Here is a 72,089-nt window from a genome sequence, read left to right on the forward strand (position 1 = left end):
TGAAAACTGTCCACGTGGTGATCAGGAAGGCAATTGGATGGTCATACAAGGAACAGTAGCTGCACTGTGCATATTTAGAATGAGGGAAAAGGGATTTGGAGGGAAAAGGAGATGCAGTTTGGAATCACATTGATCTTTCAAATACAATTGGAGGGCAGAAGCTTCGGGAGGCATATTTCAACTGAACACAAGAAAGAACTCTCTACTGGCCTTTAGTATTTTTTTTTTATAAATTAAAAAAAATTTTTTTCGTTTATTTATTTTTGAGAGACATAGTGTGAGTAGGGGAAGGGCAGAGAGAACGGGAGACACAGAATCTGAAGCAGGCTCCGGGCTCCGAGCTGTCAGCACAGAGTCTGACATGGGACTCGAACCCACAAGCCTTAAGATCGTGACCTGCGCCGAAGTCAGACACCTAACCAACTGAGCCACCCAGAAGCCCCTATACTGGCCTTTCTTTAAAAGAGTACAACTTGTCTTGGCAAGTTGTCACAGGAGAGGTTCAAATATAAATCTGGAGATAGTGGGAATTGATGAGGGTTGGATAAGATGAACTTTAAGGTTCTTACCAGGGATGGGGTCTCTCATACCACCTCCCCACCCACACCACCATCTCAGAGACCTTCTGCTTATGCCTTTCTATACTCTCACCTGCTGATTGAAGTCCAAGCTCCATAGCATAGCACATAGGGCTCTCTCCATTCACACCCCTCCTCAACATGCCAATAGTAAACCACTTACAGTTCTCTGCACACTCAAGCTGATCTGTGCTTGATGCGTCCTCCCTCTTTCTTTGCCTTCCCCATAATTTCCAATCGGTCAATTAACTCTTTCCCACTGTGTCTTGATGGAAAGGTATAAATGCAGTGGCCTGCCTCCTACTACCATTCAGAAGGAAGCTGGGGGGTCAAATTCTTCTCTTATCAGTTTTTGGTTTCAGCTAGGAGGAAGGCATGTCACCAAAGTATCACAAAAGCCAACTGGGCCTTCTTTCTAGTGCTTTGAATCCAAAGACATAAGGAATAGATAAAGGTGATCTGGTGGATTGGGGGTAGTGGGAACAGTGTCCTGAACAGGCTGTTCCAACAATAAAATGGCTGCTGTGTCTTTTTTCCTACTTTGTAGCCTTCTGGAGGGCCCTTGGTACCTACATATTTCCAACTTCATAAATATTTATAAAATGAAATAATGAAGCATGGGGTGCCTGGGTGACTCTGTTGGTTGAGTCTGACTTCAGCTCAGGTCACGATCTCACAGTACGTGAGTTCAAGCCCCACGTCGGGCTCTGTGCTGACAGCTCAGAGCCTGCTTCAGATTCTGTGTCTCCCTCTCTCTCTCTGCCCCTCCCCGGCTCATGCTCTGTCTCTCTCTGTCTCAAAAATACACAAACATTAAAAAAATTAAAAAAAATAATGAAGCAGAAGGATAAAATAATTTAAAGCAAGCTGCATGCAAGATGAGACCATTTAATGATTAGAATCAGAATTAAAGAGAGGAAAATAAAGACAGGAGAATGGTCCTATCACTAACAGAAATGAGGAAGTGCAAGTTTAGGGAAGACAGGAAGGAAGGACCAGGAATAACAAATATATTATAATATATATTTAACTTTTTATTATGTTAACTGATGCTAAGGTGAATAGACAAATTAGGTCAAATGAAAGAAAGAGAAAAATAAGATGGAAAAAACTTGAATATTAGCTCTTTCTTCTGGGACTTCTGATGAACCAGTTTATGAACATGTTTAGTGAATAATAAGCTAGAATATTCATTTAGGCTGAAAGTAGGTTCTAGGTATGCCATGCATATATTTCAAAAATATGTTCCATTTGGATAGCAAACTTTATGAACCACACAGTAATTAAGATAATAAAAATTACACAGAGACTCATGCTTATAAAGAGGCCTGTTTATTACCGATAACACTTCATTTGCTAAAACCACAAGAAATCCACTCACAAACACTTCAAGTGCAAATTCTCACAGGCAGTACTTATGATACATCCTGGTGTTTTCATCGGGAAAAAAATGAGAAAATGTTGACAGAAACTGTTAAAACAAGGGCACAATTTTGAGCAACTGCTGCACAAGTCAGAAAAATAATTCATTCTTAACTGTATATATTTTATCTGGCATATTCAATGACATAATACAAAGAGTTTATTTTAGCCTAAAACAAAAAGGCCTCACCATATATACAGATGCAGACTCTTGTTTGAGTGCCTCTTTTAAGATATATGATGAATCATAACAGTGGACAAAAATATACCAAATAGTTTCAAATTAGTTGTGACTCACTTGGAAGGTAGCACTATTAGGCTCAAAATGGCACTTATAACCCGTGATATTAAGTCTACATAGATACCTTCTTAGCCTACTTGGCCAACATCTTGCTTTGAGTGTAAAATACTAGGCATTATATATAATTTGCAAATAGGAATATGCTCTGCTCTCTCAAAAGAAACAGTATTTAAGGGTGTGCATGCTTAATGAAGATTTATCATAAATTCCAGCAATGAGAAATGCTTAAAAAAACTGAATCAGAAAATTAACATTTTTGATTGTTTCTTACTTAAACTATTAGTTTCTTTAAAATACAACCCCCTAATTCCTACTGTCACCAACTAGGCACTCTATAACAGGTACTGTATCTGGGGGGCAGGGGGAGGGTGTGGGTATGAAAAACTAATAAAACATGATCTCTGCTCTCAGGGAGCTGATAGTTGGGTGCTCCTTCTCGGTCAAGAAATGCCAATGAGTTAATGAAAACAAACGGGCCAACACCTCTGACAATATTATATAAGGCTCAGTGAACGGAGCTGTTTCAGTTCAGTTTAATTTGGCATTAATACTTTCAAAGTTCAGCTTTTAAATGGCAGGGAATATCCTAGGTATGTCCTATGTCTATATTTCCCAAAGTCAGTGTGTGTACCACCAGGCAGACGCGGCAATTGAGGAGGGTAGAGGGGGAAAACTGAGAGGCCGTGTGCTAAATGTGGTGCTCCTTGCCGGCAGCACTGGTTTCCGTGAAGACTGAAGGAATCATCTTTATGTCGAAACAGTTTTATTATGGAGAATGCAAAATTCAACTTACGTTTTTAAGAGAGAACACGAAATTTCACGAGTGGTAGACTACTTCAGATTTTGTGCTTGGGCCCCTTCCCCCTCCCCCCCCCCCAAGAGTATTTATACTCTTCTGCTTTAGGGTGGAAAAATTTGAGAAGCAAACTTTAGATATGTCATTTGCCCTTACCTTGGACACGTTACTCATTCTTATATGTCCTCTTTTTCAAGTACACAGTCTTGAATGAACAAAGAGAAAAGATCATTTAATGAATGTAATAGTATGGTTAATTTTTTAAAGTAACCAATGGAAAACTTTAACTTTGTTTCCACCTGGAACTAAAGAAAATCATGCTGTGTTAAGTCCTGCAAAGAAAGATCCTCTTCGTTCCACCTGGGACTTCTTACGGCTTATGGTAAGATGCTTTGGGGACAAATGTGAAAAAAGATTTCCTCAAATTTTGTGCTTTGGATACCCCAAGTACAAGGAAACCTGAAATAATATGTGAGATCAATTGACCATTCAATTGATTAGTAGGACTCTTTCCTCATCAGTTTCTAGAGCAATCTCAGAAAAACAAATGAATTGTAAAAGGCTATAATAAATTAACATATAGTAGTATCCAGACAGACCAAAAAGGTTATGAAATAGATTTAAAATTACTTCTTACAATGTCTTAAATATTCTCACAATAATAACAAAATAACCAAAAGTCCAAAAAACAGACATAGTTTATGAACACGTTTAAAGCATTCTGAATGAATACAATTAAGATTTCTTATCAGTGAGGTAATAGGGCAATAGCTTTTCACAGTAACAAAATGTGGGAGGGGACCTAGGGAAAAAGGGAGGTAGAGAGAAAAAGGCATAAAATAAATTTATCCAATCAAAATTTGGATTTTTCAAGCATCACAAATATCAGTGGAAAACATCTGAAAGAAATACCAATAGCAGCAATTCATAGTTCATAGAACAATTTCTCCATTAAACTCCAGCTAATACCTTTGTTCGATCAATTCCAGAAGCAACCTCCTTAAGAAATAGGAGGTCTATTTCCTATATAAAGTTATGCCCAGAGTATCCAGTCTTTTTCCACTGGATCCACACTATTATGCCCAGAGTATACAGAGTCTTCCTCTCTGCTGAAGTTAGGACACCCAAATAACAATACAGTTAAAACAAAACCCTCAAATATCCTATAATGCTATATAGTCTTCAAGATGAATAAAATGGTGTTCAAGTCTCACTTATTTGCCAGGTTAAATTAAAAATAATATCCAAGCAGGTCTTTATGCAGTGAATAAAGACTGCACTCATGCGTCTACTACTCAACATATACAAAAACTCTCTTGTGAGCTAAATTCTTCTAGATAAGGAGCAAAAACTCAAATGTAACTTTCAGTGCTATGATATCATCATTGTCCCAACCTGAGTTTTAAAAAAAAGTATTGGAAGGAACCTTTAAAATCCATTTAGTACATTCCTTAATATATAAATTTGTTATTTAATTTTTTAAAAAAGATCTTTATTCTTTTTTAGTCTGTCCTCATTGAAGATAGAGAATAGTTTGATATATTTCTTCTTACTTTGAGCCTTTCAATAAAAGATTCAACTAATAACTTAAGAAGACTTATTAAACTATCTCAACAGCTTTCTCCCCTCCAGAGTTAAATGATCTTAATTCTTTGAACTCTTTCTCACAAGTCTTATTTTCCAATTTGTATTATATTCCTTTTTATTTCTGCTATGTCCTCTCCTCCCCAGTTCCCATATGATCCTAAGACACAACATCCTAGCAGGAATTGAATCAGTAAGAGGGGTACTTTTTCTCACCTCCTAAAACTTGGCTTCTTTTTAGTGGTTGCTAATAAAGGAAAGAAAGCAAAAGGTTCGCTATTTGTTCATCATAATAACAAACACAGCTAAATAACTTGCCCAACAGCCAGTTTATTCCCTACTTTTTGAGAGGTTAGTTTGCCCTTCACAAGAAGTTGTTCCTGTGCCATCTTATTGACTTTTCTATTGTTTGTTTATTTCTACTGCTTATTTTCAATGTATTCTTTGACCTTGCCCCACTAGTTTGTTCCTTTTCCCCAAAACTCTAGAGAAGCCCAGTTTTGATCTATATACTCAAGGAGAATGCATTCATTTTTGTGATATAATTCATAAAGAAAAAGCTAAACAATGTAGAGCCCAAGGCTGAGACTCATGGGCCAGCACCTCTGCCCTTCCTCGTTGACTTGGATTACTGATTTATTCTATTAGGCCACTGTATACCCACTATGTCAAGTTCATGTTAAAATACCATGCTTACATAGACTTGAGAGCTTGGCTAGAATCTAATAATTCCCTCAATCTATACATTTCAGGAACATTTGTAAAATTTTGTTAATTTTAACTTTGGATTTTTAAATTTTTGAGATAACCTAAGCTTTCATAACTTTTCACCTTGATTAAGATGACTTAAACATTGTATTATATTAAAGCACTCAAACTGTTCTCTTTATAATAGAATGACAATCATGACATGGCTTTAGTGATTATGAATGGGCTATCATATCATTTTAGCTTCACTTTGTTCTTCAGTCATGGAAACACAGACACTAAAGCTCAATACACATATTTTTGATATATATAGCATTGTTTATAATACTTGGCAGAATATAGGCTATCTCCTAAGTTACATTCTACATTCCTTAAAGCCAATAAAGCAAAAAAGTATACACATTTTCCCTAGTGCAAAGCCTTTGAAAACAATGTCATTCAGAAGTATGGTGCTCTACCCTTAGCTAGCTATTACCTACAGTCATACAAGATCTAGCTATAAGAAAGGAAGGAACAAATTAACAATAGTGGCAATACAATAATTTGAAAATTATACTTGGACTATATGGGTTCAACCAAATGTTAGCTGATAGCTGCAATAAACCAAACTGTTATTTAATAAATGTTTAAATTTTATGTTATTATTTTTTACGAAATAAATTCTCTAATACCAGTTATATCCCACTAGCTATTTGTTCAGTATAATTACACACAAGGCCTTGTGATTGTTACCTCTTAACTACAGCACTTGGGTTTAATTATTCTGTGAGTTATATAGGACAGGATACACTTTAAGGAGATTAAACGGTATTTCTCTATTAAGACTTTTTTAGAAGTCTGGGGAATCAACCAAAAGTGACCTTCCAAAATTTTTTTCCATATTGGTAAAGAGTACTCTTGAGATCAGAAATTCTACAGTGGCCAGCAAGATGTTAGAACAAACTGGAATTTAGTTTTAAAACATGTAGTTTTAGTGTTTTCTAACACCTAAAATCTGGATATTTTATTTCTTAGTAAAATGAGCATTACTTCATCTGATAAAGGAATAAATCTACTTATAAAAATGTAATTCCAAAGTTAGACATTTAAATAAATTTAGAGCTCCTTTCTCAGTTCAGATTTTTTTCTTTACTTGAAGGCTGTGATTACTGAGCCTGAATTCTAACATGAAGATCCTTCAGTATAGTTACACTGAGTTTGCCTTTATTAACATTTTTATTTACATTCATAAGATTTTTTTAAAGGGCAAATTTATTTGCTATAGAGGGGAAGCACCTACATAGTTTGGAAGATTTCCTCAACTGTCTGAAAATTGGCTGATTAAATTATATTCAATGCAGGAACACTGTTTTAATTCATACCATACCCTGAGAAGGCACTAAGAAATCTGACAAGAACGAAACCACTAGGAGCATTGCCACTATTGTTTTACGTTCAGTAAACGTCAGAATTTTAAATACGTACAATAAGTTCACACTACATTAAGAGCACCTGAAAAAGAGAAGCTGAAACCACATATTGTAACATCGGTTCTAAGCTAAAAATGCAAATACCCTATTTCAAATACTCTACTTTGTAAGTTAATACCTGTGACATAACAATGACACTTTCCCACAGTATTATGGGAGCAATGCCATTTTCTTGTCAATTTTATAGATTAATTTCCTTAACTAACTCTACAATTATATAGCATTTATCTGCCTTTTTTTTTTAAAACCATGCTCTACACAATTATAATATGGAACTAAGCTTAATCACACTTAAATAAGAAAACTCACTTATGTATTGTTTTTTTTCTGTTAAAGGAAGAACAACGTGTCACTATAATACTTTTAATGCAATGACTTTTGTTCAAGATTATGAAAAAATTTGAATCATTTCTCTCCAGACCATTGCATTTCAAATTGATAGTTTGTTTAGTCAGCTAACCAAAAGAAAGAAAATAAAAGTAAAAGGGTACTTGGCCAGAGGAGATAGGGAGAGAATGCTAATATGATGTCAACACATGGAGTTCTTTGCTGTTCTGTTCCATGTGCCAGTGCAAAGAAATGATGTACTGGTGTGCACTAAACAGAACGCCAGATCAGTCCATTTTTACTGGGCTCAAGAAAATTCTCAATCAGAGCTTCAATGAGTTTCTTCAATTCCTCTTCTAGTAAGGCAGTGTCACTGAAGAGAAAGATTAAGGGTTTTGAAATTCTTCATTTTCATCACCTTAAAATTCATTTAAATTGTTATAATTTTAAGAGGACATATTCCGGAGAGGATGATCAAACAGTTTGTTAACAAAACAGAAGTTCACTCAGTTAAAACAAAACAAGACTAAAGGGGAACGATCACACACACACAAAACACAATTATCACCAACTGAAGTTGAATTTCACGAAAGGGAGTTTCTTGGTACACAGTACATGGATGAGTTTCGGTATATCTACAGATTTCTCCTGAGTTAGGCAATTTAATGGGGCCTAGAACACCAATACTAGGTGTTATGCTAAAATGGCTTCCTGAAAACTTTGAAGGATACCCAGTAGATATTATGGGATGACATGGCATGATTCAGGTACAGAGGGAGATGTGACTAGAAAAATGAGATGTTTAAAAAATAAATATACACTTACAGGTATGTGCTTCAAAGTCATCACTGCTGTTGCCCAAAAGATTTCCCGGAAAGCCTCTTCTCAACTGACTTCACAATCATTTTTTGTTACTTTAATAATCATCCTAATCATCCTTTAGTTTTAGCCAAATATAGCATTACCCAGTTTGGTTTCCTTTAAACTCTACTCTGAATGACTTCAGGATGTCTTTTTGCCCCCAAAGGAAATAAAATCTACTCTTAAATGCAAAGACTTAGGAACATACAAAATAATGTACCTCGGACTCTGAAGGCAATTCCAAAAAATCTCCTTCCCAAAAGTATATTAATCAGTGACAAGGTACTACTTTTAGTAAGTTTAAATAGCATTTGAGATGTTTATTAAAGTCAATTTAGTCACAATTCTTACTCTTAAAAGGCAATAAACTAGGCAGATTAAGTCAAATAATATTTGATGTAAAAAATGAATATTCTCAGAGCGCCTGGGTGGCTCAGTTGGTTGAGCATCCATCTCCTGATTTTGGCTCAGGTCATGATCTCAGTTTGTGGGATTGAGCCCCACATGGGGCTCTGTGCACAGAGCCTGCTTGGGATTTTCTCTCCCTCTCTCTCTCTCCCTGCCCTTCCACTGCTCATTCTCTCCCTCCCTCTCTGTCTCTCTCTCAAAATAAAATTTAAAAAAAAAATTTAAAAAATGAATATTGTCTGAAAATAAATTATTTGTTCATCATTTCTTTATGTTCAACATATAACAGTTAAAGCTCACAGAACCTTCCAGTAATAAAAATTCACTAAAATTTAAAAATTCAATTTCTAAATGATACAGCTGGTTTGGAAAATAGTCTGACAGTTTCTCTGAAGGTTAAACATAGAACTACCATGTGACCTAGCAATTCTACACCACCTATATACCCAAGTGAAATGAAAACATGTCTACACAAAAATTTTTGCACAAATATTTGTAGCACTGCTATTCATTAATAGTTAAAATGTGGAAATAACCCAAATGTCCACTGCCTGAAAATGGATAAAAAAGTTTTATAACCCATACAATAGAATATCATTAGGCCATGAAAACAATTTTTTTTAAAAGAGGAATAAAGTGCTGATTCATGCAACATGGATGAAACTTGAAAACATTATGTTAAGTAAAAGATGCCAGTCACAAAGGGCTAGATATTGTATGATTCCATTATATGAAATGTCCACAATAAACTAGTCTATAATGACAGTAGATTGGTGGCCACCTAGGGTGAAGAGGGTGGGGGATAGCAAGTGACTGCTAATGGGGATGGTGTTTCTTTTTGAGGTGATGAAAATGTTCTAAAATTGTTAGTAAAAAAAAAAAAATGATTGTGGCAAACCATAAGAGACTCTTAAATATAGAGGACAAATTGAGGGTTGATGAGGGTGGGGAAAACAGATGATGGGTATTAAGGAGGGCACTTGTTGGGATGAGAACTGGGTGTTATACATGATGAATCATTGGAATCTACTGAAGCCAAGACTACACTGTTATGTTAGCTAATTTGAGAATAAAAAAAAAAGAGAATACATGGAGAAAAAAATTGATTGTAATGATTTCACAATATACTAAAAACCACTGAATTGTACACTTTGGGTAAACTGTACAGTATGTGAACTGTATCTCAATAAACTTTATATATGTGCGTGTGTGTGTGTGTGTGTGTGTGTGTGTATTCAAAAAATCAATTCTCACCTCTGCTCTGGTGATGCACACATCTCTGCGTAATACTTTATCTTGGGTTCTGTCCCGCTTGTCCGAAGAGTAGCCACACAGCCATTTTGAAAAGTAAATGTAATCATTTGGCTGTTTTTACTCACAGGCAGCACCTATGCACAATTTTAACAACAGCTTAGTTACACTCAGTACCTTTTTCATTTTCAAGAGTTGTAAAACATACGCTACTTATATGAGGTATCTAAAGGAGTCAAATTCATAGAAACAGAAAGTAGAAGGCTGTTGGCAAAGGCTGGTGGGGGGGCGGGGGCAGTTGTTTAATGGTATGGGGTTTCAGTTTAGCAAGATGAAAAAGTTCTGGAGATTTGTTGCAAAATAATGCAGATATAGTTAACATTGCTGGGCCTGCATGCTTAAACAGTTATGGTGGTACCTATTATGTTATGTGTTTTTTACAGTTGAAAATATTTTTAAAAGAATCATAAAATACAAGAGTACATACATAATAATTTATAAATATACCATGTACTTAACATTTATAATAGTACAGGCATTGGGTTATATACATGGTCTCTAGGCCTCAAGAATAATCTTCCAAAGTAAATATTACTTCCAATTTACCGACAAGTTTCAAAAAGAGTAAACAACCTAGTCGAGGTAATCAGCTAAAGTGGCAGAGCAAGAAGCTGAGGCCAGGCCTATTTGTACCAAAGTCCAAACTGCCTCTACATTTGCAAAGTGCTTTACAATTTCAAAGCACTTTCACAGTTTATCAATAGCTTCCAAAGCAGAGTGCCCATATCCTAGAGGACAGGGCAAATAACCTACTGGGGTACAAAAAAATTGTATACTTTTTATGTAAAAGTTAAAAAAAGAAATAAAGCTTTACTTTTGACATTGAACATATGGATTAACACTTGTACATAGACTTGTACACTGTCTATGAAGGTATCTTGGGGGACCTGTGGGGGTTGTACTGTGACATGGGTTTGACAGTGGTGCCTTTCACCAGGTGTCCTGAGCCTGGTCCTCTCCGTGAAACCCCTCCCTCAGTGGTATTACCATACACCGGTTGCTTAAAACAGTCACCTTCTGGGGTTCCTGGGTGGCTCAGTCGGTTAAATGTCCAACTTTGGCTCAGGTCATGATCCTGCAGTTCATGAGTTTGAGAACCACAATGGGCTCTGTGCTGACAGCTCAGAGCCTAGAGCCTGCTTCAGATTCTGTGTCTCCCTCTCTCTCTGCCCCTCCCCTGCTCACACTCTGTCTCTTTCTCTCTCTCAAAAGTAAATAAACATTACAAAAAATTAAAAAAAAAACAAGACACCTTCTTCTCCTCTTTTTCACTCACAGACCATCAATTAGCAAGTCCTGTGTATTCTACTTCGCGCAACTTTCTATCTCCACTGCTACTATATTAAATTTAGGGGCACCTGGGTGGCTCAGTCAGTTAGGCATCCAACTTTGGTTTAGGTCACGATCTCATGGTTCGTGAGTTCGAGCCCAGCATCAGACTCTTCTGCTGTCAGCATGGAGCCGCTTCAGATCCTCTGCCCCCTCCTCTCTCTGCCCCTACCCCACTCTCAATCTCTCTCTCAAAAATAATAAACATAAAAAAAATTCAGGCTCCCATCATCTCTCAGCTTGATTACTGAAACAGCATATGAACTGATCTTCCCGCCTGGGAGTTTGTCCCTCTCTAACCCACACACCGCACAGGCCATTCTGCCTCAAACTCCACACTACCACTACAGTTGTAGAGAACTCCTTGTGGTTCTATGAAGGAGAACATGCCTTCTCACCTCCAGATCTAGCACCTGCTGCTCCGTTTGCCTGAACACCCACTGTTCCTCCTACATCTGGATAACTCCCACTCTTACTCAGCTCCCAAAAGTCCTCTAGAATGTATTCCATAAGCCTCCCAAATCCGAGCAGGGGTCCTTCCTATGCTCTTCCATGGCACCTTATGCACCCCCTGGTTGCATTTGTCACGTTGTAATCAGTTTCCTTCCATTTCCCCACTAGACTCTTGAGTGTAGAAACAGCGCCTTTGTCATTGCTCTATCTGCAGTGTGTCTGTACCTGTAGCACCAAAGGATTCTGATAAATGCCTATTGAACATACACATGAATATCAATCTGAAATGTGAAGAAAAACCTAACAAAGTCTTTGACACTTACTAAGTGACCTTAGGGGATTAACAACATCTATAGCACCTGCCTTATAAAATTGTTGTAAGCATCTGCAGAGAACACACAGAAGAGTACTCTGAATAATGAATATCATAAAGCTTAAAGGGGGTTAATAGGAAAAAAGCATCACAGCAAGAACTACTCTGAGCACAGCAACAGTAGTGAAATAAAAAGAAGCAAAAAATTTGGTTCTTCTCTTCAAGCAGTTTACAAAGACAGAAAAATAGATACACACATCCTTGCACATATACAGAATACCAACAACTGGGAACCAATATTTGCTGACCAGATGACTATACACACATAAAAGGATTATGAGCTATATTATACACAAGTTGCAGATTTCCCAAAATATATTATGCCCCTAGCAACTTGAGACATCAGGACATTATAAATGGAAATTTAGGCTAATAACCATAACAATAACCAAATACATATGATCAGCAATCTATAGCATGTAAATATTTGTTGAGCACCTACCACGTAGGCAGGAGCCTTGAGAGGCACAGAGGTGTATCAGAAATGGATCTGCCATGTACAACACAATGATAAGATAGAAAGTGATAAGTGACAAGAGGAAGGCACCATATATAATGAAACCTCAGGAGGAAGATATCTAATTTTGGGACCTGGAGGGTATGTGGAGGAGGTGACATTTGTCTGAAGTCTTAAATAATGGCTAAGGTGGGACCTGCAGCAACAGGAAGGAAACAAAGACTGAGGAAATAGCTTGAGCAAGAAGAGAGAAATTTTTAATAAAAATGTATGCATGTAAGAAACTATTAAGTTGTTCTATTTGGCTACAGGTATAGGGAATAAGGTCGAAAAGGGAAGTTACAAATAGAAGGGGGTTAATTGTGAACTTTGAAACAACAGGCTTTTAGACTTTATTTTCAGCATTATATAGCATCATCACACATTCTCCCTCTCTCCTTCCCTTTCTCTTTTTGTCTAATTCTCTTTCCCATCTCCCCACATGGAGAAAGAGGAGGACAGGATCAGAGGCAGGGAGGCTCTGGGATTACAACTGCTCTGAAGATGGGGCACCTGGGTGGCTCAGTCGATTAAGCGTCAGACTTCGGCTCAGGTCATGACCTCACGGTTCGTGGGTTTGAGCCCTGCGTCAGGCTCTGTGCTGACAGCTCAGAGCCTGGAGTCTGCTTCAGATTCTGTCTCTCTCTCTCTCTCTCTCTCTCTGCCCCTTCTTGGCTCACACTTTGTCTCTCTCTCTCAAAAATAAACAAACATTAAAAAAACAAAATTGAAAAAAAAAAACTGCTCTGAAGAAAAACAATGAATCCCCTAGTTTCAAGACACTCACAGGCTTGAATTTCCACCATTTCACTATAGTACGAAGTACTACAAATTGTTAAAAAACTTAAAAAAATATATATGGGTACTTACTGATTTCTTATTAGGCTGGCTGCTGTCATATCCAGTGGTAACATCCCGTATGTGCAATATAGCAAATGTCCCACAAAATTTTGGATATTCTTTTGGAGAATCAAAATTGCGAAGCCTTTCAAATATACTTTTGATGGTAATCGGATCATAACACAAGAAATAGGACGTTTTTGAAATGTGATAACCATATCTGCACAAAAATTTAAAGTGTTAAAATCAGATGTCAGATAACTCTTCAGGAAAGCACATATTAAAGATAAGCCTATTATTGTATTATGTAGAAAGTGGAAGTCTTTAGTTCAGTTTTAGAACTTTTTAAAAAGGATTGGCTATTTTCAAAACCAAATTTAGAAATCTAAAAGGAGAACCAAAAAATTGAGAAATTTAGCAATTGAAACTAGAAATTCATAATAACATAACTTACTTTTCATAAACCTTAGTCAGTTGTTGTTTCAATGTTATGTTCATGGTTTCCAGGTAAGCTGCCATCTCAGCAACAACAACGGCTGCACTCACCCCATCTTTGTCCAAAACTGAAGTTCCACACAGAAAACCTGAGAATTAAAACACATTTTTGAAAAAAGGGGAAAACTTAAGCCTATAATAATTTCAATAGTTTTAGTGGTGCCTGGGTGGCTCAGTGGTTAAGCATCCAACTCTTGGTTTCGGCTCAAGTCATGATCTCACGGTTTCATGGGTTCGAGCCCCACATCTGGCTCCACGCTGATGGTATGGAGCCTGCTTGGGATTCTCCCTCTCTCTCTTCCCCTCTGCACTCATGCTGTCCCTCTTTCAAAATAAATAAATAAACTTGAAAAAAATAATTTCCAGGGGCGCCTGGGTGGCTCAGTCGGTTGAGCGTCCGACTTTGGCTCAGGTCATGATCTCACAGTCCGTGAGTTCGAGCCCCGTGTCAGGCTTTGTGCTGACAGCTCAGAGCCTGAAGCCTGCTTTGGATTCTGTGTCTCCCTCTCTCTGCCCCTCCCCCGCTCATGCTCTGTCTCACTCTCTCTCAAAAATAAACATTAAAAAAAATTAAAAATACTAATTTCAATAGTTTTATTTCTTCAGAAGAACAAATGAATTTAAGAGCCTAGTAATAGATGATACCCCTCGATACTGAAGGTATTTAGGGAATTTTTAAGGGTCTTTTTTCCCCACGATGAAAAATGCAGCCACATATTTCTGAGTTCTCTATGGTTTTTACAACACAAAATGCAAAACCAGAAGACAAAAACTCCTCTCCATAGAATTACTATATTTAAAAAGATGCTCTCATTCAAATTTCAAAGATTTTAATATTTACTACATACCAATTGACTCCTCAAATGCAAAAAGGACTTCTTTCCCATTTTCCAGGAGGTCTTTTATCCTACATCCAATCCATTTAAAACCTGGTAATGTTTCCTGAAATGCACAGAAGGCCACTCTAGTTAAGTGACTCCTCATAAAAATATAGTAAAGCCTATTGCTAAACGCACATAACACTCTCATAGTGATCTTCTGTTACGGTGTTTGGTCCACACAGATTTATAAAGTAGTAAGCATACAGCCAGGAAATGCTTGGATTCACATTGCCACGACTGATAAACTACTATTCATTGAGCACACAAATAGGTGATTTGCACCAAATACAGTCCAGCAGTTAAAAGTGGTGATACAGATAGTAACATAAATACACACATCTATTATGATCATCCACTATTTATCAAGCACTGTTAACGGGTGCTCTATATCACTGTCTTTTTAAATGCTTACAAAAACTCTGTTGCTGAAATAGAGGCTCAGTAAATTTGCCCAAGATTATGCCGTATATGAGATAGAGCCAGGATTCAATTACACTGCTTCTCAGAAACTGTCTTTTAGGCTGTATTATAAGTACTAATATAAGAGCACCCTACAAAGGGTGTGATTTAGTCCCCCTGAATAATTGAAGGCCATAAAGGTTTTTAATGATACACTTACAACATTATCACAGCATATGCTTGAACCAAGTGTTCCCTACTATAATACCATGGCCTAAATAAACCCAAGAGAGTTACTGAGCCCTTCTTTGGTAATTAGATTCAAGGACTTTTCATCTGATGAGCTACCGTTCACTTTAAAGACATGAACTGTCTGGGGTGCCTGGGTGGCTCAGTCAGTTGAGCGTCCAACTTCAGCTCAAGTCATGATCTTGTTGTTCCTGAGTTCAAGCCCCACATCGGGCTTTGTGCTGGTGGCTCAGAACCTGGAGCCTGTTTCAGATTCTATGTCTCCCTCTCTCTCTGCCCCTCCCCCATGCATTCTCTCTCTCTCTCTATCAAAAATAAATAAAACATTAAAAAAAAAAATAAAGACATGAACTGTTTTATGGGGCGCCTGGGTGGCTCAGTGGGTTAAGCATCCAACTTCAGCTCTGGTCATGAACTCGCGGTTGGTGAGTTTGAGCCCTGTATCTGGCTCTGTGCTGACAGCTCAGAGCCTGGAGCCTGCTTCAGATTCTGTGTCTCCCTCTCTGTCTGTTTTTCCCCTGCTTGCACTCTGTTGCTCTCTCTCAAAAATAAATAAAGATTAAAAAAATAAATAAATAAAGACGTGAACTGTTTTAGAGTCAACAGAAAGAGCATGTGATAGACACTGATTCTAGAGCTGACCATTACTAGCTTATGATTCCCAATTCACCTCTCTACTTCCTCAGTGGGAAAAAATAAAAGCCAAAAACCTCTGCTACCTCCTTACATACAACAACACAAGGAAGCAAATTTATAATATTGGTTTCCAGAATCAGGTTCTTTTTTTCTCTTTTGTGCTCATTGTATGTTGTTTTTGCCAGAGATATTAACAAGGAGAATGTTAACATTAATATAATTCAGAATCTCAAGCTTGAATAAATTTTCAATTTCTGCTCTTTTGCTGTTTGTATTTCTTTAAAAGCCTGAGAATGAAAGTTCCATTTCATTAAAACAGGTATAATTTTTTTTTATTCAGCCAATTAATGTTAAGACCTGTAGCTTGCTGTGGCTAAAAAAAAAAAAAAAAAAAAAAAAAAAAAAAAAAAAAAAAAAAAAAGGCCCAGAGGTGACATTTACACTGACATTTTGGCAAAGATGGCAGAGTAAAAGCAATTTAATTGGCATCAGTTTCAGAAGCTCTAAAAACTGTCAGCTTAACTGCCTGAGACAGAGGTTACAGATCTGTGCTGAGAGTGAGTCATTATTTGTTTTTTTGGATGGAGAATCATTGGGTCTTCATTTACAATTTAGAAGACTGCTTTAATTTTCTTAAGACTGAACCTGAAGAGCCTAAACAGTGGTCGATGATACCTACAATTTTTTGGAATGGAGTTTATGCTACTGATGAGGTCACTAGGAGCAAGATTTTCTCAGTATGAAAACCAAGTATTGTTGTATGAAATAATAAGCATTAATTCAATTTTTAAAGAACATCTTATCTTAGTTCCAGAAATTCACATACTGGATGAACTTGGCTCAAGGTGTCTGAATTGTCAAAAGATCAGCAAATTTTAACAGAATTAGAAAAAAGGGGGGATTATAAATCAAATCAATAAAAGTCAGTTTTAGTGGGGAGGTGAATTTAATGTATAGAAATTGATTTAGAGGGGCACCTGGGTGGCTCAGTTGGTTAAGCATCCGACCCTTGATTTCAGGTCAGGTCATGATTTCATAGTTTGTGAGTTTGAGCTCTGCATTAGGCTCTGTGCTGATCGCTCAGAGCTGCTTCGGATTCTCTCTCTCCCTCTCTCTCTCTCTGCCCCTCCCCCAGCTCGTGCTCTCTATCTCAAAATAAATAAACTTGAAAAAATTGTCAGATTAATGGGTTTAAGTAATAGCTCATGTAATTTTAAAAAAGAAATTGATTTAGAAAAGTAGCACACAGATATTATCTTTTCTTACTTCAAAATGAAATCCTTCTTCAAGTGCAATTGCCTTCAAAATTTTGGAAGAGACTGTGGTGGCTAACATATAAACGTTCTTCACATCAGCATTTCTTGATTTATTTTTCTTCCAGCAATCAAACATCCACCACCCAAACAAAGCTGCCAACTCATTCCCTGTGAAAACTTTCCAATGACCACTGGAGAGAGAATGAAAATTCAGTTCAACACTTTTATAACTTCTTATTAAAATTTCTTGACCCTAAGACATACAAACAAATTACCATCCTTCACATAGGAAAATCCAAGAACTATTATATGAGATTTTTGAGAAAACATTTAGTACCATTTCTACCTCACCAGGGGTGAACTTTGGGTAGAAATGGCAGCAATGTCTGCTGAAAAATTATTACATTGTAACTTTTATTCTCTTACTTAATGAGAGAAAAATTTAGAATATGATATCCTGTCTGTGTAAGGACATTTGTCACAACATTATAATGATAAAAATCCACAGCAACCCAAAGGACCAAGATTAGAAAATGATTGTATTCATAAAGCAATCTGTTGGGGTATTATTCCATTTTAAGAATTAATATTTTAAGGGGTTCCTGGGTGGCTCAGTTGGTTAAGCGTCTGACTTTGGCTCAGGTCATGATCTTATGGTTCGTGGATTGAGGTCCTGCATCGGGCTCTGTGCTGACAGCTCAGAGCCTGGAGCCTGCTCCAGATTCTGTTTCCCTCTCTCTTTGCCCCTCCTCCACTTGTTCTCTCCCTCTCTCTCTCTCTCTTTCAAAAATAAAAATAAACGTTAAAAAATTTAAAGAAAAGAATATTTTAAGCAATATTTAAGGACTGAAGAGTGTTCATAGTTCAATATTAAGTGGAAGACAATGAAAATATTAAAATATATATAGTATAATAACAATTCTATAGAAACAATTATAGCATATCTCAAATATCTGAGTAGAAAAAATATAGAAAGGAAATGGCAAAATATCAACCTAAGGGTTATCTTTGGATAGTGGGCTTCTGGGAGATTTATTTTCTTATTGTTATTATTTCCGATGAGCCTGTAAGACTTAAAATCAAAAACTGTTTTTCAAAGTTTTAAGCTTTTAATTAAATAACAGGCTTTACTTACTTCTCCTGAAGTTCTGCCACTGCCAGTCGGTCTGCATCAGGATCTGTGGCTAGCACTACCCGGGCATTTTCTTTCTCTGCCAGTCTCAAAGAAAGTTCCTGAAACAGACAAATCATTGGATTTTATTGAAGATGTTAAATTCATTTAATTTCTAAATGGAGGGATGATGTTAGTTGATATAAATTTTAGAAGGAATATAAGTTTGGCTAAATTTAAGATAAGCCTAGGGGCTCCTGGGTGGCTCAGTCGGTTAAGTGTCTGACTCTTGATCTTGGCTCAGGTCATGATCTCCTGGCTTGTGAGACTGAGCCCTGCATCAGGCTCTGTGCAGATGGTATAGAGGCTGCTTCGGATTCTCACTCTGCGCCTCCCTCTCTCTCTCAAAATAAAAAAATAAACTTAAAAAAAAAAAAGCCTAGAAGTAGAAATATCCACTATAGAGATTTCAAATAAAACAGAATATATGGCTCCAATATAATTTAAATTATGTAAAGCAAGATGGTATCTACTTTTGTAAGTAATCATTGAATTGTCAAATGAGTTCTATCTATTTGATGAAGTTTAACTCACTCATAATAATTTAAATAAAGAAAAAAAATACCAGCACAGATTCTCCTTCTTCAGGATTTGGGCATTTAACAGTAGAAAAGTCTGGATCAGGATCTTTTTGTTCTGGTACTGGAATAGGAGGCTTAAAACCAAACACTTGAAAAGCCAGCTGCACATAGTCATGTCCGACCCCATGAAAAGATGTATGTACAAATTTCAAGGTGGTCTTTGAATTTAATTCCCTGTAAAGGAAAAGAATTATTCAGTCAATATCACAAAACTTGGTACTTGTGGTATAATTAAAATAAGTTAGAGAAAAAGCTAAAATCTATTTTTTAGGATAAAGCAAATAAACTCAGCAAGCCAGGATGCTTTCTAGCGGTAGTGTTAGCTATTTATGGAATAGTAAGAAAATACGGAAGTAAGGCAAAATCAAATTTTAGAAGAAATTTCCTGATCTCATACAGAGAATACATATATTGAGCTATAATTTTTAATGGCTTTATGAGGAAGCAATTAATATACTATACAATTATTTTATTAAAATGTACAATTTAATGGCTTTTACTACGTTCAGTTATTCAAACATTACCATAATCAATTTTAGGACATTCTCATTACCCCAGAAAGAAATTGTGTACCCCAGAGCCACCACCCCCTAATGCTCCCATTCCTCCCAGCCATAGGCAATCACTAATATACTTTCTGTTTCTGTCTCTACAGATTTGCCTTCTCTGGACATTTCCTATAAATGGAATCATACAGTATGTGGTCCTTTGTGACTGGCTTCTTTCACTTTGCATGTTTTCAAAGTTTATCCATGTTGTGGTATGCATCAATATTTCTTTTTACAGCTGAATGATATTTTGTTGTATGGATATACCATAGTTTATTTATCCATTCATTAGTTGGATATCTGGGTTATTTTCACCTTTAAACTATGATGAATAGTGCTATTTAGCTATATTCTTCATATAATCCATAGCCAACACATTTTTATTCCTATTTCTTTCCTTTATTAATCTTATTGTATGGTAATACTATCCTACATTCCCCCCATAGATACCTGTGAAAACAGATCTTTTTAAGATCTTCCATGTATCTTCTGCAAATGTCCTGCAGAGGATCTCTCTTCAGTGGGCTGGTATCCACTAAATTATCATTCCAGGAACCATTCCAAGGTTCCACACATTCTTCTATACATTTCAGAATTTCTTTGTCATGAGGAGATGTGATCTGGGCACCAGTTTCCCAATAAACCTAGTTGATAGGTAAATACAGCTATAATTACTTGAAATGTAGGCCAGATATTTTTTGCTACAGTAGAGATCTTTGGCTTTATAAAGAACCATACCAAATTAATCAAGTAGAAACTGTCAACACGGGACTAAAGTAATATGAAAGGGTGTTGATGATAAAGATTCCTCAGGGACTCGTTAATAAAATGATCATGTATTATTTTCTCTTTTAGAAGTATACTTTAATAACAATACAAGTAAAATATAATCAGGGCACCATTATGACAACATATTAATGCATACATATACCATAGTATTCAATCATACTCTTAGATCTATAACTATATGCTACAGATAATCTAAGAAATTATGGGATATCCATAAACTTTGACACTATAAAATTTTAGCATTATAAAGTAGTTCTGTGATAAAGAAGAAATTATCAGCTATAAATTAAAGTAGAATTTATGTCACACCAGATAAAGTCTAGATCAGGAAAGATAACTAACATGTTAATTACTGCATATCCATTTCAGTATATGTGTTTTCAGTATTAATCAAAATACATTTCATTAAGCTGTCAGTTTGTCAAGTGGCTTGATCAACAAGAAATTAGGAACAGTTAACAAAAAAGCAAGAAAATGTATTTCTATAATTCATAGGATCTCAAAGTTAGAAGGGACTCGGCTTAGAAAATATCTATACTGGGGCGCCTGGGTGGCGCAGTCGGTTAAGCGTCCGACTTCAGCCAGGTCACGATCTCGCGGTCCGGGAGTTCGAGCCCCGCGTCGGGCTCTGGGCTGATGGCTCAGAGCCTGGAGCCTGTTTCCGATTCTGTGTCTCCCTCTCTCTCTGCCCCTTGCCCGTTCATGCTCTGTCTCTCTCTGTCCCAAAAATAAATAAACGTTGAAAAAAAAATTAAAAAAAAAAAAAAGAAAATATCTATACTGACTTCTACCATATATATGACAAGACTACCCTCTTTTGCATCCTGAATGATGAAAAGAAGAATATATTTGAATATAAACTATGTACTAAGCTCTGTGCCAAACAATATGGTAGGCTAGATGAAAATTCTCACAATATAAACACCTTAAAATGTTAGCTAAAGTTGGAAAAACATCTAAAATGTATAGCTTAGTTCATAAGAAGAAAAGGGAAAACTCCAGGCAATGGGAAAAAAGGAAAGAATTGAACACCAGAGTGATGAGGCTGTGAGCTAATGCTGTGACTGCCTGGGCTTTGGGAACTATTTCTTGGGTTCTTGAGTTGTAACACCCATGTGGAAGGCAGGAAATTTGAGACCTGAGACTCCCCTCCCACCCCTTGTGATCAGTAGAATTACAGTATAGAGGCTCTGCCCACTATTCTAGAAAGGTGATGAGGAAGCATGTCTATCCTTCTGGGTATGAAAACACTTTCAAATCTGAGGTCTAAATTAACACAGAAATTGCTCCCCATCAGCGAAACTCCTGAGGATTCTAAAGAAATTAAAAAAACAATACCAAAAACTAATCTGAGTGATCCTCCCACAGTCCAAGCCATAAAAAAGATTCTATCCATAGCCTATATCCATAGCTTTCAGAAACTCACCATAAAAATTTATAAAACATGACAAAAAGCTCCTGGCCTTTCTCCTTGTTCATTTCTTCTTTTGTATATGGATGTGATGCCTAGAGTTACAACCATTATATGATGTCCACACTGGTGAGAAAGGCCAAAAAACTGCAGAAATGCCAGGCCCAACAACACTGAGCTACAGAACCCTGCCAGTAGCCACCTACCTTTGGACTTTATGTCTGAAAAATAAACTCCTCTCAGCTTAAACCACTTTTGTGGGTTTTCTGAATCTATAGCAGAAAGTATCCGTATTTGATTCAATAACAGAAGAATCCATGCAACAAAGTATACCCAGGAACAAACTTCAAAAGAAATATGAAAAATCTATCAAAAATATTTAAGGGGTGCCTGAGTCAGTTAAGTGTCTGACTCTTGGTTTCAGCTCAGGTCATGATCTCACGGTTTTGTGGGTTCAAGCCTCACATCGGGCTCAGTGCTGACAGCATGGAATCTGCTTGGAACTCTCTCCCTTCCTCCCTTTCAGCCCCTCTCCCACTTGCCCTGTCTCTCTCAAAATAAATAGACAAATTTAAAAAAATATTCAAAATGTTACTAGAGTATATAATAGAAGTCTTGAAAGAACAGAAAGATACATCCTGTTCATGAATAAGAGACTCAATAAAAATTGTAAAAACATTGAAGCTTCCTAAATTAATCTACAAATGAAATATGATACCAATAAAAATGTCAAAATAATTTTTTCCCGAGTGGAAAAAATATAATACCACGCATGGAAAATATAAATAAAGTCAAAAGGCAAATGATGATATGGGGAAAAATACCTGCAAAACAGATGACCTAGAGCTATTTTTCACATATAAAGAGTTCCCAAAAATCACTAAGAAGAAGAGCAATTACCCAAGAGAAAAATGGACAAAACCTTTAACAGACTTCTCAGGAAATGGAACACAAATATCATGTAAATAAGTGAAAAGATGCTCAACCTCACTCACAGAACAGGTGCAGATTAAACCTAATATTTTCACCTGATTGGTAAAGACCAACAAGTTTGATAATATAAAAGGTATACATTGTTAGTGAGAGTATCAATTGGTACAACCACCTTGAGTAGAGAATGACAAATTTTCTTTCATATCCCTTTGACTCAAAAATTTCACTTCCAGAATTTATCCTATAGATCAACAGTGTCATAGAAATATAAAGTCAGCCACAAATGCAAGCCCACTTATGTAATTTTAAATTTTCTAGTAACCACATTAAAAAAGAGAAAAAGGAAGAGGTAAAATTAACTGTAATATGCTTTACATAACCCAACATATCCAAAATATTATCATTTCAACATGTAATCAATATAAAATTAATTAAACATCTTACATTCTTTTTTCCTGCTATGACTTTGAAATCCGGTGTGTATTTTACACTTTCAGTGTATCTTAGTTCATACTAGTCATATTTTAAATGTTCAAAAGCCATAGGTGGCTAGTGGCTACAATACTGGACAGTGCAGCTATAAGATGATAAGAATAAAAGCAATTGGGGCACTGGGGTGGCTCAATCGGTTGAGGGCCCAATTTCGGCTCAGGGCATGATCTCATGGTTCACGGGTTCGATCTCTGCATAGGGCTCTGCACTAACAGTGTGGAGCCTGCTTGGGGTTCTCTGTCTCCCTCTCTCTCTGTTTGCCCCGTTCATGCTCTCTCTCTCTAATACATAAACATTAAAAATTAAAAAAAAAAAAAGAATAGATGCAACAGCTAACATTTATTGAGCATTTATTGGAGCCAGACACTATACTAGGCATTTTGCATGCAGTATCTCCTTTAATCATCACTCTTACCCTATGACATTGGTTCTATTATTCCCCCTAGTTTGCAGATGGGGAAACTAAAGCACAGAGAAAAGAACTTGCCTGGGGTCACAAAGCTTCTGAGTGGCAGAGGCAGGTTTTAAACCCAACCCATAGTCTTAACCCCTATTCTAAATAGATCTACCCTATGACCCAGCAATAGCACTGCTAGGAATTTACCCAAGGGATACAGGAGTGCTGATGCACAGGGGCACTTGTACCCCAATGTTTATAGCAGCACTTTCAACAATAGCCAAATTATGGAAAGAGCCTAAATGTCCATCAACTGATGAACGGATAAAGAAATTGTGGTTTATATACACAATGGAATACTACTTGGCAATGAGAAAGAATAAGATATGGCCTTTTGTAGCAACATGGATGGAACTGGAGAGTGTTATGCTAAGTGAAATAAGTCATACAGAGCAAGACAGATACCATATGTTTTCACTCTTCCTGAGAAACTTAACAGAAGACCATGGGGGAGGGGAAGGAAAAAAAAAGTCAGAGAGGGAGGGAGGCAAACCATAAGAGACTCTTAAAAACTGAGAACAAACTGAGGGTTGATGGGGGGTGGGAGGGAAGGAAAGTGGGTGATGGGCATTGAGGAGGGCACCTGTTGGGATGAGCACTGGGTGTTGTATGGAAACCAATTTGACAATAAATTTCGTATTAAAAAAAACAACTATTCTATACTGACTATGCAAATCTACTTAAACATATGAACAAAGACATATGTAGAACATTCTTTGTAGCACTGTTTATGAGTAGCAGAAGATCAGAAACAAATGAAATGTTCCTCAACAGAGGACTGGTCAAATAAACCAGGATTCGTTTATACAGATTTTTAAAGAGGAATAAGGCAGACCTATCTACCTATCAATTGATCAACTGAGAGAATGATCTCTAAGACTGTTTCATGCTGTTGTGTGAAAAACAGCAAGGTGTAGAACACTATATAGTACTCTCCCATTTATGGAAAAAAATGTGGGAGTGACACTCTCCCATTTATAGAAAAAATGTGGGAGTGACAAATACATATATAATTATACATGCATAGACAATCTCTGGGAGGAAACAAAACCAGAAACAATATTTGCTTCTGAATAGGGGTACTGGGGGAAAGAAATGGGAGAAGTACTTTTGGCTGTTTCACTTTTTACACTGTTTAACTTTTATCCTTTTTACATCGTGTTTATATTTTAAGGAAAAAAATCTTTGAGGCTCTATTATGTGACAAATACGTTCACCAGGAATGACTACCATAACAGGTGAAGTCCTTCCACCCCTGAGCTTATATTGGGGAAGAGCGTTGGGGAAGGTCAAACAAGTCAATAAAGAAGCAATTCATCCTAAAGAAAGCAGATAATCAGAGACAGTGATAAGTTCTGTAAAGGAAATAAACAAGATGATGAGAAAGTCACTGAGGGAAGTCACTTCAGATAAGATGGCTTGGGAAGGTCTCTTCAAGGAAATAACATGTGGGCAGGAATCTGAAGGATGAAAATAAGCAAATCTGCAAGATTAAGGAAGAGCAATCCAAGCAGAGGAAAAAATAATTACAAAGGTTCAGAGGTGGGAAAGGCTTTGGTATACTGGAGGACCAAAGGAACAGAAAGAAACAGTAGTGTGAGTAGAATGTAGTGGACACAGGAGAGGAATGAATGAAATGAGGTTGAAGAGGTAGGCAGGAGACAGAGTCCTGGAAACCTCAAGGTAAGGAGTGTGGATTTTATTTGAAGAGTGAGAAGCCACTGGAGAATTTTAAGAAGGAAAGTAACATGACCTTTTCATATTAAATAAAAATCATCTGCTTGCTTGGTGGAAAATGGATTTCAGGGAGAACAACGGGACCAGAACGAGACCAGATAGGATGCCGTAGCTCTGACATAAGATAAAAGTGCTTGATGACGATGGAGGTAGAAGTGAGCAGAGCAAATATATTCAACATACATTTTATTTTATTGTATTTTATTATTATTTTTTAAAGTGTGTTTATTTATTTTTTACTTACTCAGAGAGAGTGGCAGACGGGTAGAGAGATAGGGAGAGAGAGAATCCCAAGCAGTCTCCATGCTCAGCTCGGAGCAGACCCCTTCCTGACTGTGAGATCACAACCTGAGCCAAAACCAAGAGTCGGACGCTCAACCAACTGAGCCACCCAGGCACCCCTCAACATACATTTTAAATGTAGAATCTGTAGAATCTTTTAGTGGGTTAAATGTTAGGAGTGAAGGAAAATGAATAATCAAGAATAATTTTGGGGGGCACTGGTTGGGCACCTGGGTGGGGGGTAGGATCAGCTCCATGCTAAGTGTGGAGCCTGGTTGGGATTCCCTCCTTCTCTCTCAGCCCTTCTCCTGCTCATGAGCACATGGCATGCACTCTCTCTCTCTCTCTCTCTCTCTCTCTCAGTAAATAAATAAATAAATAAATAAATAAATAAATAAATAAAATTATTTTTGGTCTTTGTTTGGGTGGCTGATAATGTCAATTTACAGAGGTGGGGAAGATTCAGGGAGGAACAAATTTGGGTGTGCATGTGACAGGTTGTGGGGGAATTAAGACCTCTATTTGAGAGACACTAATTCTGAAATGTCTATTAGACATCCCAATGGATATCAGGTAGATAGCTGGATTTAGAAATCTGATCTGATGCTCGGAGGAGAGATCTGGGTTCTCAGCTCTCTTTCACAGTTGACTTCTCCTTCCTTGCAACTCTCTTCTTATCCCTTTGGTTTTTATGGCACTAATCTCCCCTGGTCTATCCTCTATCTCCAGCTCTTCTTCTTTCTGCCTTCCTTAAAGTTGATGTTCCCTGGGGATCCCTTTTGTACCTATTTTTTACTATATACTGTCTCTGGGCCACTCACCCAACTAAAAGACTTCCAAATATTCTTACATGTTCTAATATGTATGATAACCCCCAAATCTGTAACTTTAACCTTAGATTTCTCCCCAAAGAAGATCTATATATATCCAGTCACCTACTGGATGTTGCTACCTGGTTGGCCCACAAAGACCTCAAACTTAATATGTCCCAAACTGAATTAATCATGCTTCTTCTCTGCCTCTGTGCATAGTAACACTACCCATTTAGCTGGCCAGGGCCAAAATCATAGATTAGTACTAAATCTTCTTTTCCCTAATAAAACAGAGTTCAGTGTACCTGAAGACCTCCCATACAAGAAGAAAAACAAATACAAGATCATGCATTCATCACCCAGGAGCCCCGAACACTGGCTCAATACTGTGCTGTACCCTCTCTTTGCTGCTCTTCACCCCTCTCTGCCCTGCTTTCTGCCATGGAGGCTGACACATCAAATGGATCCTACAGCCAACGGGGAGTCCCAGTAGAAGGTTGGAGGAAAAGGAGAGTGAGATAAAGGTACTGTTCCTCTGGCTTTCCTCCTGCAAACTCCCATTCATTCTTTAAGTTCTCAGTTCTCAGTATGACTTTGTTTCTAAAATGTAGACAGGGTGGGTTTGAGATAGGATGGGGAAATCAAAGGCAGTAGAATACTAGAAGTAAAAAGACCACTGAAGAGATTTTTGTAGTAGTACACGTTGAGAAGTAATAGGGCCATTAGGAAAACACATCCTTCAAGGGCTGGCCCTCATGTTTTTATATTCCTGTCCCCAACATCTAACCCTGATCCTCAGTGATGAAAGTATAACTCAGCACATATTATTTAAATAAAGTAAGAACTATACAATAAGCAAAGATCAAGAGTCCAAAGTTTACCTTGTACCCGTTGTCTTCTTTGCGGTTGTGAGAAGCAGTAATCATCACACCTGCAACTGCTTTGAGCTCCTGGACCGCATATGGCTGAAAAAACAGTCACACCATAATTCCATTTTGCTTTCCACCTACTTACACATTTGACATAGGAATAACTTTGAGTAACAGGAGAAGACATTAAGACAGAAATAGGCTAAAACTTGTTATCTTGTTATAGATCAAATTCTTTGGTGGTTCAACACATGCTTGTTGAATGAAAATAAACTCAGTGTAAACTTTGTTTCCCTTCCTTTGGTCTTTCATGTCACTTAATATAGAACTGTAAGCATGACAAATATTTGAATCCTGGTTGATTTAAGAAATTTTTTTAATTTGTGGCAACAAACTGTACAATCAATAATATAAAACACTTACTACAAAAGGCGTAGGAACATATCTTGAAAAAAGGTACACAGGAACATCTTTGGCCAATAAGACTGCAGCAGTGAGTTTAGCAAGTCTAAAAAAAAAAATTGAGGGAGATTTCACTCAGTCCTTAGCTTATCATAGATTTTAAAACCTAACCTTCTACAAGATAAATGTTTCATACTGGAATTATTCTGAACATATAGTAGCCCAATATAACTAAGTCTTATAATCAGCAGTTAAACTTCATGCTCCAACTTAAAAATGTTAAATAAATAAGGTTTTTTAAAAAGGAAGTTAATAAGAAACAGAACTGATCTTTTAATTTCCTCCTTTTTCCTTAATCATCTTTTGATGGCTCCTTTACTAAGAAATAAAACCTGAAAAGGGCAAAAAGAATGCAGGAAAGTGAAATAAGAGACTCTGATAAACACAATTGCATAAGTAACCCCTGAAAAAAAGTATCACTATCTCATGACTATGTGTGAAAATCACCTAAAACTAATTAAATGGGATTATAATGAGAGAATACAATTTATTTAATCATTCCTACCTGGTGCTTTTGCCAAAGTATTAAAAACATAACATAAACTATGATACCATTCTAAATACTAACTCTAAATATTTAAAAATTTTAATCCTGCCTGTAAAACCTAAGGGTTCTTTTTAAAATGCTTCTATTTCATCTCTAAAATAAACATCAGCATGTGATCACATTTCTATTTGACAGTTTCCTGTTTCAGAAATCCTACTGTTAATTTTTTTTTTAAGGCTATCGCAATCCAACTTAATCTCTGAAACAATTAACGCTGTACCTCTGGCTGCTGCAGCTGCTAGTTACTTGACCCCGGGTGTCATACCCGACGACAAAGCCTCTCTGCTTGAAGTCTGAGAAGCATCTCTCAAGGTATTTGTACATTCCCTGGAGCAGATAAACACAAAAGATTAGTTCCTGATTAATACCTGCATTTTCCACAACTTAAAATCTATTATTTTTATGTGTAGTGGTCAGTTTATCGGCTCATAGGGAACCGGCTTCCGCCTTCATACTCATGTTTACCGATTTGGGAACAATACTGTTCAAGCCTCAAATGTGAGATGACAAACATTTATTTCCTGGAATGTCAGACTCATTTAATACCACAGAAATATCAATTAAGTAACTATTAAATCCAATAGGATACATAAAACATTAGGGGAAAACGAGGGGACAAGAGAGTCAGTATGCTAAGAAAAAAATACTGTCAGAAGACCCAAAAGAAATTGTTTCTTGTCTTAAGGCTCTAGAGAATAGAATTTTGACCATATTTGGCCTTGCTAAATCATAAGACTGAAGCCAACCAAAATATTTGACCTATTTATGACACAAACATTTTAAATCAGCAACATAAACCTTCATCAGAACATTTCTTAAGATGGCTGATCCCGTTCTTAATTCCTTAGTTTTAAAATCTCACAGAAAGAAAATCTCATAAAGTAGGAAAATATGCAGTCACTGGTGACAAAAAAAGAAGCGAAGCACTGAATACTGAAAATATCACAACAATAAACTAAAACCATTTAACTTATGGTTTGATAACTTCAATAAGTGCTTTCATCTCTGAAAATAACACTTCATATTTTATAGTCCTTTAAAACCATTATCAAAAGTGTTGCCACATTTAATCCTCATGACCCCAAAAAGAAAGAATGCAGATACCTTTTCTATTTTTGTCTTTCAATATCTCTTCAAAAAAAGAGGTGACAGAGTAAGACTGAAGCTCCATTTAATGAATTGCCCAAGGCGATTCATTCAACTAAAACTAAGTTATACTAATTTACTGAAGTACTGGATGGCAGGCACTGCTAAGTAACTATGTGGCAGCACCAAATGAAGCCCCAGGGACCTCTAGACCCTTTTTTCATGGCTCTTTCAAGTGTAATTATTCTTTTCAACCTGCTCCTCAAAGAGGATTTCAATTACCTCCATTTTGACCTTAGGCTCTAATTTCCTAATTGATTAAGTTCTTTTTCCCAGCTAATCTCTTAACTCAGCAAAGATGCTGGCAAAGCATCTCCTTATGGAAACTGTAACTGTGACTACCCTGAGCCAGCAAGACCCACATGATTGACTACAAGACTGTGAGCAACTTGACCTTCACTGCCCACCTGCAAGTACCTCCCTACCTTTGTCCCACGTTTTCCTTATACAAACCTGGAATTATTTTCAGCACTTTGGAGGCAGTCTTTGAGATGCTAGTCTGCTGTCTTCCCGGTGTTGGTATCACTGATATAAATTCCTGTCTTGTTTCACCACCACCCCACTCTCTTTGGATTTTGTCATTGGCAAGTGGTCAAATTTGGTTTGTTTGGGACCCCAAGTGCCAGGTGCTCTTGCCCCCCGTCCACGGGTTACATTCCCTATGAATGTGTGTGTGTGTGTGTGTGTGTGTGTGTGTGTGTGTGTAAGTGCACACATGTGCATGCTTAATATAGCCCACGTTGACTAGTTTCCCCAATTTATATATAATAACGATGCTATCCTAAAACCTCACAGAACATCCTATTATTCTCTCGTATAAATATCTGTCTTATCCCCCTTTATCTAGACTCTGAAAAGGGCTAGGGCTTAAGTATTAGATTCCATTTGGCTTTTCCCTTTCACACAATGGAATCTCAACTCCAGTAAAAATTTACACTTCCATAGAAATTTATTTTCAAACACCTCCTCCACCCCTTTTTATAAAGTCAAGGAATCTTCATTTAAAATGAAAGCTTATGAGGAAACCAATATATTAAAAAGAGTGAACTGATGAATTTTGGGATGAGGAGAAGAAAGGGGTCTGGGATGGGGGAAGTGGCACGTATCCTACCCTTGTAGTCTAGTCATCTTATCATCCCTTCTACTCCATCCTCTGCACTAGCCTTTGCCTTTGGAGAATTCCCTCAGAACAAAGCTAAGGATGATTTACTGTTTGACAGTATTGATTAGAATTATGCCTACTGAGCAATTCTCTAGTCCAGAACTATTTTTAGTATATTCTAAATGCATTTTGGCTTCAAAAGTATAGTTCCTTGAAGCAGTGAGAATGTTTCACTAGAAAAAGAAGTAATTTGTTTCTAGGGTAAGTTGTATAAAATGGGGAGACATAAATTGTATCACATCATACACTGTCTTAAAGAACTCTCAAATGGATATAGAAAACCATGTTTAAGGGAAATATTTTCAACTAAACTTTCCAAATATTCTGGTTAACCTTTATCAATGGCCATATGCCAAAATGAGTAATTCTCTTTTTCCTAAATTTGTTTCTTTTTTTTTTTTTAATTTTTTTAACGTTTATTTTATTTTTGAGACAGAGAGAGACAGAGCATGAACGGGGGAGGGTCAGAGAGAGGGAGACACAGAATCTGAAACAGGCTCCAGGCTCTGAGCTATCAGCACAGAGCCTGACGCAGGGCTCGAACTCACGGACCGCGAGATCATGACCTGAGCCGAAGTCGGCCACTCAACCGACTGAGCCACCCAGGCGCCCCCTAAATTTGTTTCTTTATGTTAATTGGAAATCTCAATATCTGTGTCCTGATTTCAAATGCAAAGTAACTGTCAAGATTTCAAATGCAAAGTAAATGTCACGAAGTTGACAATGGTAATCATAAGAACTCTTAATCAGAAAGTTAGTTTGTGACCTTGAAGATAGACAAATGACTTATAAGATAAATTCTGTGCAAGAGCAAAGGTTAGCATTTGTTCCAAGGTTTTTTAACTTACAAGAAGGTATCTTCCTAGGCATAAAGTTTGTTTTTGTTTTAGAAAGCCTACCTAATTTATAAAGCAAAAAATAGAGTGATAAAAAGTATACATAATACTTTATAATACCTACCTGTGTTGACTGTATTACTGTAAGGTCATTAATATAGCAAAATCCTGCCCCCATAGCAGAACGAAGTCCCGCCGTCCCAAAAGTCATTCGGCAACAAAGACGATCTCGTAGCTCCTTGTTCATCCCATTCCGTAACAGATTTTCAATTTGCTCTTTTGTTTTGGGATTCTATAAAAAAGTATTAAGACTTAATCAGGATCACAAGCAGAGTCCTGATATGAAGCCCTTCTGAGGAGCCAGTAAATATTATGCATATTTCACAAGGTTCTAAATATAAGTTCCACAGTGCTACTTATCAATATTAGTATGTATAATAAAACAATACCTGTCATCTACGGAGCCCCCCAAAGAACCAGACCCTTACCGAAGGTAATGCACATATCTCTAATTGTCATAGCATTTTTGGTAATACTACTCAAGAATTTTTTAACAAATTGATAAACTTAAGAGCTATGGAACCCAAATAAGCCTCCTAGTCAAAAACAACATTAAGTAAGTTAGAGTCTGTCTTAAGTTTTAAAAGAAATAAGGAACCTATTGGATAAAAGCCATCAACACATGCCTACCAATTACTAAACCTCTGCGATTCAAAATGACCAGGTAAGCCTTCTGCTCTTTAAAGTCACAGAAAACCATTCAATGTATCTACAGTAAAGGTTATCATAAAAAGGTCTTAGATGTTAAATGTGGACTTGGTTAAGAATAAGAATGAAAATTCAGTCCAAGCTTGGCTTGTGAGGCAGGACATGCCAACATCTATACTTTAGGATTATGTATTTCATTATCACATCCATTAACTTATTTTCATAAAGCTCATGGATACTCTTGACTGAACTATTACTTTACAAGCAAGTTTCAAATGGAAGTGCAATTATAATAAGAATAAAATTTGAATGGAATTTTCTAGTATTTTCCTTATAAGAGAAAGAGTCAAATATTATGAAAATAAGGTGAACCACAACTTCTCCCTTCCATACTATATATAGTATGGATTTAGTCCATACTAACAGCTTAGATCTTCTATGTCTATGGCCTATACAATGATAACGAATATTCAGAATGATAAACCAAGGCACCTATAAGGTGCTAAATATTAGAACAGATTTGTACTTGCAAAGAAATAAAAACATATTAATATATAATTTAAACAAAAAGGTTTTCTGGGGGCACCTGGGTGGCTCAGTTGGTTGAGCGTCCGACTTCAGCTCAGGTCATGATCTCACAGCTCATGAGTTCGAGACCTGCATTGGGCTCTGTGCTGACAGCTCAGAGCCTGAAGCGTGCTTTGGATTCTGTGTGTGTGTGTCTCTCTCTCTGCCCCTAACCCACTCGCATTCTGTCTCTCTCTCTCTCAAAAATAAACATTAAAAAAAAAAATTTAAACAAAAAGCTTTTCTGGTTATAGTGGAATTAAAGTTGGGGCGACTGGGTGGCGCAGTCGGTTAAGCGTCCGACTTCAGCCAGGTCACGATCTCGCGGTCCGTGAGTTTGAGCCCCGCGTCGGGCTCTAGGCTGATGGCTCGGAGCCTGGAGCCTGTTTCCAGTTCTGTGTCTCCCTCTCTCTCTGCCCCTCCCCCATTCATGCTCTGTCTCTCTCTGTCCCAAAAATAAATAAATGTTGAAAAAAAAATAAATAAAAATAAATAAATAAAAGTAAAGTAACCAGAGTACATGCCACAAACTAATGAGAAGCCATGGAAATTCTGATTAACTGAAATTATAATCAGCTAAAAATGGATATAAATTTATGTATATATATGTATGTATATATATGTGTGTATGTATGTATATACACGTATAATGACCTTAGCTCACGAAATCTCCATTTTATAAATGGCACACACTAACAAATACACAGCCTACATAAAACTATGAATAGCTATTAAGAGGAGAATCTAAACAATAAGACTAACTGGGCTACTCTATATTCTCCCAATGTTTAAGATGCTACCAGATTTGATACAAAGGTCAAAGAGACTTGAAGATGGCTAACATTTAAAAATAGGTATAAGAATGGCAAAATTGAAGACTAAAAAGTTTCAGTTCTGTAGAGGGTATATGGCAGTGTCATACAGTTAGTGCCATAGAAATTGAGATAGTCCTAGGGCACCTGGCTGGCTCAGTCGGAAGAGCATGTGACTCTTGACCTTGGGGTAATGAGTTTGAGCCCCACGTTGGGTGTAGAGATTACTAAAAATAAATAAGGTTATTTATTAAAAAAAAATAAATTAGGATTTAAAATTCTTTTAAAAAGAAATTAGGATTGTCCTTTTAGAATGATATCACAGCAACTATCAAAATTTAAACTGCATATGCCTTTTGGCCCATAAATATCTCTGTCCATAGCAATGTCTTTACTCAAATAAGATTTATTCATACAAGAATGTCAATTGCAGCATCTTACTGGTAGTATTATTACCTCTGTGTTAATGAAGAAATTAAGATTTAGGGAGCCTATTATTACCACTGTATTAATAAAGAAATTAAGATTTAGAGAGCCTATTAACATGGAGCTAACATTGGAGGTCTAGACAGGATTTGAATCCAGGTTGGTCTGGTTCTAAATCCTATACCACCTCACAACAACAAAATAATTATGCAGAGCAGGTTAATAATGTTCCTAATAATAATGAAGTCCAACTATAAAGCCAAATATGATTCCTTTTAATTATAGCTACATAAGATACAAAAATGACCCACCAGACATGAATATTATTAGGTTACTGAGTACTTCCTAATGTTTAACTGCACAGCTACTAGAGTAGGGCCTAAAAATTCCATTCTCTGTTATAAACATTACAACCAGTCCTAACCTAATTCCTGTTTCTGAAAAAGGCTGTAAATTAGAGAAAAATAAAAATGGATAATCACGATGCATTGGACAGATGTATATTTTTATGGTAAAAAGTGCTAAGTGATTATGGTGACAGGCAAATGAAATCTACTTTAAATGCAGATTTCTCCACTATTTCATAACTACATTAAATTAGATGTTGATGTTAAAATGTTTAAAAATACACCTAAAGGGCAATCTATGTAGCCATGATTATCATACATTTTCCATGAGGATGAAATTACATTTCTATTTTGTTGTTAAAATATTCAAACAACTATGATTTTTATAAGCTATCATATTATGAAGATTTTAAAGAACTACAAATTATTTTTAAAACTCTTTCCACATAGAACTCAGATACATTAAATGAAAAGCAGAAGCATACATAATGTGTTTTAATTTGTATAAAAAGAAGTATATGTATACTTACATCATTCCAGAAATACTCCATGCTAATATAAGACACTAAAACTAGTGATTATCTCTGATGGGGAAACCAGGCATAAGGTCTGAGGCAGAAAAGTGACTTTATTGTACAGCCTTAGTACTGTTTGGATATTTTATATTTTACTTATTTTATGGTAAAAACTAAATAAATCTCTCTCTGATGGCTGAGAAAAACTACTATTGTGGGTCTACATGGATACTTTTTACCTCACAAATTGTGTTTTTGTCACTCACAGAAGGTTATTAATAAAACAAATGTTGGAGCTTTCTCAAATACAAATTATTGTTTGCTTTCTAAATGTGCTCTCTTATTTACAATGCGTTCATTACTTGAGGATAGGAGCAGGCTAATCAGCAAAAAAAGAAGAAAATGGTTCAAGTGATGCCAGCGGTAAAGAAAGCTCTAAAAATTATACTGTAAGTCTGCAGAGAAGTTATTTGATTTACATACCTTCTGGAAATGTACATTCCTTTTGGAAAGTAAATGCATTCAATCTGAACTAAAGTTGCTCTTAACTAGTGTATTTTAGAGTCCTAATAATTTTAGTGCCCCAAAAAAGTAATCCTGCAGAAAATCCAAAAAGATTTTAGTGACTACTAGCATTTTCTATACTTCATCAGGAAGGAAGCTAATTGTTTAGTAGGAAATCAGTAAGCTAAAGAATACAGAATTGAAGCCATGCATTATTTTCAAAGGTTACCTGTTTACCCAAAATTTTCCTTTAGGTTCTAATCCTATGGAGTGCTGCAACTTTATATGGCTGAAATGAAGAAAAGAAAGTGTCTTCTTACATAATACTCTGTGGAGTTGTGTTTTTTCCATAGCGTAGGTCCTTAAGGCCCAAATTCAAAGAAAACATGAAAGAACTGATTAAAAAAAAAAAAAAAAGCAGCACTTTATATAAAGAGAAGTACCTCCTTTAACAAACCTCTTACAAACTTTCATAGATGTGAATAAAGGTATATACCAGACCAAAATCATTCCAACTCTACCTGCCATGAAACGAAAGTATTAGTATTCATTTATGAAGGATTACTCTGGATTCACCCAAGCTTTTCTGAACCTATTCTTTTCATAATTCGGGGGCTTCTGTATTATCTATGTGTAATAAATATAAATGTATATAAAAGTACATAAAAAACTGATTAATCATCATATAAAACAAATCAAGTTTGTCAATGAAGAAGCCACCTATAAATCTTCTTTCCTCCTTCTTTTATAAACCTAATAACTGTATAATTTTTATACAACTTGAATCTACTCTATTAATATTATTATATTATATATATATTTTTTGCAATCAAAATCCTAATATTGTTATATATCTAAAGGTGAGGTAATATACAAAATTGACTTCTTAGTGGCTCAAATATATCTAAAATTGCAAAGCTTGTAAATAACATTTTAAAATGTTACTGACAGAAGCTAGTGCCTAAACAACAAATACCAGTTTTATAGAACTACAGAAAAAAAATATTTAAGTTTATTTCTCAACAGAAGTTAAAATAGGAAACTGCCATCTGAAAACCTGAAGGGTAAATGTAACTGACATTTACTTCTAAGGGTCAACCAGCTTGAAGATCCAAATCTAGAGACCTGAAGCAGAACATGTTTTCCAAACCAGATGCTTCCTCAGAGTCCAAAATGTACTCTTGCTAACCAAATAATTTTTTCCCATCTAAGAGTCTTTGTGTAATTCTAAATTTAATTTCTCCATCTTAAATTTTTTTTGTATTTAAGTATAGTTGACATATAAAGTTGTATTTGTTTTAAAACATAGTGATTTGATAATTCTATAGATTACACAATGCTCACTCACCACAATAAGTGTAGTTATACCATCTGTCACTATACAATGTTAATACAATATTATTGACTATATTCCCTATGTTGTACTCTTCATCTCCGTGACTTATGTATTTTATAACTGGAAGTTTGTATTTCTTAATCCCTTTTACCTATTTTGTACATGTTCCCACCTCTCTACCCTCTGGCAACCATCTGGTTTGTTCTTTGTATTTATAAGTCTATTCCTGGGTTTCGTTGTTCATTTGTTTTGTCTTTCAGATTCCACATATAAGTAAAATAATTTCTCCATCTTTAAAAACATTGTAGAAATTAGCATAAGTTGGCTTAGATAACAAATTTGAATGACTATTCTTGTCATATAAAATGAGATTTCATTAATAATAATTGGCTTAATAAAGCTTGAGACCATTTAATGAATATAAAAGTCATATCCAGGAAATAAAGATTCTAACTACTCAAAGAGCAGAAAATAAGACATTAAATATAACATATTATCATTTAAGTATAATACTAAACATGCCAAAATTCGTGTGAAAGATAAAAATGTTCATTAATTCATTTCAAAACATGTATATATATATATATATATATATATAGTTTTATATACATAGTATTATATATATATATATAGTCTTTTTTTTAACTTTTGGATTGTTTTTCTAACAAAACACACACGTGTTCAATAATATAGTCATACTTAAGTCTCTGTTATGCTTTAAACAAAAAATATTTCTCATAAAGACAGTCAAAATAAAACATTTCAAATGTTTGCTATTTTTCTCTAGGTATTCTGACACATACTTTTCTTGACTGAAACTGATCTTAAAAAATAAAGTCTCAGTTTAAAAAAAAACAGAAAAAATATCATCTTGGTAGATGCAAAGGAAGCATTTGAAAAAACTCAACGCCCAATAGCTATTTTAAAATTTGTCAGTAAATGCTGAATAGTAATTCCACTAGAAATCTACCCAAGAGAAATGAAACATGTTCACACAAAGACCTCTAAATGAATTTCAAAGGTAGATTTACTCTGAAGAGTTAAAGCCTGTTGTCCATCAACAGGTGAATGAATAAACAAATTATTGTACATCCATAAAATAGAATAATATTCAGCAATAAAAAGGAACAAACTGCTGGTATAGAAAACAAAATGGATAAATCTCACAAGTATTATGTTAACTGAAGGAAGCTAGACACAAAAAGCCTACGTATTGTATGATTTTTATAAAAGCAAACTACAGGAACAATAAAGAACTATTACAAGTCAACAAAAAGACAACCCAATTTAAAGAGGGACAAAGGATTCACTAAAGAAAATATATAAATAGCCAATTGATTCATGATACAACATGGATGAAATCTGAAATGTGCTAAGTAAAAGAAGGCAGACACAAAAGGCCACAAACAATAGTATGGTTCCATTTATATGAAAGGTCCAGAATAGGAAAATCTAGACAGATGAATGGTTGTCAGGAGCTGGGGAATGGGCAATGACCACTAATGGATACGGGGTTTCTTTCTGGGATAATTAAAATGTTTGGGAATTAGATAGTGGTGGGGCACCTGGGTGGCTCAGACAGTTAAGCATCCAACTTCAGTTCAGGTCATGATCTCATGGTTTGTGGGCTTGAGCCTCGCATTGGGTTCTGTGCTGACAGCTCGGAGCCTGGAGCTTGCTTTGGATTCTGTGTCTCCCTCTCCCTCTGCTCCTCGCTCCTCCCCCTGCCCCACTCTCTCTCTCAAAAATAAATATTAAAAAAAAATAGATACTGGTGACAACTGCACAATCTTTTGAACATACTAAAACCCACTGAATTATATACATTCTAAAATGGTGAATGTTATTTCACATTATGTGAATTATATCTCAATTAACAACAACTACAGGACAAATTAGATGAGTGGTTGACAGGGGCTGGAGCAAGGGGATTCACTACAAAAGGGCACAAGGGAACTTTCTGCAGTGATCGAAATGCTCTTTGTGATGCTGGTTTTCCAACTGTATACACTTTTCAAAATTCATTAAGTGGAACACTTTAAAAGAATTAAATTTACTGTCAATTTTGTAAATGTAAATTACACCTAAAAAACAAACCATATAGAAAAACTCTAAAGCTGAGACTAAAGTAGAAGAAATACACATAAATCCAGATGCACACAGGGTTTTACCTTATAATGCATGAATTAATGACAAACAATATTAGGTGCTTTTTTCAATTCCCTTTATAAAACATTTGAGAAATATAGTTTAATGTTAAAAAAATTACACTTGAAAGATACTTGAATTCTCTTTATGAAGCAGAGTTTTTTTTTTTTAAGACATACAAATTACAAAAACAAATTCATGGGTGTGAATTGTACTGTTGCATAATATCAGCTCTCTTACTGTTAAGTTTTTCCTGATAACTATGTAAAAGTTCCTTGATGTTGGGGAGAACATTTAAGTCACTAATTCTATGTTGTTACGAATCTAACTTTACAGAAACCACACATGAAACTTACTATCTTTGTAAAATATGACATTTCTACTTAGAGAAAGAACATCTTGGGCCGTATTTGATGTTATTTTATTGTTGACTTGCCCTATAGCTTCTGCTACTATTTAGGGATAAGTTAACAGGGTCCACATTTTCAAAAGTTATATATTAAGTATATATTATAAAAAATATAATACTTCAATTTTGATTCGAGTGTTTTCAGACATTGAAATATTTTTCACTACGTGATTTTTTTTTAAAGGAGTTGTTTAACTTTCAGGGTTATCTTTACTTGACTAAATGAAAAACAAAACTATTTTTCAAACAAACAGGAAATTTAGACAAAACTCTAGTATTTAGATATGCCTTGGTTACTTGGAGGAAAGGATGGAGGAGAATGTAAAGTAGATATGGGAATTTAAACTGAACCTGTAACTTAATTTTTTAAAAAGGAGTTCTGATTCAAACTTGGCAAAATATTGTAACCAAATAGAAGCTGCTTATCATTTTCTGTGTTAAAAAAATTTTTTTAGTGTTTTATTTATTTTTGAGACAGAGGGAGACAGAGCATGATCAGGGGAGGGGCAGAGAGAGAGGGAGACACAGAATCTGAAGCAGGCTCCAGGCTCTGAGCTGTCAGCACAGAGCCCGACACAGGGCTCAAACCCACAAACCATGAGATCATGGCCTGAGCTGAAGTTGGATGCTTAACCAACTGAGCCACCCAGGCGCCTCTCAGTCTCTGTGTTTTTAAAAAGGATAGGACAATTGTTAAAAGGGCTCATTACTTCTTTAGTTTTCTTGGAAGGCTCTGTAATCATCCAAATGTAAAACTTTGTTATCCATAATTCTCAGAGTCTCCATCTCCAACCCATCTGATCCTAATTACATACTGCCAGATTAATCACCCAAGAACCAACAATAGAGTCCAATTCCAGTTACCTCAAATATAAATAAAGGTCAGGAAGGGTGGGAATCAGATCCCAAAGGGCAGAGGAATTCAAAACCTTTTTGGATTCAAATACTCTCTTCATTTCTCTGAGCCCAAGTTTGTATATAAGTTAAAAATGAGAATAACAACTACCTCAAACAATCCTTGAAGGATTAAAAGAGATTTTTTTTTACATGAAAGCATCTATTAATTAACACAGCTGGCACATGATCATTCAATAAACACTAGATATCCTTTTTCCTTTGTGTAGCCTAAATTGCCACAGCAGTCTAACACATACACTATACTTGAGTTTAAAAAAAAAGAATCTTCATTGTTCTTGCACGCTGTGCAGTTTCACTTTCCTGATCAGTTTCATTTTCCATTTTATTCTTCTATTTCTCCCACCTTAAATTTTCTGCCCCCCTATTCATCATCTATTCTTATCCTATTTTTCCTTTCAGGCCCAGGTCAAATTCTACTTCTTACATAGTCTTCCTGACTTTGAATCCCTATCGCTCTTAAAAAGCAGCCCCAGAAGTTGACCATTAATTGTTCTTTATTTGTATTTTAAATATTATTTTTTTTTAATTTTTTTTCAACGTTTATTTATTTTTCGGACAGAGAGAGACAGAGCATGAACGGGGGAGGGGCAGAGAGAGAGGGAGACACAGAATCGGAAACAGGCTCCAGGCTCTGAGCCATCAGCCCAGAGCCTGACGCGGGGCTCGAACTCCCGGACCGCGAGATAGTGACCTGGCTGAAGTCGGATGCTTAACTGACTGCGCCACCCAGGCGCCCCTGTATTTTAAATATTATTAACTGTAACTATATATTTTCCTAGTTTAAAATAATAATAATACAGATAAGGCTACAGACATTTTGACTATTACCTTTAGTCCCAGACCACTCCTGTGGGGGAGCAAGTACTATTGTTATGTATCCTTCTAGACCTTTACTGGCATCTATATATGCACAGAAATGTAGTTTAGCTTTCTCTCTTTACTTTATATAGATGGTATCAAATTGCATATGTTGTTCTATAACTTGCTTATTTCACTTAATGTATCTTTCAATACATACAGATCTACTTTTGTTTTGTTTTGTTCCTCTTTTACTGAGAAATAATTGACATCACTAAGTTTAAGGTGTACAGCATGATGGTTTAATTTACACATACAATTGACCCTGTAAGAACACGAGTTTGAAGTGAGCAGGTCTACTTATATGCAGATTTTTTTGATAAAGTCAGTACAATAATGTAAATGTATTTTCTCTTTCTTATGATTTTAACATTTTCAAAAGAAAATGTCTAGCTTACTTTATTGTATGGATACAGTCTATAATACATATAACATACAAATCTGTGTTAATTGACTATGTTATCAGTAAGGCTTCTGTTAACAGTAAGTTATGAAGTTTTTGGGGAATCAAAGTTATATGCAGATTTTTGACTACATGGCGTGTTGGTGCCCCAAACCTTCATGTGGTTGAAGGTATTGTGAAAACATTACATGATAGGTTTAGTTAACATCCATCATCTTATACAGATACAATAAAAGGAAAAATTTCTCTGTGATGAAAACTCCTAGGATCTACTTTCTTAACAACTTTCCCTATATATCATACAGCAGTGTGAACTATAATAAAATTGTCCATTACATCTCTGTACTTACAACCAGAAATTTGTACCCTTTGACCACCTTCCTCCAGTTCTATACCCTCCCCCCAATAAGGTAACCACAAATCTGATCTGTGAGTTTCGTGTGTCTTTTGGTTTTTTGGGTCTTTTTAAATTCAACATGTAAGTGAGAACATAGTGTCTGCCTTTCTTGTCCGACTTATTTCCCTTAGCATAATGTCTTCGAGTTCCATTCATTTTATCACAAATAGTACGATTTTCTCGTTTTTTTTGTGGCTGAATAATATTCCATGGTGAATATATACCATAACTTTTTTATCCATTCATCCCAGACCTATTCTATTCAGCTGTTGCAGTGTTCCAATTTGTTTACCCTTTCCCCTTTGGTGTGCATTTAGGTTTTTTCTAATATTTACCTGTGTAAATAATGAAGTATTTCAGAGGGCAAATAAGATGAGAAAAATTCTGAAGCAGAAACCACAAAATAAAGTCACTATTTACATTAAAGAGATTTCCTAATGAGTTGAAAGCTAAAAGGTATCTGAGAAGCAGAGGATTTTTCATTTATATTATAATTTTAATATTATTTTTTTTCAATTTTCATATTCTTTTGGGCATTAGATAGGGCTATGCCATAGTTTTTTTGGGTAAGGTTCAGTGCTCATTAAATTATCTGGTATAAAATAATGTCATGCAGGATTAGATATAGTACCTACCTGTCTATTTTCCACCAGCATTATTTTCTCCATTCACTCTCAACACCAGAGGGCAGTAGCCTTAGTGCTAATTAGCAGTCACATATAGATAAAGTGACTCATGAAAAAATATTTTAGTAAAATCTGCACTAAATTACTAAACCTTTTGTTTTGGGGGAAAATATTTCTAAAAAACAGGACATATAAAATATGTAAAAACAATTAAACAAGCTGTCTAAGAGGATGAAAGAACCCTGATTTAGATAATCCAGGGAGTAACCATGAAAATCTAAGATGATGAAATATAATACTTACATTCTTTGGCTAGTTCAGTGTATCTTACAAGTAAAATCTGGAAGAACCAAATGAAGACAAATTCCTTTTCATTAGGTTCTCCAGGCTCTCTCAGATTTTTCAAATAGGAGGAAAGAAAGAGATAAGGAAATAATTCTAGATCAAAGATACATCCACATAGGCTTTCTAATGGCCTTGTGGAAAACTTGAAGGAACTAAACAAAAATCCTAAAATAGGGCAAAGAAGACCCCCAAATAAAAGGCAGAAAAAGCCAGTCTGCCTATTTTAAAATTTTCAGGTGGGAAAGAAGGAGGTGCTTTTAAATATAAATCCTTACTTTCAAATATATACATACATACATATATATATATATTTTTTTTTTTAATGCATAGACTACTTTTTTTTCAACTTAAAAATTATTTAAACTCTACTCTCAACATGGGGCTCGAACTTATGATCCTGAGATCAAGAGTCACATGCTACTCACTGAGCCAGCCAGGTGCCCCTAGACTTTACTTTTTAGAACAGTTTAAGGTTTACAGAAAATTAAGCAGATAGTACAGGGAGTTCCCATAAATGCCCTAGCCCAGTTTTCCATGTTGTTAACATCTTGTATTAGTGCAGTACATTTGCTGTAGTTGATCCAATACTGATCCATTTTTTTCAAAGAATTTTTAATATTTTTAAGTAATCTCTACACCTAACATAGGGCTCGAGCTCACAACCCCAAGATCAAGAGTTCCATGCTCCACTGACTGAGCCAGCCAGGTGCCCTTGATCCAATATTATGAACTAAAGTCCGCAGTTTACATATGGCTTTTGACAAATACATAATGCCATATATCCACAATTATAGTATCATATAGAATAGCTTCACTGATCTAAAAATTCCTTGCGCTCCATATACTCCTTCCTTTCCCCTGATAACCAGTCATTTTTCAAAAATTACCTGTTTTCAAAATGACATATAGTGGGCATCAGACAGTATGTAACTTTTTCAGAATGGCTTCTTTCACTGGGTAGTATGTATTTAAAGTTTCTTAACTGTATTTTTGTCTCTTGATGGCTCATTTCTTTTGTGGCTTGATAACTCATTTTTAAAACATCGATGAATTGGAACGCCTGGGTGGCTCAGTCGGTTAAGCATCCCACTCTTGATTTCAGCTTAGCTCATAATCTCATAGTTCATGAAGTTGAGCCCTGAATCAGGCTCTACACTAACACGTGGAGCCTGCTTGGGATTCTCTCTCTCTCTCTCTCTCTCTGCCCTTTCCCCACATGCGTGTGTATGCACACACGAGCACTCTCTCTCCCAAAATAAATAAATAAATTGGATATATCAAAATTTGTTTACCCATCACCTACTGAAGACATCTGGGTTGCTTCCAGTTTTAAGTACATTTTTAATTTGAAAAAATAAAAGAGAGTTTTAGTTGAAGATGGAAGCCTCAAGCACTTGTCTCTTCTTCCTCCTGAGAATTTTTTACATGACAATAAAGGTATAAAATAACTAAATCCAGGGGCGCCTGGGTGGCGCAGTCGGTTAAGCGTCCGACTTCAGCCAGGTCACGATCTCGCGGTCCGGGAGTTCGAGCCCCGCGTCAGGCTCTGGGCTGATGGCTCAGAGCCTGGAGCCTGTTTCCGATTCTGTGTCTCCCTCTCTCTCTGCCCCTCCCCCGTTCATGCTCTGTCTCTCTCGGTCCCAAAAATAAATAAACATTGAAAAAAAAAAAAACCTTTAAAAAATAACTAAATCTATAATGCAAAAAGAACTGGAGAAGGGGTCAGTGGGTACTGAGGAGTAGATGAGATTTCAACATATTTCTGAAAGACAGAAAGAAGCATGAAATGAAATACAATAAGCCAAAACCCTATTTATGCTGATAACATCTACATTTTGTTCCAGCAATCCCACTTTTGGGTATGAGGACAAAAGAATTGAAAGCAGGGTCTTGACGAAGTATTTGCATATCCGTGCTCACAGCAGCACTATTCACAACAGCCAAGGGTGGATGCAACCCAAATGTCCATGGATGGATGAATGGATAAACAAAATGTGGTATATCATATTACTCAGCCTTAAAGAAGGAAATCCTGTCACGTGCTACAACATGATGAACCTTAAAGATATTATGCTAAGTGAAATAAACCTGCCATAAAAAGACAAATACTGTATGATTCTCTTTATATGAGACATCCAAAGTAGTCAAATTCATAGAAACAGGATAGAACACTAGTTATTAGCAGGGGCTGGGAGGAGGGTCAAAGAGGACTTATGTAATGAGTGCAGTTTCACATTTGCAAGATGAAAAAGTTCTAGAGATCCATTTCACAACAATGTGAATATAATTAACACTACTGAACTGTACACTTAAAAATGCGTAAGACTGTAAATTTTATGTTATGTACTTTTTCACAATAAAAAAATAATTAAATCTTGTGTTTCGTCTTGTTGATCCTCAAAATTGAAAATAATATGTAAGCACAAGGTTAAGATCATCTAAATATTGTTCATTGTGGATCTATGTAGTGGGTGTGGATAAAATTTGCTTCTGTTCAGGCCTACCTATACCTCCTGAAGGTATTGAGATCAAAACGATTTTTTTTCTTAAGCTCTATCAATTAGTTGTTCAAAATCATGCCGTGTTTTGGTTTCCTGTTCAAACCATAACTTGCTTACTCAGGTCTTCCTTCCTTCCTCCTCCCCTCCCTTCCTCTCTACCAACCCCTGGATAATTGCTTTTCTTTTTTAAATGTTGTTGCCAGGGTGGTGGTGCCTGGGTGGCTCAGTCGGTTAAGCGCATCTGACTTTGGCTCAGGTCATGATCTCATGGCACGTGAGTTCAAGCCCTACAATGGGCTCTGTGCTGACAGCTCGGAGCCTGAAGCCTGCTTCAGATTTTGTGTGTCCCCGTCTCTCGGCCTCCCCTGCTCTTGCTCCGTCTCTGTCTCTCAATAATAAATAAACATTAAAAACAATTTTTTAAATGTTGCCAGAAAAACATATCATCTTCACCATATCATTAATATCTTCCAGATTTTTACTATTTATGCATAGATGTTGCACTCTTTTTAAAGACACATTTCTTGAAGCCCAATGTGGATCTAGGGCACTACGGTCATCTGAGATTTCTTTACGTTGGGGTAGTTCCTCCATGTCAACTTCCCTTATATTTCCTACTTCCTTTTGCTGTAGGTTTCCTCAACTTAAGCTTTTATATTTTCTATTGCATTTGGCAAAAGGTAGAGGAATAGTCATTTATTTTTCTCTTAACTTCTAAGAGCTCGTTCCTATTTTCAATGCCTTTCTCATAGCAGCTTTCCTCATTTGATGGAATTCTCTTTTTAAATTTAACTTAAAAAAATTTAAAATTCTATGTACCTCATTAACCTCGTTTTTTTCCCCCCTCTGGAGCCATTGCTTTGTTTTTCTTGCTTTTAATGCTGCTTGTTTTATGTAACTTGATCCTTGGTCAGTCATTGATATCCATAAATTATTCTGTGAAAATGGTATGGGTTTTCTCCATTTTTGTAAATGTATGTTATCTGCCAGTCTCCCTTGTTGTTGTTGTTTATTTATTTTTGAAAGGGTGGGGCAGAGAGAGAGGGAGACAGAAGATCTGAAGTGGGCTCTGCACTGACAGCAGAGAGCCCAACGCTCGGCTGGATCTCAGGAGCTCAAACCCAGGGTGAGATCATGACCTGAGCACTGAGCCGAAGTCAGAAGCTTAACGGACTGAGCCACTCAGGCACCCCTACCAATATCCTCTTAAATAAAATGGGCAATTAGGAGCTCTGGATTTGTGAGCTGGGCTTACTGTTCTGCAGACTGTTAGCACTAATTACATTATTTAAACTTACAAGAATAACTACAACATAATTATTGAAATTTAGGAGAGGTAGAGAATAATGTAAGTTAGCTCTGATTTTTTACAGCATATATTTGCCAAGTAACATATAAAATAAACCAAGGACTAGTGATACTAGTATATTATTTAGTCATTTGATGGTAACCACGAGAATAACTAAAAACAAGTAGCTAAAAATGGTTTCTAAGGAGCAAATTGAAAATGAGAAGAAGCAGTTAGGAACATTGTTTTTTATTATATTCCCTTTTGTATTTTTTTATCATAAGCATGTATTTCTTTGAAATAAATACAAATGAAGTGAATATGAAATGGTAGAAACTGAGGGGAAAATGTAAGAAATTTGAAAAGAAAAAGAAAAAATGAATTTCATTTCTAAGAAGGAAAATAAATTCAAACCTTCATTTATCTGTACTAAATTTCTCAGACAGAGGGAGAATGTTGTTGCCAAGGAGACCAAAGCAACTGTTGAGCCGCAAATTCAGCTCTTTAAAAAAATTCCATGACATTTATTCTGCAATTACATCCTACTCAGGTTTTACAAAGGCCAATAAAATGGTTTTAATGAAGTCCTTGAAACCTGGTGTATGATGTCACTAACATTTACTAAATATTCGGGTTATAGAATCTAGTGCAGTGATAAGAAAATTAGAGTAAAAGTCAAATGATCTAAATTCTAGTCTCAACTCCACTGCTTAAAAGCCATACATCCTTGAGTAAGTCATTTACCTTTTCTGAAACTTTCTTTACTTGTAAAAATGGGGAAAACTACTATCTAGCTTGCCTGCCATGCAAGGTTGCTGTATCAAATGAGATTTAGATCATTTTACAACGTTTGAAACATTACAAATAAATTCAAGTAGTAGTGTTAATATTTCCCAAAATTAATAAAGCCACATGTATTCTGTACTCTTCATTGCTTAAGGACCAAATTAAGTATTAGGAAAATGTGAACCAAAAAAAGTAACCTAAACTACTACTATAAAAACTGGATTGAACTAAGTGGCAGATCCAACCTCTGGTCCAGGCTCTACCCAAACTGGATAACTTCCACAACTTCTTTAGATCTCTATACCATGAAATTAGACTAGACCACCTTTGTAGAGGTGCTTCTTGGGTGTCTTTTCCATCACACAATGATGATTAAAAGGGAATTCGTTCACCTCCATTTTACTGGGCTATATTTTGCTTGCAAATATTTCACTGCTAGGTATCCGAAAATCACTGGCTTAGACTGAAGTCTTTTATTTCTATTTTCAGGCATTTCATAACCCTAACCTAACCTAACCTAACCTAACCTAACCTAACCCATCTTTACATTCTATTCTTTCTCAACACAGACCTACATTTTGAGACCAGAGTACTCTACTCACTATTTCTCAAAATGCCTTGGCCAAGCTGTGCCTGCACATTTTGTCAATATACAACCGTTGCTGCTCCAACTGACTGAATAGCACTGCCCTGTGTCCTGTTCCACTCCCCACCCACACATTAAAACACCCAAACTTGAGCAGTACTCAATACTTTGGCTATATCTGCTTTCAAAAAGTTAAAGTTTGAAGTAAATGAGAAACAGGTGATAGTTGTCATGTTAAAGAGAACCTGGCTTCTAGGCCAGCCAAGACTTGGGTGTAATTTGATAGGATGTAAAAAAACATCAAAAGAAGTAGGAAGAAAGTGGGAGCTTTAGTTAGCCCTAGCACATAGAAGGGAGTGAGCACTACAGAAGAGTCATCTGGGCACTACTTGGAAGAGGAACACCTTGATCCATGGACTTGGGTTCCAGTGGTAAGATAGTCCCATCATAGAAACGGATGCATTTACTTACTACAGGCCAATGCTGTTAAACATTTAGGCATATATCTGAATCCTTGTGATTTTATTTCATGATCTTTGACTTCCTTATGGTGCATCTAGAAAATACCTTGACTACAGACAAATCTACTTATTTTACATCTGTACCATAAATTAATACAACTGCATTCTGAATTCAGACATCAGGTTCAGTTTCGAGTATAGCGAATCCATCCTGAGACAACACAGCCTAACAAATGAGTCCGACAGCATAGAAACTGAGGGTCAGATCCTGGACTATGGTAAATTTACCAACAGAATGCCATCCCATAGTGCCCCAAACTGCTCCAGTAAAAACCCTGTCTTGTGGAATTATTTTCCTTTTAACACTTACCCACACTCTTACTTATTCAAGGCCAATAAACACATACTGAAGCTTTTCTATGACCCCTACATACCTTTCTGATAATTTCTATGTACCCTAAACTACAGCTGAAACAAATGTTCTACATACACAAAGTTTCTATCTCTGCTTGGAATAGTCTTCCTATGTTGGGAAATCTAAATTCTAACTAATTCTGAAAGTTCAGCACAAATAACACTTTTTTTCATGAAGATAAAACTAGCAATTTTGTTGATCTAGGCAAGCAGAGTCATTGAGAATCAGCCATATTTGATAGGTTCCTTTTTTTTCACTAAACAGGTATTAATCAGGTATGAAACTCAGTTTCTCTTCTAAAAGACTATTTATGCTGTCAGTGTGTAATGTAATAAAAACTGTAAGTTTGATCTATTATTTTACATTTCTGCACTCTAAATTTCAGTGCCTTGGGATATATAGCCTAGGTTACCACAGTCTATAGTAAATACACATTTGTTTACCAATTATAAGCATTCTTTCCCATTATGGGGGGAGTCAGTTAAGTAATTATTTATTATTTTTATTAAATAATTATTTAAATTATTTGGATCTATTCCTCAGTTAAAGGCACTTACTACTTGTTCCCTTTGCGAGCTTTAGTTTTATTTTCCCTTCTATGTTGCTTGAAGATATGATCCACATCTATTTCATGTTTGTATCTCCCACAAGTTTTTAGCTAGTATCTTACATAGAGAGGGCACTTTAAATATAATTTAAGAACCTCTCTTCCATTTTCAGTGAAGGCTCACCTCAGTCTTTTTATATTTATCCTGGTTTTATAAAGTCTCCTTTGATCATCCCAGTCCACAGGTCACTCTTACTTTTGTTCCAATAAGGACTGCCTATAAAACATTTAATTGCCAGCAATACAACCCTAATGTTATCTTTTTTTGGTGTATATGCATTTTATAGTCTTTTTATATTTCAGTATATTCCAATAATATCCAGGCATAGACAATTAATACATATTGATTCATTCAGCCAATCTTTAAAAAGAAATCAATCAAGAGACTCATTAGGAAAAGTATAGTCAAAACTGGCACCTAAAGAGAACAAAAGATCTCATCCATGGCAATGAAAAACAATTCCTATTGTTGGAGTCAAACAACCTTGACATACTTAGTAGTTACTAGTAAATTAAATTGTGTTGTAATTCTACAAGTGTTTTCAAATTTCATGAGTCTTCCTTTCTCTTTAGGGACACATAAGTGCCCAACCACATTCATTTCCTGAAAATACCAATGAAAGCAGATGGTTTTAAACAAAAACAATTAACTATATTAAACATATACAGTTATCATTCATTTGTAATTTGGGTAGGTTTCCCTGCTGAAGACATTATATAGTTCGTTTGTAGTACATTTGATTTTATTGTATGCTATTCCTTAGCTCTTATGCTATGCTTTAAAGTTATTTGCATTTTACACATCCTTACAGTAATTAATGGGATGTCACAAATTCTGCACACTTGATTTAAAAAATATATCTTTATGGTCAAATTCTGTAATAAGGGACTTATTTCTTTAATTTGATATTTGAATCAGAACACTAGAGATTCTTCCCGCTCCAAGTATGGTCCACAGACTAGCAGCAATGGTGTCACCTGGAAGCTCATTCTTGAGGCCGAATCTCAGACCCTACCCCAGGCCTACCAAACGGAAATTTGCATTTTAGATTCCCAGGTGATCTGTAAGCACTTTAAGGTTTGAGAAGCACTGGTTTAGACTCTATAGGAAGAACAGAATGTCTAAGATGCACATGACCAAGAAACAGTTACTAACTCATTGTAATTGCTTGTTGGTCTTTTCTGCTAAATGAAGGCGTGTTGAGGGCAGAACCCTTTCTATTTCCTCACCACTAGTATTCATTCCCTGGCCCTAACAGGCTCTGAAAACATTACCCAATACACAATACATATTTTTGCTAAATGCATGAATGACTGAGCAAAGTAAAAATAAAACTTTTTCATAAAGTGAATCCTTTAGGAAATTCTTTTGTACAACACAATTTCATGTACTACCATACTAATTCCTTAATTCAGTATTATGAATTCCATTTTAAATACACTGCCTTCGCTACTTCAACAAATGCATTTAATGCATTTGACAAAGCAAAAGCTTGGATCATCTTCCTCTGCTGGAGTCACCAGTGGCGTCTGTTACAAGTGAGAGAGCTGCATTTTAACTCTGGCTCTCACAGATCCATCCCATATGTCTGCACAAGATGAAATCACCCCAACAACTTGGAGGGGGTGGGGGGAGTAGAGGAGGAAAAGGAATGGGTAAAGCAGAAACAATTCCGTATCAGGAGCATCATATGAAACCTGGAAAACATGATTCTTTGAACAGGATACTCCAGAAAATAACTCCCGGCAAGGGGAATAAAGAGGTAAGAGAACTCTTACCTTTTCAAGAGCTAAAGGTGATAGAGAAAACCACCAGCGACTACCTAGCGACGGAAAGTGGAAACACACCAGACCAGAAGTAAAGCAGAGAGCGGTTAGAGACACCTAAAAAGGGTACCAAAAACCACTTTCAGGTTTGCAGAGAAGGAAGTCAAAGGAGAAAAAAGAGGAAAGAAAATAGTGCTACGAAGGGTAGAACTTACGACATGATGATGATAAAGTAATAATAAATAATCGATAATAATAATTTTTTTTTAAAGAGACGACGTGCACTTGAAGGGCGGGGCTGTGGGTGAGAAAGGGAGGCTGCAATTCCGCGCACTGCAAAAGGAAGTGACCACAGGTATCCCCGCTCAGATGGTCCCGGGGAGGCGGCCCAGGCATACGTGGGTGGCAACGCCCGGCTCCGCTGTCCCCCACCCCGTGGCCTGAACCATCTTCTCAGCAGCCTGTTGACCACCGGGTGCGGACGGGAAAGGGCGGACTGTGCATGGGCGGGCGGGCGTGCGGGAGGACAGGAGGATGCAAGGCTGAACAGGTACCCACCTTATCCCAACGGAGCCACTGCCCGATGGCCGTGTCTAGCTGAGGATCACCGGTATGGTAGGGGGCGTGGAGCAGGTTGGAGTTCAGGTCTCCCTCCGCGTTTTCAGCCATGGCAGCCAGACTGGGGTGTGAGGGCCTGGGGGCCGGCGAAGACACTGAGTTGGGGGTGGGGGCTGAGATGCGCTCACCAGGGTTCTGACGCCCCCTCCTCACTGAAGGGCATTGGAGACCAACCGCAAGGTGTCTGAACCAGCTCCTGCCGCAGCTTTGCGGAAGCAGGAAAGACGGGGGATTCGGCCACCCGCTCCCCACCAGACTAGCTCCGGGTCTCTTTCTGGGCGAACGGACTGAGGCGGTCCGGCGGCGAGAGAACAACAACAGTCCCAGATGTCTGGGTCTCGGCCGCCGCCGCCCTCGCCGCTGTACGCCCCGCCTCCCGCGCCACTGGCCCCACCCTTTCCCGCGCCAGCTGATTTAAGTCCCTGGGGCGTGAGGCACCAGCGGGAGAGTACGATCCCGGTGACTTCGCAGTAACATAAGTTAGGATCCGCTGGGGTGTGATGGGTTGTGGCGCGGCCTTTTTTTTTTTTTTTTTTAATTTGCTTCTTGCCACGCGTCTTATCCTTGTTAACAGTCCTCACACACTCCCACGCATCTCCTTTTCTCGCTCAGGTGCCAAGGCCGCTACCAGCACGCTGCTTCAGAGCTCGCTCCGGGGACCCGGGCGCGCGTGCAGGACTCCTGCTCCCTCCAGCTTCAGCTTGGGGTACGCGCTTGGCGGGAGGATGCACGGGCCTGTTTCCGCACGACCTCACGGGAGTTGTAGTACTCTTCTTCCCCGGAGAGCTGTAGAGACCGCCGCAAAGACTACAACTCCCAGCGGCTGCGCGCTCTCCCTTTCCTCAAAGGAAAAAGATCCGCCTCGAAGCTATTCCTTACGGACGCGCCTTGCCCTTACCCTGCTGCGCATTGTGGCCTTAGAATTAAGTTATTTTAAGCCAGGACTGATGCAGTAAGGGGACCACTGTTATCCATTTAATGCTTTACAGTTTATCAGTCATGTTCTATCGCTTCAACCATCTTGTGAGGTAGGTGGGCGTGATCTAGCCCTAATTTACAAACAAAGAGGAAACTGCCTGTGCCTGTGAAGGGAGTTTCTCAAAGGCAAAATTCGTAATGGAACCAGGGTGCCAACCTCACATTTCAGCTGGTAGTTCTGTTGCTGCAGTGGGGTAGGAGGGAGAACAAGATGACTGAAAAAATAGACAAAGAAGTTAAAGAGGGAGGATGGGTCAGCATTTAACCATAACACAAGCAACGATGTCCAGGTGTCAAAAGAGAGGTAAAGAGCAATGACGATAGGCATACGGAGGAGGAAATGAGATATTTGAAATAATCTTCAATTTTTTATTTTGCCTCTCTGCTATGGAACGCTCACCTTGCAGAGTCACACAACTTGAGAACTGAGACATGCTGAGCAGGGCTCACCTGTCAGACGCTCAGTTTCTTGGTTTGGCCTTCTTACAATGGCTCTGTGATTTTGGCTGAGTATCTTACAGCTCTTTCCCTAGTCAGCTTTTTTGTAAGGAGGGTGTAATAATATTTTACAGTTACTGGCTCTACAGTAACTTAATAAATAGCTTTAGAGTGCTTGAAGGTTCACAGATAAAAGACCTAATAAATTCAAAATACTCCTTTCTTCCCTTTAACAAGCCATTTACCATAATAAAATCCAAGCTACCAAGGTACAGAAAGAACATAGTGCCAATTCCTGAAAAATAACGTGCCATGGTTGGGATTTACAGTCTTTGCTAAGCAGTTGGGTGTTTCTTTTATGGAATTAGCAGGTTCTTTTAATCACACAAGGCCTGGGAAACAACCACGTGTCCTGAAAAGAAATTAATAGTTCACTATCGTCACCATTATTGTCCATGACAAATGTGAAGTATTTACTCTATGCTAAGCATTATGCTAGGAGCTGGGGCCACAAGAAAGTATATAACAAAACTGTTTATTTCAAAAAATAAAATGTGTCTGGGAAGACAGATGTATGTGAGAAAATGCTTCCTTCAGACAACTGTTAAAGAATTCAGAGTCTGAGGTAGTCAATAAAAGCAACAAGCAGCAGGAGGGAGAAGCACTGGGCTTTAAAGGTCAAAAAATTAAGAAGTAGAGAAAAAGGTAGAGGGCATTTCAAACCCATACATCACTGGTTCTCAAATCTCCCTAGGAATTCATTTAAAATGTGTATTTCTGGGGCACCTGGGTGGCTCAGTTGGTTGGACATCCATCTCTTGATTGTGGCTCAGATCATGATCCCAGAATCGTGGGATTGAGCCCCGTGTCAGGCTCTATGCTGTCAGTCTCCATGCTGAGCTTGGATTCTCTCCCACTCCCTCCCTCTCTCTCTCTCTCTCTCTCTTCTCTCTCTCCTACTCTTCCTCCCTCTCTCCTTCTTCCCCTCTCCCCCTCATGCTCTCTCTCTCTTAAAAAAAAAAAAGTGTATTCCTGGTCACTGCCCTAGAGATTCTGATTCAGTGCTTTGGAATAGGGCCTAAGTGCCCACATATTTAACAAATATCTATTGATTGTGACATAGGTGGCCATGATCTGACTACAGAGTTTGATAGGAGGACCAGTGAATTGGTGTCCTCTGGAATCTCATTAAGAAATACAAAATTTCAGGCCCCATCCCAATTGTGCTGAATCAAAATCTGTGTTTTAACAGGAGCCAATGATGATTTATATGCATATTAAATTTGATAAGCAGTGGTTTTTATAAGACAGTTCTTAAATTTAATTCAATTCTGAGAAACACTACTAAATCAACAGACCTTCTAAGAGATGGAATTCTATAACACAAGTATAAAAGACTGGAGAAATACAAGTTTTAATTCAACACCAGAATCAACCAGCCCTCAATTTTATCAGCAAGATTATGACATACACTGGTTACCAGAAACCTTGCCCAGCATCTTTGGCTTATTGCTTAGGAATTGAGGGGTACCCAAAGAGACCTACAACTTATCAAATCAAAGAATAGTGTAAGTGTGTCCAGAAGAGGGAGCATAACAGTTTTCCTAGTCAGAGAAAGTTCAGAAGCTTTAATTTCTGTTGGAATTTGCCCAGGGTTCTTTTTTTTCAAGTCTTTATTTAAATTTCAGCTAACGTACAGTGTAGTATTAGTTTCAGGTATACAACATAGTGATTCAACACTTCCATACATCACCCAGGGCTCATCACAAGTGCACTCCTTAATCCCTGTCACATTTAACCCACCCCTGCACCCACTTCCCTTCTGGTAACCGTGGGTTTATTCTTTATAATTAAGAATCTCTCTCTCTCTCTCTCTCTCTCTCTCTCTCTCTCTCTCTCTCTCTTTTCCCCCCTTGCTCATTTGGTTTCTTAAATCCCAGGTATGAGTGAAATCATATGGTATTTGTCTTTCTCTGACTGACTTACTTTGCTTAGCATAATACTCTGCAGCTCCATCCATGTTGTTACAAATGGCAACATTTTGTTCTTTTTTATGGGAATTTGCCCAGGGTTCTGTATTTTTATTTGCTAAATCTGGCAACACCAACTGTGTTCTCATGAAAGAGAATATCTCTCTTGGTCCTAATATATATATGACCTAATATTTTAAGGTCATGATGTATATAACTTACCCTCAAGTGGTTCAGAAAAAAATACTGTGTGTGTGTGTGTGTGTGTGTATATACACACACAAATATATGTTATATATACACACACATATGTATTATATAAATATACATGTAAACATATGGTTAGATAAATACCAAATAATAGATCAATGGGGGGACATTTTAACAACGGGTGAATTTGGGTAAAGGATAGATGGATAATCTTTGTACTATTTTAATTTTTGCAGCTTCATTTGAAATTATTTCTAAATTAAAAAATTTAGAAGAAAAACCTCAGGGCATCTGGGTGGCTTAGTTGGTTAAGCACCCAACTTCAACTCAGGTCATGATCTTGTGGTTCATGAGTTCAAGTCCTGCATCGGGCTCTGTGCTGACAGCTCAGAGCCTGGAGCCTGCTTCAGATTCTTTGTTTTCCTCTCTCTGTGCCTCTCCCCCGCTTGCACTCTGTCTCTCTCTCAAAAATAAATAAACACTAAAAAAATTAAAAAAAAAAAGAGAAACCTCAAGTGTATAAGAAATAGCCATTTATTTATCGTTTTTAAAATTCTAATTAAGAGATTCAAACCTCTCATTCTGTCAGGGTAGCAAGAAATTAAGTTTTCATCAGTATCAGGGGCCCCTCCTCTCACTCAGGCTTTATTGTATGGTACTGGGGAAACAGAGAGTCAATAGCTCTAGTTCATCAAAGTTTTTGCTAACATCTGTATTGTCCAGGGTCTTTTTTTTTTTTTTAATTTCATTAAAAATTTTATTTTTAGAGCCCATCAATGGACAAATCCCAAACAGTAGCAATACAGAGTATTTAAGAACATTTTAATACTTCTTTCTACCCATCTTTGTTTTCCTTTCCACAAACAAACATACTGGATTAACGCAACAATACTCTTAACCCCAAGTTCAATGCCCGAGTACTTTCAATATCTATTTTGAACACATAATAAAGCAGAGGCAGTTGATTTTATTTCCATTTGGAGCTCAGCAATTACTTTAGCTTCACATTATTGTATCACAAATTATAACCAAATGGCCTACCAAAGCAGCTAAAATCATAAAATTATTATAAGCCAAGTCAATGGTATGTATAAAGTTAACATGAAACAACAACTAGACTAGTATACATTTGTTTTGGGTCCTACAAGAAATATGCCAAAATAACAAGCTTTAGTAAAAGATGAGGTCCTTGGGCAGAGGAGAAGGGGAAGGTATATCATCAAAAATTTTGAGGAAAAGTTAGGTAAAAGGAAACCAGCCTATAGTTTTAACCAAATGAAGGGAGAAAGGGGAGTACATTATTGGGGTTGATGACAACTTGAGAAAAGACATATAGCATTCCATCACAAACTTGTTCACTACCTCAAGAGCTCAGCATCAGACTCTCCAGGCATTCTGTTATTCTCCCTCTGGGTTTCTTCACGTGAACATAAACGTACATTTATGCTAACAACAGAGTATTATACGGTATTTAATCTGATGGCAAACAATAGGAAAAAAAATTGTTAGGGCCAGACTGGCTTCAGGCCATCTCAATACCCCTGAAAATAGGGGCAAAAAATGAATCATTAAGAAACAGTATTCAAAGAGTACTGTATTACCTAATGTGATTTATAAAACAAGCACAATTCAGTAATTGTCAATGGAAAAAGTCATAATATTTGAAAATTAGGAATGTTTTGATGCTGATTTTTTACCAAAATGGTACTCCAAACAGTTAAGTTGGAACAAATTCCAAACTCGCACTTACTTGCATCACCTCAGTTTAATAATCCAATAAATGACAAGACAAACAATGAAAACAACATCATATAGCACAGCAGCTTGTTTGGCTCCCTCTAGATAAAATCTTCAGTTTTCCCATAGTTTTACCTGGAAATCCAGTTATAGAATCAAACTGTGAATCCATTTCAGCTAATAATTTATTTTGATGCTTAACCTCATGGCCTATTTCGATGGAAAGAGATTTTATAGCAGTTACTTTGCTTCTCAGACTTTCAGTGAGTCTCTCATTTTCTTCACAGGCACTATACCCACTGTTAGCATAGCCATAGTTCCCATACTTGCCTGGAGGTACTCCTTCACCCAGGCCTGCATGCCTCATCCTGCCAGAGTAGGGAAGGAAAAAAAGCAGAAGGAGGGGTGGGTAGAAAGGGGCCACGGTCCCCCGGACGGTGTCTTCAGAACCAGGGCCCAAAGAAACACCAGCTTCTTTCCCCGAAGCTCCATGACATCAGTCTATATTGCCCAGGGTCTTAATGGTCTCTGGAAGTCTGACAGCTTTCTCCTTGCAAAGCATTCATAAGCTGTGGCCAGGAAACTTGGTTAAGACTATGAACCCCAAAGCCTCTATCTAGGTATACCATATAGCCATCACCTCTAAAATCTTGCCAATTCCTTGGACCTCAGGGACTCTCTCTCCTCACTCTCCTATCTTAAGACTTTAAATCTTGAGGAAATCTATCATTCTGCTGTGTGATTTCTCTGAAAAGAGAAGTATTTCTGCTCGCAAAGATAGTTGATAGAAACTCTACTGAAATCTGTATTTAAAAAAAAGTCAAGAAGCAATTTTCAACTTTTAGCCCTGTTGCAAAAAACTCCAAGGGAATACGATAATAACAAAAAGTGATTATCTTTGTGTGAGGGGGAAGGATGCAGAGCACGCCTGAGATTCGGGTTAAGCAAGGCAAAGAACCTGGGGGGCAAAATCTAAGGAGGTGCTCCTTTTTCAGGTTTGTGGAAGTGCAGGATTGGTGCCCGAGAGTGAGTGCCTTAGTATATTTTTTTAAACAGCTTTATTGAGACATAATTCATATATTGAGATATAATTCATTTAAAGTGTACAATTACATGTTTTTTGTTACGTTCACTGATATGCACAAACATTACCACAGTCAATTTTAGAACATTCTCATTATCTCGGAAAGAAACCTCATGCCCTTTAGCTATCAGCCTGCTATTGCCTAATCTCCCACTCCAGGCCTAAGCAACCACTAATCTGCCTTATATATTTGTAGATTTCCCTGTCCTGAACATTTCATGCAAAAGGAATCATATAATATGTGGTCTTTGTGACTGACTTTTTTCACTTAGCATAATGTTTTGAAAGTTCATACATGTTGCAACATGTATGAGTATTTAATTTCTTTTTACAGTTGAATAGTATTCCAGTGTATGGGTATACTACATTTTGTTGACCTATTTGTCCATTGATGACATTTGGGTTGTTTCTGTCTTTTGGCTGTTATGAGTAATGCTGCTACAAAATTCATGTACAGTTATGTGTAGACTACGTTTTCATTTCTCTTTGGTATATACCTATGAGTGGATTGGCTGGATCATGTGGTAACTTATGTTTAATCATTTGAGGAACAGCCAGGCTGTTTTCCAAAGCGGCTACACCATTTACATTCCCAACAGCAGTGTATGAGGGTTTTACCACAGATTTTTCCAACACTTCTTATTATCCCACTTTTTGATTCTAGCCATTTTAGTGACTGAAGTTCTATTTCATTGTGGTTTTTATTTGCATTTCTCTGAGGACTAGTGATGTTGAACATCTTTTCATATGCTTAAGGCCATTTGTATATCGTCCTTGGAGAATTATTTATTCACATCTTTTGCCCTTTTTTTAAATTTTTTTTTATTGAGTTGTAAGATTTATTTACATTTCTGGATATAAGTTCCTGCTACAAATCAGATAAATGATTTGCAAATATTTCCTTTCATTCTGTGGGTTGTCTTTTCACATTCTTTTATATTACTGAAGTATGGATGACATACAGTGTTATGTTAGTTTCAAGTGTACCACATAGTGATTTGACAGTTTTATACATTACTCAGTGCTCACCACAACAAATGTAGTCACCACCTGTCACCATACAATATTATTGACAGTATTCCCTATGCTGTGATTTTTGTCTTTATAACTTATTTTATAACTGAAAGTTTGAGCCTCTTAATCCCCCTTTGCCTATTTCACCCATCCCTCCCATCCTCTGTCTTTTCACAATCTTGATGGTGTTATCTGAAGCACAAAAGTTTTTAGTTTTGAGGAAGTCTGATTTATCTTTTTTTTTTCTTTCTGTTGTTTATATCTAAGAATTCTTTGCAAATTCTAAAGTCATGGAGATTTACCCTTTGTTGTCTACTAAGACTTTTATGTTTCTAGCTCTTATGTTAGATTCTTGATCTGTTTTGGATTGCTTTTTTATATGGTGTGAGGAAGGGATCTAAACTCATCTGTAAGTGGCCATCTGAGCTCCATTTGTTGAAAAGACTACTCTTTGCCTACTGGATGGCCTTGGCATTCTTGTAGAAGATTAGTTGACTATGGACATATGGATTTATTTCTTGACTCTCAATATATTCCATTGGTCTATATGTCTATCCTTGTGCTAGTACCACAATGTCTAGATTACTGTTACTTTGTAGTAAGTTTTGAAATCAGGAAGTGTGAGTCCTACTTTGTTCTTCTTTTTCAAGGTTGTTTTGACTATTCTAACTGCCTCACAATTCTAAGTAAATATTACAGTCAGCTTGTTAGCTTCTACAAAGAATTCAGCTGGGGATTCTGATTGGTTACACTGAATCTATAGAGTAGATTGGGGAGTATCACTGTCTTAACAATGTTAAGTCTTCCAATCCATGAACATGGGATGTTTTCTATTGTAGATCTTCTTTAATGTCTTTCAACAATATTTTATGGTTTACAGAATGTAAGTTTTGCACTTTTTTGTTAAATTTGTTCCTAAGTATTTTATTCTTTTTGATGTCATTGTAAATGGAATTGTTTTCTTAATTTCATTTTTGGATAGTTCATTGCAAGTATATATAAATACAATTGGTTTTTGTACATTGATTACATCCTGAAACATCACTGAATTCATTTATTAGTTCTGATAGTTTTTTATGCAATTTCTTAGAATTTTCTGTATGCAAGATCATGTCATCTGTGAATAGTTTTACTTTTTCCTTTATAATCTGGATGCCTTTTGTTTCTTTTCCTTGCCTGTTTGCCCTGGCTAGACCCTCCAGTACAATGTTGAATTGAAGTGGCAAGAGTGGGCATCCTTGTCTTGTTCCTGACCTTAGGGGAAAGCATTTAGTCTTTCACTACTACGTGTATTGTTATCTGTGGGTTTTTAGTAGATGCTTTTAATCATGTTGGTGGAATTCTCTTCTGTTTCTAGTTTGTTGAGTGTTTTTATCATGAGAGAGGGTTGAATTTTGTCACTTGCTTTTCCAAAAAAAAAAAAAGTTTGTCTACTTATTTATTTATTTAGAGCAAGTGGGGGAAGGACAGAGAAAGAGGGAGAGAGAGAATCCCAAGAAGGCTCTGCACTGTCTCATGAACCTTGAGATCATGACCTGAGCCAAAATCAAGAGTAAGATACTTAACTGACTGAGCCACCCAGGTGCCCCCAAATGCTTTTCTGTATCTATTAAGATGTACATGAAAATTGTGTTTTTTATTATGTTGATTACATTATTACAATTATTACATTAATTGATTTTTTAGAAGTTAGACCAAACTTGCCTTCTACTTGTTCATGGTATATCATTGTCTTTATATGTTGCTGCATTTGTTTTGCTAGTATTTTGCTGAGGATTAATCTGTCCATATTCATAATAGATACAGTCTATATTTTTCTTGTGATATATTTTTCTGGTTTTAGTATCAGAGTAATACTGGCCTCATAAAATGAGTGCTCCCTTCTAACTTTTGGAAAAGTTTGTATAGAATTGGCATAAAATTTCCTTTAATTTTTAATAGAGAATTCAATGGTAAAATCATTTGGGTCTTGGCTTTTGAGTAGTTTTGGGTAGTTTTCTGATTATTAATGCAATCTCTTCACATTTTGTAGGTCTATTCACTCGTCTTTCTTCTTGAGTTTCATTAGTCTGTTTCTTTGTAGGAATTTGTCCCTTTCATCAAGGTTTTCTAATTTGTTGGCATACAGTTGTTTATGGTATTTCTTTTTAATCCTTTTTTTCCCCATAAGGTCAGTAATAATGTCTCCTCCTTTACTTGATTCTAGTAATTTGACTCTTGGGGGGAGGTGGTTAGTCTAGCTATAGGTCAATTTTAGTTTCTCTTTTCAAAGAACTAACTTTTAGGGTCATTGATTTTCTCTATTGCTTTTCTATTCTTTATTTCATTAATTTCCACTCTAATCTATATTATTTCTCGTCTTCCAGTTTCCTAATTTTCTTTTTATCAGAATCTAATTTACTAAACTGAGCCTTAGGTTTTTTGTGTGTTCATGTATTCCAATAAAACTTTATTTTACAAAAGCAGGTGGCAGGCCATGTTTGACCTGTGGGCCACAGTTTGCCCATCCATGATCTAGAGTAATGGTTCCCAACCTTGGATGCATACCATTTTATGGAACTGATTCCTGCACCTCACTCCCTGAGATTATGACTCAACTGATCTGGATTGGAGCATAGGGTGTTTTTTTCTTTGCTTGGTTGTTTTTTAAGCTTTCTCAGGTGTTTCCCATGTGCATCCAAGGCTGAGAGCCCTCTTTTCAGAGCAGTGATTTGACCTTGGGTTTTTTGTTTGTTTGTTCTTGGCTTAAAACAACAGAAATTTAATATCTCAGAGTTTGAGGCCAAAAGTCCAAGTTGAAGTGTCAGTAGGGCCTTGCTTCCTCTGAAGGCTCTAATGGAGAATCCTTCCTTGCCACTTTCAGCTTCTGATGGCTGTAATTGTTCCTTAGTTTGTGGCTACATAACTCCAATCTCTGCCTCTGTCTTCACACGGCCTCTCCTCCTCCAACTCAAGAACAGCAAATGAGGGGCTCCTGGGTGGCTGAGTTGGTTGAGCATCCAACTTGGGCTCAGGTCATGATCTCGCAGTCTGTGAGTTTGAGCCCTGTGTCAGGCTCTGTGCTGAGAGCTCAGAGCCTAGAGCCTGTTTTGGATTCTGTGTCTCCCTCTCTCTCACCCTCTTCCCCGCTCATGCTCTGTCTCTTAATGTCTCAAAAATAAAGATAAACATTAAAAAAAATTTTAAAAAAGAACAGGAAATGAACAGATGCATAGGGCAAAGTGTGGGGGCATGGGGTGGCATGAAGTTTTCATGTCCTCAGGTCATGCCACCCTCCTAGTATCTGGATGTGTTCACCAACCCAGAAGTTCCATCTTTGAAGTTTTGATTTCAGTTATTATATTTTATATATGTATTAAATTCTTTTAGATTCTTTTACAAATTTTACAAAAGTGCTATAGCACTTTTTATGGTTTCCTGTTCTCTATAGAGATCTTCTCTTTATTTAGTGAAAGAACTGGTAGACTGTAGTCAGTTTTCTAACAGTGTTTCATTTCCTGATGAAATACAAGATCCATCTTCTATTATAATATGCAGATGGTATAGTATATTATGGATGAAGGGGTATTGAAACTATTGAGGTTAGCTCTGGGCTCCAGGAGAGAAATTATGATTTTATGATGATGTGATGCCCTCAGCCTGATATATCCTGGAAATTTCTAGGAATTAAAGAAAATTAAACATTCCAGACTCAAAGCAACAGGAAAACATAACCCCATATTATGTGGCAAAGGGAAGACTAAAAGGTATTATTTTTGTGGATTTCATTGTTTAAAAAAGTCTATATAAATCACAAGCTAGAACAAGTAATACATACACACACTCATATTTTCCTGCCCACCCTTTAGTCAGGGATATCAGTGAAGAGTGAAATGGCTAAAAGTATGTATCAGTTATGATTGCATTCAGCTACATGTGTTGAAAACCAAACTAGAGTGACTTAACCAAAGAGAGGTATTTTTGTTTTCCAAATAACAAGAAGTCCCAAGGAAGGCAATCCAAGTGCAGCAAGTCAAAGACATTATTAATGACCAGTCTCCTTTTTGTCTTCCTGCTCTGTCATCCTAAATGTGTGGTGCTCAGCCTCACAGTCAAAAGATGACTACTGACTTCTGGTTTCTAGTCAGGCATGTAAGGAATTTGGAAGATGCCACTGCATCCTAACCATAAGTAAACAGCTGAACAAACTGAAAAATCAATAGCTTTCCTGGATCCATCAGAGAAGTGATGTCACAGTGCAAGCTGCTGCCCCCAAACTGGAGACACAGGCCTATATGAAGAATCACAATTTACTGTAATGGAAATCCCCAAGCAGAAACCTCAGGAACCAGTGCAAGGGTTGGAAAACCTAAACTACAATTGATGAATTACGGGAGGCTCAATGTAGCCAAGTCTGAGAATCAAAAACTCCAAGGAGACCAGTCATATGGGTGTATATACTTTTGTCAGTTTTACCTCCAGGAGGTTGACCAGGTTTTCATAGTGAATATTGGAGAAAAAATCCCTCATACTTCTGGCAGGCCAAGGGAGGAAGAAACCATTTTGAATACACCAGAGAATCCGCTCTTAACAAGACCTGCCTCAGGAGAAACTGTTTAACCAGAGGCTAACCTGCTGGATTTTTATCAGAGCTTAACTGACCTGGGGGGAGGGAAATACCCAACCCAAGTGCACTCGAACTATCCTATCCCCTAAGGGTTGGGGGAAGACTGAAAGGTACTTGTGAAGTTTACAACCCAGAGTCACAGGCTCCTTAAGAGACTGATACTAATCATCGGACTACAGAATACTTCTACTCTCCCCTCACCTTACCATGTTACAAAAGACCCACTTATAAACAGTTTTTTTACCCAGTACATCATATGCAAATATCAATAAAAATTATTAGACATATTAAGTGGCAAAAAACAGCTTAGAGAGAGAAATCATCAGAACCAGACTCAGATACAGCAGGGATATTGGAATCATCAGATGAGAAATTTAAAACAACTGTTGTTAATATGCTAAGGGCTCTAATGAATAAAGGAGACAGCATGCAAGAACAGATGGGTAATGTAAGCATAGAGGTGGTAATTGTAAGAAAAAATCAGAAAAATGCTAGAGATCAAAAACATGTAGCAGAAATGAAGAGTGCCTTTGATGGACTTCTTTCCTCAACTGGACACAGCGGAGGAAAGAATTTCTGAGCTTGAGGATATCTCAATAGAAACTCCCCAAAATGAAAAGCAAAGAGAAAAGAGGCTGACAAAAACAGAATATCCAAGCACTATGGGGCAACTACAAAAGGTATGACATACTATTCATAATGGGAATATTAGAAAGAGAAGAAATAAAGAAACAGGAGAAATATTTAAAGCAATAAAGAAGGAGAATTCCCCCAAATTAATGTGAGACACAAATCACAGATCCAGGAAGCTCAGAGAACACCAAGCAGGATGAATGCCCAAAAAACACTGTATTTAGGGATATCATATCCAGATTGTTGAAAATATAAGATGAAGAAAAAATCCTGAAGGAACCCAGAATTATAAAAACAGCTTACCTATATATGAGCAAAGATACAAATTACATCAGCTTCTTCTCAAAAAACCATGCAGAAGAAGAGAGTGGAGTAAAATATTTAAAGTGTTGACAGGAAAAAAACCCCTAGAATTATATTCTTTGCAGGCTAATCTTTAAAAAGTGAAGAAGAAATAAAGACTTTCTCAGACAAGCAAAAACTAAAGGAATTGTTGCCAGTAGACCTGCCTTGCAGGAAATGTTAAACGTTCTTTAGAGAGAAGGAAAATGATACAGGTCAGAAAGTCGTACAAAAAAGAAAAAAAAAGCATTGGTGAAAGTAAAAGTGAAAGTAAAATGAAAACATTTACTTTTCAAAAAAGGTTTAATTTTCATATTGTTTTTTTTTTAAGTGTTTATTTATTTTTGAGAGAAAGAGAAACAGAGCACGGGTGTGGGGGGGGGGGGGCGGGGATAGAGAGAGAGGGAGACACAGAATCCAAAGCAGGCTTCAGGCTCTGAGCTGTTAGCACAGAGCCCAACTTGGGGCTTGAACTCACAAGCCGTGAGATCATGACCTGAGTCAAAGTCCAACACTTAACCAACTGAGCTATCCAGACACCCCTAATTTTCATATTAATTGATCTAACAGAAAACAGTTTGTTCAAAACAGTAACAGCAGCAAAGTATTTGACTATATATGTTTATGTATATAAATGAAATAAATAATAGCAATGATACAATGAAAGGGAGGGAGGAATTATTTTGTTATAAGGTATTCACACTACCCGTGAAGCAGTGTAGGATTATTTGAAAGTGGACTTAGATTAATTGAAAATTATAGGGCAGGGGCGCCTGGGTGGCACAGTCGATTAAGCGTCCGACTTCAGCCAGGTCACGATCTCGCGGTCCGTGAGTTCGAGCCCCGCATCAGGCTCTGGGCTGATGGCTCAGAGCCTGGAGCCTGTTTCCGATTCTGTGTCTCCCTCGCTCTCTGCCCCTTCCCCGTTCATGTTCTGTCTCTCTCTGTCCCAAAAATAAATAAACATTGGGAAAAAAAAGAAAATTATAGGGCAAATACTAGAAAAAGTAAAAAAAAAAAAGTGTGTGTGTGTATATATATATATATATATATATATATATATATATATATATATATATATGAATGACATGCTGAGACAGAGAAAATGGAATTGTGTAGTATGCTCAATTAAAATGACAGAAGGCAGAAAAAGAGTGGACAAGAACAAGGGAAACAAATAGAAAACAGTAACAAATATGTTAGAAATTAATCCAACGATAAATATAATGACTTTAAATGTCAATGGTCCAATACAACACTTAAACGATTGAGATTTTCAGAGTGGATCAAAAAACAATACCCAACTATATGATATTTACAAGAAGCCCACTTTAAATATAAAGACACATGTAGATTAAAAGTAAGTGAGTAAATGGATGGAGAAAGCTATACCATGCTAACCCTAATTAAAAGAAAGGAATAACGATATTACTTTCAGACAGAACAGACTTCAGAACAAGGGAAGTTATCAGATTGAAGAAGTACATTACATAATGATCAAGGGATTAATTCTTCAAAAAGACATAACAATTCTTAATGTGTATACATCTAACAACAGACTGCCAAAATATGTAAGGCAAAAACTGATAGAACTTCAAGGAAAAATAAATGAATTCACTATTATATTTGGAGATTTCAGCGCCCTTCTATCAGAACTGGATATATTCAGTGGGCAGAAAGTCAGTAAAGACATAATTGAACTCAACAGTACCATCAGTCAACTGGATATAATGGACTCTCACAGACTTCTTCATCCAACAGCAGAATACACATTCTCCTCAAGCATATATGGAACATTCACCAAGATAGACCACATTCTGGCCATGAAACACACTTTAACACATTTGAAGGAATGTCTGCTCTCAGACCACAATGGAATTAAACTAGATATCAACAACAGAAAGACAATTGGAAAACCCCCAAATATTTGGAGATTAAACAACATTCTTCCTTATAGCACATGGGTCAAAGAAGAAATCTCAAGGTAAGTGTAAAAATGTCTTGAACTGTGGATGTCTGGGTGGCTCAGTCAGTTAAGCCCCTGACTTCAGCTCAGGTCATGATCTCACAGCTTGTGAGTTCAAGCCCTGCATCAGGCTCTGTGCTGGCAGCTCAGAGCCTGGAGCCTGCTTCCAATTCTGTGTCTTCCTTTCTCTCTGCTCCTCTCCCACTTGTGCTCTGTCTCTCTCTTTCAAAAATAAATAAACATTAAAATTTTTTTAAAATGTTTTGAACTAAATGAAAATACAAGTTATCAAAATTTGTGGGATACAGTGAAAGCAGCCCTTAGAAAGAATTTTATAGGATTGAATGCATATATTAGAGAAGAAGAAAATCTAAAATCAGTAATCTAAACTTTAATTTTAGGAAACTAGAAAAAGAAGAGCAAATTAAATCTAAAGTAAACAGAAGAAAATAAATTAAAAAATTAGAACAGGAATCAAGAATATTTAAAACAGGAAATCAACAGAGAAAAATCAACAAATCCAAAAGCTGGTTCTTTGAAAAGATCAATAGAATTTAAAAACTGCTAGCCAGGCTAAGTAAGAAGAAGGGAGAGAGAGACAGGACAGAAATTGCTAATATCAGAAATGAAAGAGAGGATATCACTATAGATTCTATGGACATTAAAAGGATAATAAATAGGGGTACCTGACTGGCTCAGTCAGTAGAACATGTGACTCTTAATCTTGGGGTCATGAGTTTAAGCCCTACATTGGGGGTAGAGTTTACTTTTTAAAACAAGGATAATAGGGTGGCACGCCTGGGTGGCTCAGTCGGTTGAGTATCCAACTTCGGCTCAGGTCATGATCTCGCGGTTCACGAGTTTGAGCCCCATGTTGGACTCTGTGCTGACAGCTCAGAGCCTGCAGCCTGCTTCAGATTCTGTGTCTCCCTCTCTCTCTGCTCCTCCCTGCTTGCACTTTGTCTCTCTCTCTCTCCAAAATAAATAAAAACATTGAAAAAAATTTAAAGGATAATAGAGAGTACTATGAACAATTCTAAGCCCATAAATTTGATAACTTAGATGAAATGGACCAATTCTTGAAAGATAAGATCTGCTGAAATTCACACAAGAAGGTATACACAATCTGTGTCTGTTAAGGAAATTAAAATTACAACAGTAATTAATAACTTTCTAAAATAGGGGTGCCTGGGTGGCTGTCAGTTGAGCATCTGACTCTTGATTTTGGCTCAGATGATCAGGGTTGTGGGATCGAGCCCCCACGTTGGGCTCCACGCTGACCATGGAGCCTGCCTAAGATTCTCTCTCTCTCCCTCTACCCCTCTCCCCTGTGTGCTCTCTCTCTCTCTAAAATAATAAATAAATAAATAGTTAAAAAATTAACTTAAAAAAATTTTTTTAATGTTTATTTTTGAGAGACAGAGACAGAGACAGAGCACGAGCAGAGGAGGGGCAGAGAGAGAGGGAGGCACAGAATCTGAAGCAGGCTCCAGGCTCTGAGCTATCAGCACAGGGCCTGATGCAGGGCTCAAACTCACAAACTGTGAGATTGTGACCTGAGCTGAATTTGGACGCTTAACTGACTGAGCCACCCAGGCGCCCCTAAAAATATATAACTTTCTAATACAGAAAGCACCAGGCCCAAATGGGTTCACTGGTGAGTTATCTCAGACATTTGAGGGAGAAATTACACCAATTCTCTACAATCTCTTTCAGAAGATAGAAGCGGGACTATTTCCTAACTCATTCTGTGAGGCCAGCATTACCTTATTACCCAAACCAGACAAAGACATTAAGAGAAGAAAACTGTAGACCAGTATCTCTCATGAACATAGATATGAAAATCTTCAACAAAATATTAGCAAATCACATCTAACAATGTGTAAAAAAATTACATACCATGCCACCATAACCAAATGAGATTTATCCCAGGTATGCAAAGCTGGTTCAAAGTTCATTTAATGTAATCCATCTCATCAAACAGGATAAAGAAGAAAGATCACATGATTATATCAATAGATGAAGGAAGAACATTGCACAAAACCCAACACCAATTTATAACAAAAACTCAGTAAACTAGCAATAGGCGTGAACTTCTCAGTTTGGTAATATCTACAGAAACATATAGCTAACATCATACTTAATGGTGAGAAACTTGAATCTTACCACCTAACATGAGGAACAAGGCAAGGATGTCTCCTTTCACCACTCTTTTTCAACATCATACTGAAAATCATAGCTAATGCAATGACATAAGAAAAGAAAATACAAGACATACTGATAAGTAAGGAAGAAATAAAACTGTCTTTGATTGCACATGACATGAATGTCTATGTAGAAAATCCAAGAGAATTGAGAAAAAAACCTCCTACAATGAATAAGCAATTATAGCAAGGCTCCAGGATATAAGGCTACTATACAAAACTCAATCATTTTCCTATATACCTGCAATGAATAAATGGAATTTGAAGTTAAAAACACAGAGGTTTTGGGCAGCTTTCTGCTCATAACTAATTGTCCAAATGAGATACATACCTAACCAATCCCTGGCAAGGAGAATGAGACCACACGAGTGCCTTAGATCAGTCCTAATTCCTTCCTGTGGTGAGCTAGAGCTAGAGAGTGTTGGGCAGAAAGATGGGATCTAATCAAAAGTGGAGCTCTGCCAGCATGAGAATAGGAAGAATTGGCATATGGAGACGCTACAACAATATCTGCTAAAGACAGGGAGCAATGGAAAAAAAAGAGAGAGAGAGAGAGAGAGAGAGAAAAGGAGAGAATGTGTGTGTGTTATACACCAAAGGAGAGTGCAAGAGACAGAGAGGCCATACTATCTTAGGCTCTTGAATGCTGCACTGTGGCATCAAAATTTCCGGGGGGAGAGCATCAAAACATTACATGTCAATGTTGAAAGAGATGAGTTAATATGACAATTAGTAGTTGCTCAATTGTTTTTAATGTTTATTTATTTTGAGAGAGAGGGAGAGGGTGCGCGTGTGTGCATGTGCATGCATGTGTGCACAAGTTGGGGAGGGGCAGAGAGAGAGAGAGAATCCCAAGCAGCCAGTGCAGAGCCTGAACCCAATTTGGGGCTGAACCCATGAACCATGAGATCATGACTTGATCCATTGGATGTTCAACCAATCGAGCCACCCAGGCACTTAGTTGCTCACTTCTTATTTTTGAAAGAATGGAATTTTATATCAGAGGAAATAGTAATTGGTCTCATAAAGTACTTTTTCAAGTATTTGGTATAAAGTCTATCCCAAGAGCAGTCTGCTTTCCCTGTAATATGTGCTCATGGACATACTGATAAGTAAGGAAGGCCAGAATGTATTCCTTGGAAAAGTTTTTCATATCTATATCTATATCTATATCTATATCTATATCTAATCTATATCTATCTATCTATCTATCTATCTATCTATATAAGTTTATTTATTTTGGGAAGGAGAGAGACAGAAAGAGGGAGAGAGAGAGAGAGAGAGAGAGAGAGAGAGAAAGCACAGACATGAGTAGGGGAGGGGCATAAAGATAGAGAATCCTAAGCAGGCTGTGAGCTGCCAATGTAGAGCCTGCCAGGGGCTCAAAACCATGAACCCTGAGATCATGACCTGAGCTGAAACCAAGAGTCAAAAGCTTAACCAATTGAGCTACCCAGGCACCCCTGTTTCTATGCTTGATCTCAAGCAAGGCAAAATAAGCAAAGATGGAGCTCTACAGACAACCTTTTACTTAAAGCATTCTTTATCATCAAGAAATGGGATATTTTTTGTCTGAAGTGAGTGGGATTTGATTACATTCCTTTTTGAGTCATTTTGAAGTTTTTTCATGATGTGTTAAAAAACCTGTGGCAATTAAAGCAAGTTGTCTTAAAGGTTGGCAATAAGCCTCTTTAAAACAGGTTGAGCCAGTCCCCCACCCCAACACCTTTCTTTAATTAATCAGGTTAAATGGTTAAAACTAGCCACACGGACTGCAGTTTATTTATTATGTGCATTCAAGATGAAAAGGAATGAGGTAGTCTCAGCAAGTCCCCTGGGGATAGCTCAAATTTTGTATCCAGCCTTGTTATATGATGCTTTCTTTGCACTTGTCTTTTGGTTACCATGACAACCAAAGAGCTCACGGGAGGAAAGATTGTTTTGACTGCTGGACTGAGATTAGGAGGAAGAGTGGGGATAGGTGTAGAAACATAGATTCAGGTCAGGGAACAATGAGAGCTGGGAGCTAGGTGGATGTGTACGTGCTGAGCATTTTATGTTATTTTGTAAGGAAGACAGGCGTGATGCTGAGGAGTATGACAATGCAGAGTACCAGAGGAAGACATGGAGAACTTAAAGGCCAGTGGGGCAGAAAAGTTTTATGTAGCCACAATGTCCCCTGTCCTTTCTCAGGGTGTCTTGAGTAGAAGAACACAGCCAACTTGATCCTGTCCTGCTGAGGTGACCTCAGGGGAAGGGATTTGGTGACAGAGTCGCAGCTTTCTTTGGCAGGACCTCTCCACAGAGCAGAAGCTATCACTTCCCCAACTCATGGAACAGCCAAGGGATGTTGAGGAACATTGTCTCCTAAGGTGACCCTGGTGACTGGCAAGCTGAGACAAACTTAGAAGAGGTTCTGTTGTGCCCAAGTTGGACTTTGCCTAATGTGGAACTAACCTAATTTGGTACAGGTACACACTGTTAAAGAATGGTTCTCGCCCAGGATGCCTTTCTTGGCAGTTCATTGTGTCCAATTACACCCTGGCACAGCCATCTCTTGGATTCTGGCTGTCACAGGGACAGTTTCAGAATTTATTCTGCTTTTACCCATCACAGATGCAGAACCACTCCGTTTTTTTTAAATTGAAAACAATTTTTAAAACATTTTTTTATTTTAAAATTTCATTTTTATATTTTTATTTATGACTTTTTATCCATTGCAATAGTGATTCCAAGTAGGGGTAGAGCAATACGTGTTCCCCAAAATAAGAATTGGAAAATTTTACCACCTAAAATTGATTATGAGTCATTTAACGCTCAAGAACTATTTTCTAACTTATCGCTGACTTGAATTAATGCCACATCTTTATTCTAAATCTGCCTTTTGTGTTACTTCCTCTGTTTCCCTGGCCTCCTGTTGGTGAAAAGGGATTTTAGTGATATGTAACCTTTGAAAAGTACATTCATTAAGGCTGTCAGCAACATGTATTTGAACATTATAATCCTGGCTTTTTATTATGTTTCTTTTCCTCTTGTTCTCAGTTTTTATTCCTGAATGTTCTGCAGTCTCTCTTTACTGCATGCTTGAATTACAAGCATACACAAAGAAGTGGCTTTTATGACATGCCAAGGCAAGGATGTTGTGTTCAAGC

General features: G+C 37.0%; 1 protein-coding gene and 1 pseudogene across 1 annotated transcript; both read right to left on the bottom strand.

Annotated features, from left to right (window-relative positions):
• Positions 1-1,888: 1,888 nt before the first annotated feature.
• Positions 1,889-52,468, bottom strand: PGM2L1 (phosphoglucomutase 2 like 1). The gene is made up of 14 exons (XM_040489326.1): positions 51,696-52,468; positions 31,532-31,699; positions 28,484-28,590; positions 27,678-27,762; positions 27,267-27,350; positions 19,923-20,116; positions 18,909-19,098; positions 18,308-18,405; positions 17,183-17,363; positions 14,600-14,693; positions 13,711-13,840; positions 13,287-13,476; positions 9,709-9,842; positions 1,889-7,558 (listed from the first exon to the last, which is right to left on the bottom strand). The coding sequence occupies exons 1-14, from the start codon at positions 51,804-51,806 to the stop codon at positions 7,456-7,458; spliced, it is 1,869 nt and encodes a 622-aa protein (XP_040345260.1). The 5' UTR covers positions 51,807-52,468; the 3' UTR covers positions 1,889-7,455.
• A 4,268-nt stretch (positions 52,469-56,736) lies between these two features.
• Positions 56,737-57,514, bottom strand: LOC121039272 (BET1 homolog; annotated as a pseudogene).
• Positions 57,515-72,089: the final 14,575 nt, after the last annotated feature.

This window comes from Herpailurus yagouaroundi, unplaced genomic scaffold (assembly GCF_014898765.1).
Source record: "Herpailurus yagouaroundi ecotype Mexico unplaced genomic scaffold, PumYag 180, whole genome shotgun sequence".
In the NCBI taxonomy this organism is placed as follows: domain Eukaryota; kingdom Metazoa; phylum Chordata; class Mammalia; order Carnivora; family Felidae; genus Herpailurus; species Herpailurus yagouaroundi.

What these genes read in the sequence shown, in the direction of transcription:
- PGM2L1 (XM_040489326.1), bottom strand. Translation starts at nt 51,806, where the DNA reads ATGGCTGAAAACGCGGAGGGAGACCTGAACTCCAACCTGCTCCACGCC. An exon ending in AGTGGCTCCGTTGGGATAAG is followed by an intron (nt 31,700 to 51,695) that starts GTGGGTACCTGT and finishes ACTTTTTTATAG; the next exon opens with AATCCCAAAACAAAAGAGCA. An exon ending in AAGAAGACAACGGGTACAAG is followed by an intron (nt 20,117 to 27,266) that starts GTAAACTTTGGA and finishes CCTATCAACTAG; the next exon opens with GTTTATTGGGAAACTGGTGC.